Source organism: Pezoporus wallicus, unplaced genomic scaffold, assembly GCF_028554395.1.
Source record: "Pezoporus wallicus isolate ANWC-B61680 ecotype Strahan unplaced genomic scaffold, APGP_CSIRO_Pwel_v1 contig_9238, whole genome shotgun sequence".
Classification (NCBI taxonomy): domain Eukaryota; kingdom Metazoa; phylum Chordata; class Aves; order Psittaciformes; family Psittacidae; genus Pezoporus; species Pezoporus wallicus.
Window position 1 is genome coordinate 475,618 of NW_026636792.1, and position 72,089 is coordinate 547,706.

Below are 72,089 nucleotides of genomic sequence, written 5' to 3' on the forward strand. Positions count from 1 at the left end.
TGACCCATGAGGATGCTACTGCGATTCAATCTCTCTCCCTCCTCCCTCCAGAGCTGCTGTTTTCAGGTCAAAGCTGAGCTTCTGGCTCTGAGTGGTCAGAGCATCTTCGGAGACACTTCCTCCTTGCCCTGTTTTTAGAGGAAGAATAACTTTATTTCTTAGGGTTGTGATGGTTTAATAAGTACTGGAGTTTTTCCTTTTCTTCCCAGAGGATTAGAGTTCACTCAAGCAGTAATCTAGTATCTGATTACAGATGACTCGAAAGTGTGACTCAAAATCTTGTTTGATTGCCAGAGAAATTTGGAGAAGCCCTACCTCGGATGTGTACTCTGTCTTTCTCAATGAAACACTGTGAACAGGAAGGATATTTCTGATTATTAGTGGAAACACCTATAGATGAAACTACCAACTGTCTACACACATGAAATAAATTTGCTAACTATGAAATCACCCGTTTGTTACTGAGCTCAGGGCTGCTGTGAATTCAGAAGGCAAAACACACAGCAAAGCTTGGTTTAGTCCTCAAACTCTCGTTTACATTAAAAATATGCAGATGTGTGCCTATGGGGAAACATCTCCAGAAGCTGGCAGTTTAGGGCAAATCTGCAATGCAATATGTAACTTAGTGAGGCTGTGAGATAACCGGTCATGTATGTTCAGATCTTGCAGCTGTGTGTTCGTGCATCACACACTCCTTTTGCCAGCCATTCTTCCTTACTTTTTAACATGGCTATAAGAAAGGCACATGGAAAAAGTGAAGGGAAAGCCCTGCAGTTTCACCTGTCCCAGCTGCACATGGACAAACAAGCACTTTTGTTTGCCAATACTGCAGAGACATCAAGACTATTGGGTTTATAGACATGTTCATGCACAGGGCAGGTTAAAAAAATACTTTACCTAAATCTTCCCTCAGAGACATACTAATGCAAGTGACTGGAGCGCTCTGCGTATACAGAATTAAGTAGGCTTTGAAAGGGAAAATACCATTTGATGAGCGAGAAATGTACCTGTTATTACAGGTGCTTAATGAACTTTGTAATGGAGGTTTGTATGCACAGTTATTTTTAGAAGCATCAAACTGATGTCACTGTGACCCTGCGTTTACAGGGTTTTATGCCGCTTTTCTAAAGAGCTCACTCATTTCTTCATCTCACCATGGCAAACTATCAGAATCATTTAGAAAACGAGAACAAAGGGTAATTATTCTCTGCTATTGCCAAATCATTCTACACTCTTGCCAAATTGCAGGACTTCTTCTTTGTATTGTTTGAAACAGTATTCAAAACTATTTTTTTAATTTGAGGGGGGGAAACAGGAGAAGAAGGGAAAGGGAACATGATTTTATTTGTCAGAACAACTGACATTATCCCTGTAGTGAAAAGGAACAAAACATTGCTGGACACTGGTTATAAAACCTGTATTTTAGTGCATTAATTTGCAGTCATATAGCTATTGTCAGGCTACAAAAAACTATTGAATAGAATTTGTCTTTTCTTTTCCCCTAAAAAATAACCCCACAGCCAGCTATCCTTCCATAATTTCTAATCACTACATGTAAGTGCTTTGCTAGGAATATGTTATCTCCGTTTGCAGACTGCAAACTTGTATTTCTGATGATAAATCTGAGACATTGGCTTAGTTATGAGCACAACACATGGGTAGCTGGATGATATTTCATGTACCGTTTTATATCTAAATTCAGACAATATGACTGTTATGTTCCTAATACAGCCAAATCTGAAAATGTTTCCCAAATGTTACTATTATACCTGAAATGAAGTTCATGGAGAAAGTAGGGAAACCCTGAAGCTGAAAACAGTCCTCTCATGAGACAAAGAAATATACAGACCTCAAGTTATCTTACGTTTTGTTTATGAAACAAAATCTTAAGGGCATTATAATCTAATGTTTTATAATTAAAAAACTATGTATTTTAAACTTCTGCATTCACTTCTGAATGCAACACACCTTTCTGCCAATAACAGTCAGTCAGAGCAGTGGGTATTCAGAGCTGGAATTACCCAAGATAAGGTGTCCTGTGTGTTACAGCAATCTCTGAGCAGGTACAGCAGTTAATTAGTCCCCCAGTGTGAAGTTTGCAATCAGGTGTTGAAGCAGTTTCAGTTACAGTGTTGTGGTGAATCACTTCCTTCTGATGCTTGTGGTGATCAATCACGTGGGGCCCTCTTCTAGCTTTTCACACTAGCTTTAAGACAAAAGACATTCACAAAGAAAAACAAAATATTATCCATCTGGGCACCCACCATGTATCTTGCATCACTTTGATTATTTTCAAACCACCAGGTTATACAAACGTTTTACTCTTAAATTTACATATTAGTCTGACACAGGCTTTAGAAGGAAATGGTCTAGAAAAGGTGTCAGAGTAAAATACAAAAGAGATATATTTGAAATTCTGTTCATTTTTTTAATTGCTGGCCTTTCTAAGTATTCAATATCTAACCAACGTAACAGGAAAAAATCCTGCTTTTCCAAAGGCAGCTTCTAAACTGCATAGCACATAAAACTGAATACTTTCCTTTTTTCCCCTGAAATAAACTGCGATACAGGCCTGTGCTTGTATGACCATGCAGGTTTCACTACATACACAAAAAGCACATATGAAGAACTTTCACCTGCAGCTATTTTGATAGATTGATTTGGATTCAGGAATGCATCCCTATTTGAGCCCACACTTAAGCATGTGGTTAATAACACGCCAAGGTAATACTTAAAGTTGGTCACGCACTTAAATGTGATCTTGAGGAGCACAGGATTTGAGCACGCGCAAAAGTGATTTCTTGACTTGTGGCCTTTGTCATTGCAACACAAAAATATGCAGAGGGAACGCCAGGCACACACAGCAATTACGACAGCCTAACCTCCTGTCCTCAGTCGTGTTTTAATATATCAAATAATTGTGTGATGATGGAGACCTTCGGCTCTCAGAGGTTTCAGTGGGAATTAAGGATCATTGGAGGTGGCAAAACTAACAGTATTTGCATAAAAATACACATGGGAAAAAAGAGAACATCAAGTGGATAATAATATTCCAGGACTATTTTTAGTGTCTTCTGTATCTTTTTTTGCTGACTGCTATGTTCAGGATGGATTTTGCTTGAGAAGTAAATGAACACGCATTTCCAAAGATGCACTTTCTTTTTCCTTTACCTGATGGTAATAGATTACGGAAAACAATTTTTAAGTTTTCCCCATTGTTTCCTCCATTTCCAGACCTGTACCCTGGGGTCTGGGAAGATTATTAACTGTGGAGATTGCTTGCTTTCCATTGCTACTTATAATTATAAAACGGTTAAATGAATAAAGAATAAGGAACGTGACCTTGTCACCCTAACTCATGAGTGATTGTCAAGTGAGGTATCCCAATAGGTCAAATACTGAAGTCTTCATTCATTTTTTTTCATTTTATCATGAACTAAAAATGGAAATCCTGATCTCCCAGAGACTTCTGCACATTCATACTTTAAAGCATTAGAAAGAAAAGCCTATGCCTTAAATACGTATGTTACAGAAGTAAGACCTAAGGAAATCAGGAGCCAACCCCATTGACTTCAACAGAGGTTTTCCCATGAAGGACTGCAGCATCAGATTCCTGGGTGATACAAAGGGAGGTTTACAGAAAGTGCAGGGGATGGGGGAGCTGTATTTGAGGATATAATTAAAGTTGCAGCAGTAGTTATCAGTGATCACTTCTGATGCAAAAAGCAAACTGTATGCCCAGTAAATCTGAAGGTCTCTGCTCTTTACTCAGTTTAATTTCTAACAATAAAGATCCTTCCTGAAAGCAGGAGGAGGGTAGGCCTGGGGGATGGGTACATTTGCATTTTCGTAAGAGACAGGGGATATCACTCGGGTAGGGAGAGTACAGAATAGTGATTATGTGGAGACACTGGCACTTGAATGTTATTGCCCCTGCTACAGTATTTTGGATAGCTGGATCAATAGAACATTGGCTGTCCTTGCAAAACACAACAGGTCAATAAATAAATTTGTCAGCATTTTTCTAGCTTGCCACGCTGGGAAATAATTTAGGTTACTAAAGAATTGTCACCTTTGATTTATAAAGCTAATTAAATGTAGGTGGTTTGAATTCTCTCAAATCATTTAGCAAGTTAAACATACAGGGGAAGAAAATTCTACAAGTGAACCAGGGAAATGCAACACATCTGAATACTCCTCAGCTCATGGAGACATCTGACCTCCATTACTACAACTGCTTTTAACACAGAGCTTCAGTGCTGCTTACCCTTTGTCTATTGACAAGATACGATATTCAAACTAAATCTGCAATAAAGCAGTTTTAAATTAGTGCCTGAGAATCTATTCCAACTTAAGTCTTGGGGCAACAGATATTTCCCCATGTGTTTTCCTACTTTTGCAGCACGTCTTATTTTTTTATTGCTTTGCATTGTATTGTATTAATAATATTTGAGTTTATTCATTTCAGTCAAGGGTAAAGTCAGTGTACAAATCTTTGTACAAACAAATATTTCAGTTCAAGACACTATCCTTATAGCAGACTTTGGAAATATTACTCACTATTTTGTCCTGTTGTGTTATAAATGAGTGGCTCTGCAAATTTAGGGAGCAGTTTCAGGGATTTCTTTCTTTCTTTAAATCATGGACTTTTCCTAATCACCGTTGGCTTGTGAACAATGAGAGTCCCAGATGAGTCTCTTTGATATTCTGTCTAATTAGGATTCCTTTGTTTCCTTTTTTAGAAGAACTTGGATTAAGGTCGTCTGCATCTGACTGCAGTGGCCCAAACTGTGCTCTCAGTGACACTGTGCAGTCTTTTGCAAGGAAAACAGCCTGGCTGGTACTTCCTGAATATTGTGGGATGAAAGGGGGTTTGGATAGGTTCAGTCCTAAGAAACCTATGCAGTGAATGGGGGGAAATGAATCTGAGTCGTTAATGGAAATTTCCCATATTTCCCCCTGGGATTTCGCATTGGGAATGACATGTATTGTCTCCAAAGCCATGAGCCACAGTTCTCTAATCCACTCAGCCCTTCCTTGGCTATGAAGAGCTAATGTGGGGTTGATACATTTCTGTCTGGGATTTCCTGGACAGAAACTGGTGCAAATGCACTGTGTAATGGCATGTAGAATAAACTCGATATATCCGAGAGGCATCAAACTTAATGCACGTGTGTGAATCAAGCATATATCGCATGCTCAATAAACCCAACATTTCCAAGAGAATCAGTACCAGGTCTACACACCCACTACACACGTCATGGGAATCTGAGATATATGAAAATATACCTGACCTTATTGGACAGAAATTCTAATTGCACTGCCCTTTCAGCCAGAAATCCCAAATAATGGGCAAATCCAGCCCTTGGATTTTTCTTGACTAAAAAATGACAAAAAACAGTTTACTCCTTCTCCTTTGTGACAAAAAAGGACGTGCATGCAAATACCTAAGCACAGAGTAGCCCTAGCTAATCTCACTGTATTGTAGCTTCTCATTCTGTTCCTCCTTTGGCTAATTACTGACAAATCCATGGGTTTGGTTCATTAGAAGATGTCATGTGGCTATTGTATGGTATTCAGTAAAGATGTTAGCCACTTTGTTCAGTGGCTATGTCTCATGCTTGTAGTATCTTGGGGAAAACACTGGGCTTCTACAAGCCTCAGTTTCTCCATCTATAAAATGGGTACAGTGATGCCTTCCACTATGTGTGAAGTACTTGTACCAGTTACGCATCAGCGGTTCTCTTGTTTTTACAGCCATCTACGACTTTTAATTACACTGTGGATCATTTGTGCTACCTTGCAGATTGTGCCTCTGTAAGTCACTCACTCCTACACAATGCATTTTTCAAATGCCCCACAAAACTCACGTTACCTTTGACCTATTCCTGTTTCTAAGATGCAAAACATTAAAGTCAAAGACATTAACATAGTGCACGACCCTCTCTGAGTTAGCTTCAAAAATTTGAGAGAGTTATAGCTAATTCTTCAAAAAGCCTTTTTCCTCCCTTGAAAAATGATCAAGTAGAAACAAAGGCTGCTCAGAGAACAATTTTTTTCTTACTGAGAATAATTTAAATCAATGAAAATATTTCTAAAATTAAGTAGTAGGTGCATACAGTGAGTCTGTTGACTTTATGTAACTGGTTATTAATACATTAAATACAGGGCATGCCGTTACTACAAATCTATTATCATTCACCATGTGGCTTCTTGTTCAAAGCAGTGAATGCAGTTATGAACCTTTACAAAGGATTAGTGACTTTCCTGCCTTAGAAAAGAATTCTTTACCCCTTTATTTTACAAATTGTGATTTTATTTTCAAAGCTGGAACAAAGGAAAGGCTGTACTCTGGCAAGGAGATGCACTGCTTAAAGCTGACAGCTGGAGTACTGTATATAGGATGGCAGTTCTTGATTTGTCAGCATGTTGCTAGGGGTAGGGAAACAGAGTATAGTAAAATGCCTATTGAGATATTCCTGTATCTCATGGTACATATGCACACTCGCTTTTCCCCAGTCTATCTATATTCACTGCAACTTCTAAAATAAAATAAAATATAATCCTCTTGACACATCTTGTGTTTCCTTTCTCCTCCCTGCCTTTGTGCACAGGGCTAAAATGCACCCGAATGGGGGGCAGCGCTGAAAACAAGTCTTCAGGAAAGTCAGAGCAGAGTCCTGGGATGGAGGAAAAGTGCAGCCAGCTCTGCTCCCAGGCAGCATGAGGGGAGAAGGGGCTGGTCAACAAAGCTGATGTGGCCGGGGGCACGGAAAACCATGTGGTCTCACTTCAAAGGCAGTTCTGTATGGGGATCCATAGCAGGATACAGAACTTTAGATCTGTCTGGCATTGGTGTGGGTAGAAAATACAGACAGTATGTATTCACAGTGACTTCTTCTGATTCTCCCTGAGTACAGGTAAAAGGAAATGAAAATTTGCCCAATTAGCTGTTTCCATGTACAATTATCTGTTTTGCATACCTGAATTAAAATAATTACATGCCTAAAGCCGCTTCGTGCACATTTGCAATACTCCATCGAGTTCCTACTTTCTCTTGAAAATCCATCCTTGATGGCAATCTCTAAATCCATGCTGGTCCCTATACACAGCAGAACAGATTATGGAGCTCTTCTTATATTGTATAAAATAAACTCATTCACCATTATCTTTCCACATTAGCTTAAGGTGTTTGTCTAAATCTACACACACAACATGACCAGTTTACACATTTTTCTAAACCTCTGTGTGCTGCATTAAAGGCTTTAATTCCCCACACAGCCTGATAAAGTCACAACGTCTGAAACAAACTGGTCTGTGCTGTTCCTGCAGCAGAAGCAGGAAGTCTGCAGCAGGAAGCATTTTTTCACTCTCATGGTTTACAGTGTCACCAGAAGTCCTTGATAAAGCTATGGTTGCATCTGTTGGGCAAGGATTTTGTCAGAACCAAAAGCTGTTATTAGGAGACCTGGGAGAGAGGTCTGCTTCTCGACAGTATTAATACCTAGTCACTGCAGTATGCCTCAGACAAACATACTTTTTCCTGTAAGTATGCATGTACATGCACTTTCCAACTGTTATATGTACTCTATACTGAATGTCCTGCTTTCTTAATCACAAACACAAACTGTTAATAAAAACATTATAAAACTACAATATCCTGTAACTTTGGAAGAATACTCTCATATTAAGAAAGCCCCATATAAAAATCTTCTCCTATTTAATCTGTGCTGACACCTTTTCAGATGGATAAACTGAAAGGGGTTTACATTTCAAGTCTACGTGTCATTTCATTTCTGGTGGCTTAGTTTTTGCATTTGCTTCCACAGAACAAGTCACCTTCCTCTTTGTCTAATGGCAGTAGTTTAAGCTTAAAATGTCCTCAGCTGCATGTGTTACTGTGAGGCTTCATGGTGTCTTGTTTGAAAGAGGGCTTTTCTAACTGCCAAATAAACTCCAGCTTTGTTAATTTCTTTTTAAAAAGTCCTCTCAAAAACTTCAATATGAAGCAAATTAAGTAATAAGTAATTTCTTGGGGGGGGGGGGGGGGGAAGAAGTCCTACAGGAAATAATGTAACAATGGAAAAATGAAGCAAAATCTGATGATTTACTTTGAATAACATCCTGACACAAACAGAGCACAGGGAAGACATTACCCTTCCCCTTTACAACACTTCTATTGTAGCAAAACATCAATGTCAAATTTTGAATTTCTACGAGTGGAAATCCTGCTTGCTGATGGGCAGACTTCAGGGGGCTGCTGCGCCCGTAGGACAGCCTGCCCATCACCGCAGTCTTAGGCCTCACAGAACAGTAGGTTTTACAATCAAAACTCCTCTTAAGCATGCTTAAATGCTGCAGTGAAGTCACAGCTGCTGGAAATTACTGTAGCTCCATTCAAGGCAATAGTGATATTGATATGCACCAGCTGAAGCCCCCTGCACTGAGCAGACAGAGCCTTGTTGGCACCAGCAGAGCCTCAGCCCGCCCCCCCCATCTAACTGTGCCCGAGCAGGGTATGGAAGCAGGTAGGAAGGCACACTAGGTAAGCAGGAGCATTTCCTTACACACATTATAATGTGACAGGTTTTTCTAACACAGGCTGGCTCTTGAGAGTGGGCTGAGCCAGAGCATTGGCAGCAGCTTGGCAAAACTCCCCTCGCAGGATTGTTTGGGAGGCTTTGGTGCAAGCCATAATTGTGGAAACTGTGCAAAGAGGCTGCGCTTTGGGCTTGGTTTCGAAAGTTACTTGAAAGCTTCTTAGATCTGGGAAGTGTGGTTTTTTTCTTGTTCCCCCTCCCCCTTTCACCCACAGCATAGATGGCAAGTGTTCATCACCTGTTTATCAGAGCACCGACTGCGTCTCAAACAGTTGCAAGGACGTTGTTTCTGCAAGAAGAGAGAAGCAGAGAAATATAAATCAAATAAACATAACAAATGCAAAGGCAGGGATCAGGTTACGAGTCAGTTGTGAAGGGGGGGGGAATCTAACATGTTTTGAAGTAAAACGATATCTTATGGTGTCGGAACAATAATTCTCAAAATGGGGAAGCACGTTTGCTGTGTGTGTAAAGACACGTGAGATAGTTCTCTCTCTGCTCACATCAAGGAATACTTGTTCTCATTAACTGGCATTAGAAACCAGTGAGATCTGGCAACATACCATGCCTTTGTCAACTGTCATGCTAATACCTCGGTTTAAACAATTGCCTGTCCTTTTTTATAACCTTTCAAATGCACATTTTTGTTATGCCAGTTCTATGGCATTCTCAACGGTAAGAAGCCTCAGATTTTTCTTCCTGCATTTCTGATACAAGGCGGAAATGTTGGTGAAGGTATAACAGGAAGAAACAAATAATGATAACAAAGAGCCAAGCTTAGGGAATTCTGTTATCAGATTAGGAAGAAGCAGAAAAAAAAACCAAAACCTTGCAACCCTCCAAGAACCATGTTAGGACTGATCGATATTAGCTTTCTATTTATAGAGCATCTTTCATTCTGAGGCTGTGTGGTGTTTATAAATTAATAAACATGTGTGCAAGAATCCCATCATCCATTATTGATGTACCAGCACTTACAGTTTATGAAAATTATTATTTTTAACACTGTGAAAGTTTTGGAAAGAATCACAAAATGACTTTTTGTATCCCTTTCTCTCTGCTCTATAATTCAGGCAGGAGGAGCATTATAGCTGAGTGTGAGGACATGCTTTTGCAAAAGAATGTCTCAAAAAAACAGCTGAACTCACCACGTTGTTCCCAGGGATTACTCCTGGCAGAATCTGGGGTAATCTTACATAAAAACCTTTACAAAAGTAATACTTCCTTAATTTTGAATTAACATGCAGAGATGTCTTCAGTCTCTCTGATATCTTAAGGCAGGTAATTTTGTTTCCTTGCCCATGGGCCAGTTCTTAGGGATCTGTCTCCGCATCACAACCACAAGCAGCAGTAACTGCCACCATTTAAGGCAGTTTTGGTATTTGAATGCCCCTGGAGTATGCCATGGAAGGTAAAGGAATTAATCTAAAGATGTCGTCTTCTGTCTGGGAACATCTTGTGAAACTCTTAAGAGGCCACTTCCATTATTTTGATGATAAACCCTGTTTTAAATACTACTGGTGTGCCTGAAATTTTGTTTCAATTTGTTTAAGATCAAAACAGAGAGGAGAGAACTTCTTTAATGGAAGGCAAAATGGAAAATGACCCCTAAAAGGAGAAGTGGGGGGAAAGGTGACATTTTAATTACACCTACAACACAGCACAAGAGTCAGAATTTAGATGTGGCTGTAAAACTCTTCCAGACTTGTGAGCTCTGCAAGATCTTGACTTTTTGATGTATATCGGCTTACTTTGTAAGAAGAACTCATTAATGCCATGAGGAAAGTTGTATTAACAAATACACAATTTAAGCATGCCATCATATCAAACCGATATATTTAGGCTTCAATTTTAGAACCAGTTCAGTGTGCAACTACCTCTGTATGTGTGAGTAATCAGCTTGGGGTTGGGCTTTTAATATCAGACTTCTTTTTTTAATTGAAGAATGGTGTCAGGTGCTAATTAGCACAGATGAATATGCTTTTATTTTGCCATATGCAAGCAACGGAAAGAAGTAGTTTATAAACTGAGAGCAAGAAGACTGGAAGCTCAAACTAATCAAGGAAGGGAGAGGATTCAGTCGCTCTAGATCTGACTCTTGATATTTAGAGGAAAGGCTGTGTGATATGGGGAAGGCCAATTTGGAAAGTTACAAAAGTTGAGGGCCTCTGGAGCAGATAACTGACCCATTCTGGGCAGAGGGTATGACTTCATTATCTTCAGTTTGTTTATCTTCTCAAGCAGCCTTTTTTACATCATTTGTATTTCACTGATGTATTTGTCTCTGTTCACTGCACAGCACAAACTCAGGCATGCTTGAAGTTTGTTTCTGTTTTCAGTCCTGAGGAAGGGCTTGAGTCACTGAAAGCTCCTCTCTCTTCCAACTACATCTAACAAAAGACACTGCTTCTCCATACAAATCGTTATTCTCTATCACCTCAGTAGCAACACTGCTGCTGCTATTGCTATTGCGATATACCTTATCAAACAACTAACGTGTGCTTGAATAAGCAACAGTAAGATCACAGAGATCTTTCACCCCATGAGTTACAAGAAAAGCGAACATACACATCATGGTATGCCATCATTTCGAAAAGGATCCATTTGCAGAACAAAGTACAGGAACAAAACTGTAGATTGAGCAAAATGAGCTTCAGGAAAGTGATATATTTTGTTTGACAAACCTACATGCTATTGAACAAGCTTCTGTTCACATGTCTTTTCCTACCCTACATGTAGTCTGCTAAATAAAAAGTAAAGACATGTCATGCTTCAAGTCTGTTCAAGTTCATATGCAGCAAAAACAAAATCAAGGTCAAACAGAAAATCTTTAATGGCTGTACTGTCAACGTGCCTCGCAGGACTTGAAATCTACGAGTTTATACAGACAGGATGTATAAAACAGTGTAAGAAAACCCCTGCAATTTCTTTCTGATTATAAAAATAAACTGTCCTACGTTAAATGTGCTGCTTAGAAAGTAACTAAATCCTCAAATTTTAGCTGAGCATAAAAATACCTACGAATGCATTTTTAAAGAATGCAGCACTTTGGTCTAGAATGCAAGGGGGGGGGGGGGTAGAGAAAAAAAGAGCTGCTGTTGATGAGAGGGAGCCTGGTAACTGAATATGGGTTGAGGAGATAGTTACTAATGCAACAGGCAGGCACATTCTTGTTGCAAGAACCTGATTGCTGGCAGCTTTCTCATCAGCGTCTCATCTGTGTCTTCATTTAGTAAATCTAATCATGTGAGCATGTTAGTCAAATCTGAGACCGTGTCTAACTACCAGAGTGCCTCTGCAGCAGGCGTTTCCTGTAAACACACTACTGCCTGTGCTTCTGCAGAGGCAAAACCAGGAGAATCATCTGACACAACGGGATTTTCTTTTACTTGCTGCTGAAATAATGCTGAAAGAAGTAATTTGTGCAAAGGGGAAATTCAAAAAAACAAGCCACAAAACACTGATAAAGCTTTCTCATAAGAGGCTCTGTTTATTTTCTAGTTTCAGTCTCATCTGAACATTGCACACTTTATGAAGAATTCTGTAAGCAAGGAAGGAAAATGACCCTGATTTAAAACAGAAACTGTTGTGCACTAATGAAGGCTGTAGAATTTTTGTATTACAACTCCTGCCCAAATGCCCCAGGTAATTTTAAAAAGGACTTCTAAAGTTTATTCTCTAACGCTGAGCCATTAGGTTACACTCTGATCGTGGTTTCAAGCTTATCTCTTGAAACGCTAAAACAGTGCATATTGGTTTTATTTATCTATTCATGCCAGCACAGAGAATTTCATGTAATGACTTGACGGCTGGAGCACGGGCTTAAAAAAAAACACAACTGCCACACTTTGTGAGCCCTGTGAGAAGACTTGCCCAAGATCACACAGGAAGTCTGTGGCAGAGCTGGGACTGAGCCCAGATCCCCTAAATCCCATTTGTGCCTTAACCACACGACGGGCCAGATTTAATAGCTGTCTAAATATGAATCTAAAATGAGAGTCCCTGTGCAAAAGAATGAAACTTGGCTGATCTCCTGCTGCCAGGTATAGACTGGGTATTTTGCTACTCAGGTCAGTTTTTTTTGAGACAGACATCCACAGTAAGCCTTGAAAGACTTTAAATTTAGGTAAAGGCTTCCTGTTGCCTGATCAGCTCTGTTTTCAATCTCTCCGACAGTGAGGGTTTTCTCATGTGAGCTATGCAGAAGAGCAGGACTTGAGCCAGTTTGCAAGACTGTTAGTATGGAGTTTTACATAATGTAAATGTACTTACTGTAATTTAAAAGAACTAATAAATTTAAGTACATTAGGAGTTTGGAGACTGAAAGGAAACTTTTCAGCTTTCAGCAATATTATTTTTTCCTGTTGTTATGGAGGAGATTATCACAATTTTGGGCAAGCCGCCTGGTTCCAAAGTCTAGTTTGGGGCTCCGTTTAATATTGCAAGACTGTGTAGTAACATATAGTACAGAACAGTAAACACAGGTCTGTCAGTGCATTTGTTGAAGAAGTTTTTACTTCATACATAATACATTGATTGCTGAAGCTTCTCCAGAAAGGCAGCAAATGTCCTCAACACAAGGCAAAACAGAGGGAGAAGAAAATCTAGATTTGTTTTTACAAGTTGGCCCTTGCCTCGTATCAAACATTTCCAGCACCTTAAGCATAAATCATGGAGGTCACTGTGGCTAATCTGTAAAAATAAATTGGATGTTTTCATTTCAATTATATAATGTGATATTATATGATACACTTTGAGGAAAAAAAGAGAAGTTTTAAGATATTCTGAGCTTCTAATTTTTTCCTGAAACAGTCTTTTTATTTTCTTATGTTTTCCACAGAGGTACCATATCTCAGTGGATAAAAACCATACGGCTTCTGTGTTCTCTGTTAAATCATATTTACAGTCATCCTCGTTCCTGCCTCCAGAGAAACACCCCTTGTGATCAAGAAGGTCAGTGTATTTCACCTGAAAAAGTAAAATCTTTAAAAAGGGGTAAAAAAAGAAAGGGGGAGTAATGGGTTTTGGTATGTCATGAGGGCAAGGAATAGTGCAAAACCTGACACTGCAAAATCTTTCAGAAGACACAAAGTGAAAGCACAAGTTTAATATTTTTCCTTTTGTAAGCACTGAAGCTGTTTGTAGCTCTTCAATATCAGGATTTTCAAATCACTAAAATAAGAAACCAATACCCCCCCCCCCCCCCCCCCATTTTTTTAACAGTCCTGATTGTTAAAAGATTCACATGACGCCTGACGTTGGGTGTAGCAGAACTGGTAACTCCCACACCCATTTCCAGCGAAGTTCTGCTTTGTTCTTCTTGCCATACTGCCAGTTGTAGATAATCGATACTTCAACTTACATAGCAAGTCCCACTGAAGTGTACTGGCCTACTCCTGCGCTTAAACTTGGGAGTGTTTGTGGGATCAGGTTTGGTCACATAGTATAAATTTGTGTGCAGCAAGTTACAAAGAAATGTGAAGCTCTTGCAATGCAGTGGAATATTCTGCATGCATGTATAAACACCTCGCTTGGACACATCATACTGCAAGAAAAAATCGCACTTATAAAAACAACTGAAATTGCTGATTGTGCAAGAAGCCCTACACCAGTTCCCTTCTGTATCAATTTAAACCTCTTGGACCATTTTGGGCAGTGGGAGGATCAAGACTTAATGGCTGAGAACCTGTGAAGAAGCAGAATAAGCAAAACCCTGTGCTCTTGGGTTACACAGAGGTTTTTTAACATTCAGGAAAACATTTTGAGAAAACTTTAAAACAAACCCCACATAATTTTAGTTGCCATTATTTCAGAAATGTCGGCAATTCAGGAAGGATGATTTTTATGTTGAAGCAAATAAGCCACTGGGTGTGACCTAAACCTACTGATGTAAACTAAACTGACTTTAACAGGTCTCTGTGTGTCTTTGGGGAAAGAAACGAGACCACATGGAAGCTCACTTCTTAACCCATTTACTTGCAGAAGGTGCTAACCTCAGAGTCTAGCAGAGATTAAGCATTTTGCTAACAGTATCACAGAGCGCATTTAACTCCTAAAAAGCTCCTCAGTTACAACTGGAACACTCGGGGAAAAAAAAAAAAAAAGTCTTTGTCTGCTGTTTAATTCCACTTTGGCATCCATACCTCGGGAGAAGCAGCAATGCTATGCCAAACGGAACAGCTGAGCGCTTACGACTGTTGAAAGAAATGCAAAATACATGAATCCCTGGCCTTTTGGGCCCTGCCTGCAGCAAACAGCCCGGTGTCCATGTTGCTTCACCTCCCCACGAGGCAGCAGCCCCAATGTGGGGCCCACTTACTGAACTGCAGGCCCTTGGTCTCCTCAGGGCAGGCCAGCATCTCACCCACCAACGACCCACCAAAGGAACCCGATGGACAACACTTAGGACGTGCATCGCTTTTATTTACATTTACAAAGCACAGGGAAGGCCCCTGATGGCCCCTGCCGGGCGTACGCTTATGTCAGGCAATATAAGGCTTTATGTAACGGCCCTCGGCCGCGCTTTGTCATTCAGAGCGATGCCATCGCCGCGTCCCCCAGCATCACAACACACAAAGGCCGGCCGGGCCCCGACCCGCCGCTGTTACGGGGCCGCGCAACCGCCGCCGCTTCTCGAGCTTCCACCTGGCACGGCGGCGGCACAAAGGGCCCAGCCACTCGCGGTGGTGCCATCCCCACCGGCAGGCCCGACCCGGGCCACCACCGGCCGCGGTCCTTCACGCCAGTGCCGGGCCTCGCCGCCCACCCCGCGCATCACAGCCCGCCCGCCCCACCGGGGAGGAGGCGTGGCCTGCGTCAAGCGGGGGGGCGTGCCCTGCGCTGCGGGGCGTGGCCGAGCGGCGGGGCTGCCCCAGCAACAGCTGCCGCGGGAGCGGTTTACAAACAGTGCCCCGAGCGCCAGCGCCGCCGAGTCCGGGCTCCGGCGGCACCGCGGGCGGCCGCCCCCTCTCCCCTCCTCCCTCCGCCCCCACCTCAGGATGCCGGCCGGGGTAGGCGGCCCGGGCACAGGTGAGGGAGGGCTGGGGGTCAACTTCCAGGGGGCTCCGGCCCCTCTGTCCTCCTCCTGCTCCCCCCCCCCCCTCACAGCGGCACCTGAGGGAGGCGCAGCCCCTTCCCCTCGGGGCGGTCTCTGCCGTGAGGACCTGGTTGTGTGACCGAGCGCGGGGGGGTGGGAGGGCAGCTGTCTTCCGGGACATGTTGAGGGGATCTGGGGCATACACTCTCCCTTCCTTGTGAGGAAAAAGGGGGGGTGCTCAACGCCTCAGCCCCCCCCCCCCCCCCCCGAGCAAGCAGGGCCGCCCATCCCCGTGTTGTCCCGGCGCCTGGGAGGCTGGCGAGGCGCACTGACCGCCCCTGGGGAACAGGAGGAAGAGGAAGGGCAGGTGTGTGGGGGGGACGCGGGTCCCTGGGTGGGGGTAGGAAGGGCCGGGGAGGGGGGGCCAGGTGTGCGGCAGCCGGCCCAGCTCGGGCCGCGCCAGCCTCCGTCCCCCCCCCGCGTCCGAGCAGCAGGTAACGAGACCCCCTTCCTGGGCAGTGGGAGGTGGCGGGCGCGGAGGGAGAAACCCTCCCTCCTTCACTCCCAGCCCCAAAGTTCCCGCTGTCCTCGGGATCACGTCCCCTTCCCCGGCTCCCCCCGCACAAGTAGGTGTCTGAAACTTCCCTCCTGTACCTGGGTGTTTGCTTTTCAATACTCCCGGCGTCGAGCCTGGGTTTTGGGGGTGCTTTTCTGCCGGGTGGTGATGGGGTGGTGGGGGTGGAGCGGGAAGAGACTTATTTCTTTGTGAGTCAAAGATGTTCCTGGAAGAAGGATTTGTAGTAAGTGGCTCATGGGGCGGAGGAAGGGGGGCTTGTTAATGAAAAGTTTATTGATCCGTTTTGCCAGTTTTTGTTTCGTTTACCTTTGTCTTCTAAAGACTGAGCCCTTCCTGATAATTTCTTTGGCGTTGTGTTTTTTTTTTTTTTTTAAAGGGGAATAGGAAGTTTAGAAAATAAATAATTAAGTCTCAACTGACTTCTTAAGCAACAAAAGAGGTTGCCAAGCGAGGACAATCAAATTCTAGAATACCTAGAGATTGGATTTCATTCCTGTTCCGTGATACCCACTGGACTTTCTGTTTCGGGGGGGTGGGGTGGGGTGGGTTTTTGTTTGTTTGTTTCCCACACAGAAACCTGCAGCCAAAGTAAGATCTGTGTGTGCTCTAATGAGCCATCCCATAAAATGTGCTGTGTGACTCCCTGTAAGTATCTGAATTGGAGTGTAATAGTTTTGAAGTGGTGGTGAACAAAAATCTTTATGTTGGGTTATTGATCTGCTGATGAAAGGCGTTTGAATTTGAAAAGGGTTTAGTTTAGGGGTTTTGTGTGTTTAAATGTTTTTTTAGGTAACATTTTTTTTTTTCCATTTCTGAAATGACCTTGAGAGCTTTAAAACTACATCAGTTTCTACCAGTGGGTTTGAGGGGGAGGCAGTAGCAGAAGGATCTAGTGAAAATCGAAAATAGAAATGGGAACTGAAGTAGATGCAGTGAAATAATTTCTTATAGAAGTACGTGAAAAGGGAAGTTTTTGTAAGAATGTGTGAAAAAGAAGAGAGGGAAATAACACAGTTTCAGATGCAAGGAGAGAGAAGGAGCATATCATTCTTCACATTTTATTAGGCCCTGAAATGCAGGAGTGATATGATCTGGAAGACACAGAAATAAAACGCCTAACTACAAGTTGAATAGCAGGCATTGACTTGCTGACCAGTGCTTACATGGTTGGTGGGGGCTGTTTTTGCGTCTGCAAAGGTATCGGAGCACAGTGCTATGACAATGGCTTGCAAGCTTTAACGCCATTTTTTATTGCTCTTAGGAGCTCTTATTAACTGTAGGTTTGGGAATACGACTAATACTTTAATTTGTGATGTCCACACTAAGGTTTAAGCGTTTCCTTGGATAATATAAAAGGACAGTTTCAAATAAGTAGGATAAACTGCATTCTTTGGCAGAGGGAGAGGGAAGAGGGAAAGGGTGGAGGAGGTATTTTTTCTTCCCCTTTACTAGTTCTGTAACTGAGTCAATATTTTAAGATCTGTGGCAGGAATGTGGCTTTGTGATCACTAATCTTTCTGTAACATTTTTTTAATAAGCAGTATTGTAATTCTGCACAAAATATTTGGATTTTGTATCTCACAGCTCGTTCTTGAAATCAGCATGAGTTTTGGCTTTAAGTTTTTAGGTTGGTGAATATGAAAAACAAATAACTTTAGAAACATGGCTATTACAGTGATTATTGATTGGCTTGGCCTACAGCCAAGCAACTCTTCTGCGTACACCAGAGTTGCTGATTTAAATTCTACTGCTGCTGTTTTATATGTTAGCCTTTTTTAATCGTTAAACGGTATATGCAGCTATTTAAGAACAGTAGATCAGTTTTTTAGTTAAGGTTTTCAATTATGTCTTCATCGCTTTGGAGTTGGTTGAATGACTTGACATGAGATTAAGCACAACAAAAGAAAAGGCAGGGGAACAACAGCTGCCTTCCAGTACCAGAGCACTAGTATTCTGAGCAGTTAAGCGTTTTACCTTTTAGTATTACGTGGTGTCAGGTTTAAATGTTCATCTTTATGTTCGTCTTTATAAGAACCTTAGACATTCTGATAAAACATCAGACACTCAAATCCTGGATATTCGTGTTTGGGGGTTGTTTGTCTCTTGCATTTTTGAGAAAATTATCTGAAGATCTGATACTGAGGGGTGAATTGATCTCATTAACTTTTAAGACAAAAGTAGCAAACAGTCACCACTAGTTTGTACTTGTTTAGTTACTGTGTGGCAAGAACTTTAAGGTGTGTCCTTAATGGCAACTGACGATTCTTGCTGCGAAGCCTTGTTTATTTTAGGTAGATACTTTATACAGAATTTCCAGTGGGACAAATTAGTACACTGACTGCACTTATTCTTTCTGAAGACTGGCTGTAAGCATAAGAGAATAATTTTGCCATGCTGCAATCAGTATATATTTTAAAATTGAAGCCATTAAGTTTTGCTGTGTATTTTGAGGCTTTTCCTACTTCCTTTGTTTAAACATTCTTAAACAGTGCATATCATATATGAGCTTAAAGCATTCATGTGGCAGTATTGGGGCCAAATTTAAATTTAAAATTAATACCTACGTCCTTGTTGATCAAAATAGAAAAAAAAAACATTTCTTTAAATAAGTGGATGTTTTCTGGTTTTGAATGTGGTAAGAAGGCTATATTTGTATCTTGTAAACAAAGTTTCATATTAAGTCGTCTTTAGAGAATGGCTTCCAGGCTTTGGATTAGAGGAGAGGATTTTTTTAATCTTTTTTCTCTTAATTTTAACTGAATAATTTTTTTGTTTGTTTGTTTTGCTTTGTTTTGGAAGGAGTGGGACAGCAAGATTTAGGGTAAGAGCTAGAAAGAGGAAGATAATAAAATTTAGCACCTTTTATCAGACTGTCTTACACAAAGGTTTTTGGTTTCCCCTTTCATTAGTTCACACTCAAAAAATTCCTTTTTGAGCACTTATTGCTAATCTTCAGTATCTGTCTTTCCCTTACTACAGTATTTTAATGTAGAGCCTTGTTTAATATAATATTTTATATGAACAAAGTTCTAAATTATTACTGTGATCAGGGGGAAATTATTTTAAAAGGGAACTGTAGATTTCACTTAGACTTTCCAAACGCTCATTACAAGAAATTTAGTTACAAAAATCTGAGAGTTTGTAATTAAGAAATTCAGGGGAAATGTTAAGCACATTTTAACTTCCCTTTGTTCTTTGGGACTTTTTGTTGTCCCAACTCTTTCTAACCAGAATCTTGATTTGGAATTCATTGTCCTAGTAAAAGATTCGATGCACTGTATATGTAAATACACTACCTCTTTCCTGTGTTATGAAATGCTGTGACTACCGCTGGCATATGGAAAGAACAGTCCCCCCCCTTCCCTAAGGTGGAATGGGCTAAGCTTTCTTTTCTTTGCAAGAAGCTGAAAGAAGAGTTTGACCTTTGAACTCACCCTCACACTTCCACACTGCTTTCAGGATGATTAAATAACCAAGGATATTTGCCTGTGTCTTACACTTATTTATCTCTCTTCAAATGTTTTAATACTTAACTGTTGAGGTATTGTCTTTAAATATAGCAAGACAGTACATTTCAGTTACAGCAGGGCTGCCATTTGCCAGCTCAGCCCTCTTATTTTTGAGACTCTTGATTTAGAACATCAGCGTTCCAATCAGATACTCTTTCCACATCTCATAACTACATTAATTTCAAACTACTGTTTATTTTTAATGGACTTTGAGTCTCTTCTGATGACTCTTGAACCCCTTTTTTCAAGGTGACTTTAGGAACAAAAAGTTTTTCTTTCTGGTGCATTAATACTGTCAGGGGATTCTGCTGACTACTGTATGCATGCTTTTAGAGAGATGTGACTCATACCACAGGAGATTTGCAACTGAATACAAAAGTAAGGAAAAGGATATGACCAAGCTACGTAAGATTCTCAATGCCCCTTGTATTTTAGGATAAAAAAACCAAATGCACTTTTCCAGCCTAAACTTACCTACGTTTTTGTGCACCTCCAAACAAAAAGCTATTCTCAAAAAGATTTGCTTTTAGAAATCAGCTTACTTCAGTGAAATTCCTAAATAATCTTGTTTTGTTGCTGATAAAAACTATTTTATGCCAATCCTGGGTGTATGTCATTGAGGGGAAAAAAAATTAAAACTTCTACTGTTATAATCATATGACTTTGGTCAGAGCATAGTTTATAGCTTATCATAAATCTAGCTCTTTTGATTCTTCCTCTTTAATTCTTTTGAAGGGGGGCTGTGAGTGAAATGCTATGATAAGAACAGGCTTTCAATTTCAAAGTAAATCAATCTAAATTCTGGGGGCAAAGAGTTACAAATCAGAGATATAGGTGACAGACATATTTCAAAATACAGTCTTTGAGTTCATGGCAGAAGATGGAATTGCTTATCAGACTGCCTCGACAATTTCAAAAGAAAGCACAAGAGGAAATGTGGTTAGAATATGCAGGAAAAACTATGTAGATCAGTGTGACTTAAAGATTTGAGCAGAAACCCATCCAAGTGAATAATTGACTGGATAGTGCTTTTCTATGTGCTAAAGATTTTATGCAACTAAAAGTATCAAAGTCTGAGTTTGTTTATGCGCAATGGGTACACTTGCATTTTTCAGTGTAATAAAGCAAGTGCAGTTTACCTCTGACATAAACTACATGAGGGAAATTAAAGGCCTTTGTATTTTGCTTACACTTTATCATGATAATTGAGAACTGGTTAGGAGAAATCCTTGGGGTTAGGTCAGCCTCTCTTTCTTTTGGTACACAGATAGGAAGAAGCAAATTATACATACTACAAAGACTGCAATGCTTAAATATTAAGGCAAATGGATGTAAAGGTGATCCAGAGAAGCTGCAGTTTCTGTTTATCTTTATTCTTTATTTCTAGCCTTTTTTATTACATTATTAAAGTTTATATATGAAACTGCCTGTTTGATGAAAGATCAGTTTCTTGTGGATGCAAATTGTCCTTTTGAGGGTATTCGGCACTGTGAAGCCTGGTATGTTGGACTACACCATTGCATACATCCCTTCAGTCCACTAGTCTGAGGTAATGTAATGCTAGGCAATTAAAAAAGTTTACTCTCCATCAGTCTACGTGGGTCTCTGGAAGATCTCCCACCTGCATGGAGGAGAGGAGGCAGCTATTTGAAGTGTCTATTTCTAGCACTTTTCTATTTTAGTATCTTCAGATGCTAGTCCAGAGGATGACTTAAATAAGAGTAAATGTCTTACCCCTGGACTGTACTTTTTTCTATCTTTCAAGACTGATTTTTGCAAATACAGGACTGTGGATATGTTTGAAAGTGACAGCTTCAAAGTGGTCTGCTGAGGAGAGAAATGGGAAGTTGCTGCTTTTTCTTCACAGGGGTTTGAGCTGTGTTGGTTGAATGTTAGATTCAGAGTTGAAATCGGGTGAGAGCACTAGGGAAGATTAATGACCCTAACAAAATGAACTCTTTGGAAGCAACTACTTCTCTCAAATTCAGAAGCAGTAAACCAATCTCTTTTCCTGTTATTTAACCTATGCTGCCCAAAGGGATGCAACTTGCCTGTAATTGCTATGGAGGAACTCCTGGATCTTGAGTAATAAGGAATTAAGTCTAATTTGGTAAACTCGGAATTTACCACTTCTTTGTAGTTGTGGCTGCTTGAGAGACCTAACATCCTTCTGTGGAGAAGTAAAAAAAAAAGTCAATTTTCCTTTTAACGTCTCTGAAAATATCATCTTTCAAATGAAATCCAAGGCTAAACATAAGGCAGTCTATGTAAGGTGAGAGACTGACTCAACAGTAAAAATGTATCACTCCACCAAGAGAGTCTTTACCTGCTGTGGGGAGAACAATAAACTGTTTTGTAAGGTAAGGGGTCATTGCCAGTTTAAGTACATGTAACTTCTTGATTAAATGAAGTTGCATCATCTTATAGCAGTGGAGGAATGTGTCCCAGACTTATGTAAAATAGGATCACTCTTGTGTCTTTCAGCCTTTCTACAACAGGTATTGGCCACTTCATGTTGTCTAAAGGACACTTTGGCTTTGTGGTTCCTGAGAAATTCTCTCTTAATCAGATGAAAAAGGGGAAAAAAGTCTGGCTGTTAGGGCAGTCCTTGTGAACTTTAGAAGTCAATACTTTTTTGTGACACTTCCTCCTTTAATGCCAAGAATTAGTCTCTTTTATATTTGCTTTTGCTCAGCGGAGGAAAAACATGTGCAAAATGATGCAAGCTTATATGTTCCCTGCTTTAAAAAGGAATAATTACATCTTTTGATAGAAGAGGCATTCAGTTCACTGAGGAGACACATTCAGCTCATCCATCCTCTGCCAAAACACTGTTAGACATATAGCCTCAAAGAAAAAGGGACTCCACAGGAAAACCTTTTTTAAAGAAAGGATATCCTTTGTTTCTATTAGTATAGATGTCTGAAATGGGGGGAAGGAGTATTCCTAATATTGTTCATTATTAACTACTAGTTATTTTCCACTTGGTGATTAAAATCCTGTTTGCTAGACTTCAGGAGGAAAATTACTTGCATTTATGTCTGCATTATCTGACTACAAAAGAGCTTTGAAGAAAATCTAAAGTGTTTGTGGAGAAATGCCTGGATAAATAGCATTCTGGTTTTCTGCAGTATATGTCTCTGTTTCTTCAGTTCTGTTTTTATGAGTTGTCTTAGTATCGTTACACTGGAAAGCTCTCTAGTGTTGTTAGAAGGGACTGTAACTGAGAAAAACAGTAGCTTCTCTCTTACAGAGTATAAAATGATAAGCCATGAAAACCTCTCTCAAGAGTTTAAGTTTAGGGTAACTTTGAAAACTTCAAGCCTGAAGGATGGAGAATAACAAAGGGACATAAGTTTGCAGATTTAGGGAGTAGAAATTCCAGTTTAGGATCATCTTTTTATGTTCTCTTTTCAACCTGAACATCTTCATTTTGATCTTTCCTGCAACTGAAAGAAACAACTGTCTTCCTCTCCTTCCTCCCCCTAAATCTCCATTTCCTTAAAGAAGTACTCATATTAGTTCTATATCAGACTGAACTGTTAAACTCTTTATTTAAAGGTAGAACACTTGTATAAAAACCGATGTGTGGATGAGAAACAATGTTAGGTGTACTCATGTGCTCCTCTATTAACAAAGAAATATACTGGGAAATTGTGTTAAAATTATCTGCTGTTAAAAGATAGAAGGGAGTAGCTCTTGCCTTCCCTAGAAAGCAATAGAACGCACCGTAATGAAGAGTAAGTTATTAACTCGTGTAGTGTTATGAAGAAAAGCTGACTCTTCTGCTATTCTGCAACATAATGTTTTATTTGTGCTGACTTTTACAGCTTTCCAGTGTTTTAACTTAACTCATAGGCAGATGGATAGCTGTATTCCTTCAGAAATGAGGTTGCAGTCTATGTAGCAAATGGTGTCATCTTCCGTAGCTTTAGGGACTATCCCTCTGTCAAATTGAGGTAGAAAAGACATTTCTGTCTAATAAAGAAAAACACTTGATTGCATGAGGTGTGGGACATGTATGCATTTCTTCTTAAATTGAGAAAGGAAGTTATGTGGTTTTCATAAAACCCCTATAACCTGTGGAGACAAACTTGAAATTCTATGCTGTGGATGTTTGGAAATCTGACTAATGTTTTGGAGTAACTGGCAAATTAGAACCTCACAATAACACTTTGCTTCTCTTTCTGACTAAACATAGGAGTCTACAAAGACCCCCAGCGCACCAGTAGTGCTCATATAGTGGAGCTATTGTCACTGATGGGTTCCACACAACCTAGGGCACTGTAGGTACTCTTTTGAAAGTGTGGAGCTCTTAAGTATTGTTAAAAACTACTTAGGGGTGTGATTTCTGCTTAATATCCTGTGTATGTATCAGGTGTGGTGCAACTGGCTTAACTTCATGCAATGATACATATGTATGAAAAAAAAAAAGCTCTAAATAAACTAAATTCAGCCTTGGCTCAGGCTTTTTTTTTTTTAGGGTTTGAAGTTGTGTTTATTTATGCATACTCTGTCTATGGTCACCATTACACCTAAATATGGGTGTGCCCAGGCAAAATGGATAATATATGGTCGTTTTTATTTGTGATCTCAATGAGGAAAAAGTGACGTTAACTGGTTCACTTTACTTATGTTCATTAGATAGAACTATAGCAACTGTTCTGAAAAAGCAAAACTTTTAGATTGAACTAAGAAAAGATGTTTAAATAATTTGTGGTTTCCAAGAAGCAATCAGTGGTATAAAATCTATCTCATTAGTAATGCCAAAGAGCAGCAACCTGTTCTGAGGTATAAACATACTAACAGAAAAAGAATGTTTCATGTAAAAGTACTCTTAATATCCTGAAAGCTCTTGAAACATGAGGAAAACTGAAAGGTATTTTGTTTTTTTCTAAAGTGGAATTGAGAGTTACATGAAAGTTTCTCAAGTCAAACAGATACAGTAGAAATGAAGATAGTTAATCTGCAGCAGCTGGTGCTCTGGTGGGGTTTGGAGTGTGAGTTTCTTGTTCTTTCCTGGCACTGGATTATGTAGGACTTGGAACCTTGTGGAATCGTAGTAGGATAGTGAAAGAAACTCTGGTCATCTGTTAAACAGCAATAGCTTTGCTACTGGCCTTGAATTTAAGGATCTGTTAACAACTCTCAGGTCTGAGTCCGTATCTCCTAGCATACAGACAAGTAACTGTCATGTACTTGGCTGTAACTCTTCTAGTTTTCTCACTTCTGTTTCTAAGGAAATGTTGCGGCAACTAGGTTAACTTCTGTAATTGTTCCTGCTTGCTATTTACAGTTTAACAATAGTTTTGCTAGCACAGAATTAGCAAGATATAGTTGTATTTCCTGATTACTAGCTCCACAGCTTCTATTCCCAGTGCTTTGCAGTGTTTAAAATGGGAAATTCAGTTGTTAGACTTAGCTATTCTTTGAAAGGTGTCTAGAGTTTTTTATTACGTATTCATGGAAATTTTGAAATGCAGGAAGTAGAAATGCAGTCAAATTACTACTGATAGGTCATTTCCCAAAGAAATCTTTGAGTCTGTAATATGTTGTCTTTGGTTGTGTAATTTAATAAAAAGAAATTAAACTTCTCTACAGGCATTTAATTAAATTTTTCTCAATTTTAATAGTCCATTTACATGCAGCAGCTTTTTGGTGTGGTTCTTAGGTTGTGTGGCAAGTGCAACGAAAACAAGATGTTCTCATCTGTCCAGTTCAATCTTTAGTTGTATGTATTTTGTGTCGTTTATAAATACAGTGCGTATCACTGCAAACCTATTGAAATATTTGACTGAAGGCCTTATAGCCAAATATGACTCAGGTGTGAACTAAAGTTTGATAATGCTTAGGCTCTGGATTGTTGGAAGAATAAAGTACAATAGGTGGCATCCTGCAGTTGAAATGACTTTACCCCACCTGTGGATGGACCACTCCAGTAAGTGTCCAGATATGCTGAGCAGGACAAGGTTCCTCCTGCCCTGCTCATTCACTGCAAGGCAGTTGCAGCAATCAAGGGAACATGTGGGCCCTGGACTCTGGTGTGAGATGCATGTTGACATTTACAGATGAATAGGGGAGTCAGAAGTCAAGATTTCTTGACTCACTTTATTGTGAAGAGGGATAGTAATTCTTTATTTTCAGCCTTGAGTTAATCTGTAGTAAATTTATCACTTTTCAGCTGTTGGAAGGAAGGCTTTCCTGTTTTGTTCTGTTCCTTTACTCAGTATCTCTGATACTGGTGTGTCATGTCTGTTCTTTTGTCTTCTGAGAGTGAAAGACAACAGAAGAAACATGGGGTACTGTATTATTTTTTGTTGAGCTAATACAGACCTTCAGCCGCAAATCGTTACAGTGCTTGTCAAAACTGCAGGTCGTCTACTTTCTGAGGGAAGCAATAGTACAGAATTAAGGCAACACTTGTCAGTTTAGCTGCTGCCTACAGGGTTTTGAATAACAGGAATGTAATTAATCAGCATTTTTGGTCCTCAAATACAAGGCATAATATCTTCACTAGGAAGAAGGGTTTTGTTAATAATGGATAAAATCCTGGAGTAGATATTTGGCTTGTAGTTTCAGCATGTGTTACCTTGAGAGAGTGAGTAAAAAGTAAACAGTGTAAAATTTTACGTATGTAAAAGTATGTATTAGACATATATAAAAGCCATATTTCTAATCAGAGTGAAGTGTGTAACCACCAGATATAAAAACAAGACCAGAGCTTTCTAGCTCACCTTCTTGCTCTAGTAGTGTTATCCTTTCCCTTCTCAGTTTAAATACAATTCTGTCTCTTTGTATCTGTGTCTTTATTCAGAACTGCTGCCTGCCGGACTTTTTTTCAGTCTGTAGGTACTATCTCCTGTATATGATGGTATATCTAAGAACAGTAATTGCCTGAGCTGCAAATAGGCATTTCACAGTCTTAAAACAGGAATATCTTGCTCTGCTTTGCAATGCTGCCTAGAGGATGAGCTGTGGCCAGTTCTTCAGAAGTGTTCAGAACCTCCTATTAAAACCAATGAAAGCTTGAAAAGCATTCAGCAGCTAACGCAGGTTGATGGTGTGTTAAGTGCTTTGAAGAGCCATGGAAAAAGCCTCCAAAGGGCTTGCTCAAACCTATTGATACCCAATGAAATTTGGATCTAAACTCCTGTTAAAATCATCTCATGGGCCATGTGTTAAAGTTCTATGCTCTGTATTTATATGTGCTTTTGTGGGGACAGGTTTAGGTTTTTGGACAGCTGAGATGAGATTGCAACAGATCTCTTCTCAAAGGGCTTACCAGAGAAAACTTTATTGATTCATTGAGGTGGATTTTTTGTAGATCAGTGACCAGACTGGGGCCTTCCCTAGATGTGACCAAGTCTGTCCTTTAAATCCTAATAAGTCTCTTAAGCATGTGGTTTTTACAAACATATCATCCTAGGTTAGACTTGAGTAGAACTGTGTGTGGTGGTCCATGTTACAAGGATGTCTCTTCTACCCTCATCCCAGAATTCCGTGGAGAATAGGGGATTGAGTGTGAATTTCTGCTGTGTGTCATCTGTTTTCTCTTTAAAGTGACTTAGTTCTTGTTGCTTTATTGTGTGTGTGTTGTAATGGGGCAAAGTGGGGAGCGTCATAAGGCATAATCAGCTTTTTCTCTATTTGCAAACACAAGGAAATAATTGATGCCGTATCTCAGCAATTCAGTACGTGGGACTTTAAGCACTGGTGTTTGGCTCTGGCTTCATACCCCAGCAATGCCTCTGGCCTTTTTGTAGGATGATTCTTGTATCTATTACAGCAGAGCACTTACCTGTGGCTCTGAAAGTAAATGCATTAAACTCTCAAGTTTCTTTATTTTTTGTTTTTCTTAATCTTGTCTGGATATTCATTGTAAGTATTCAGGAGTCTTTCAAAGTTGATGTTCATTCCTTGTTTGCAAATAAATTATTTTCAGGCAGATAGTCACTGCATATGCACATAAGCTTTGCTGCAGCATGTTATCCTGTTGTGTAAAAAAATACCTCTTAAAATGACAGTAGAAATAGAACAAAACGGCAAGTTGAAACACGAAGTGAAACATGTTAACCAGCACCCTTTGATATGTTTTTCCTTATGTTTTGCAAAAGGGAAAGCTGTTTGAATACTTCAGCTTCAAAATTTTGTTATAGCTCCTTCACCTGGCTATGGTGGGTGAGTGAAAGCCAGAAAGTCAAAACTGAATAGGGAAGGTAGAAAGGCAAAAGCAAAGGCTGCAGTAGAAGCAATTCAGAAGAGTCGCATCATGGACTGAACCTGCCTATTACAAAAGACTTTGAGTCATTATGCAGAGAGGAAGTGTTAATCATGGCACTGATAGAACTGAAACTGGGGATAAAGGGCGTAGTTGGAAAAGAGACTTTGGCTGCAGAAAGTCCAGGTTCTGTCGGCATCAACCTGTCAGACAGTGGCTTGTTCCCTCTTACCCTCTGTAGACTACACCCCAGGATCCCTCCATTCATGTTGAACTTGGCATGAGTCTTTGGCCCAGGCCTGAAACAACCCGGGTTTAAAAAAAGCTAGAAGCTTCATGGTATTAGATCTGATCATTGTCTGGACCTGGATTAGGGGACTGGATGATGAAGACACTAAGTTCTGGAGATATGGGGGGGGAGGAAGACAAGCATGTGGAAGCAATTTTATGCTATATTGGCATTCTGGGGGGTTGGGTGTTTGTTTAGTTGTGTGGGGTTTTGGATTTTATCCTCTGGTTGGTTTTTTTTTGTGTTTGTTTTTGTTTTTTTTTTTTTAAACACATCTTCACTGGGCTCCAGGGTCATCTTGCATGCATGATGGTGGAAAAGAAGCTGCTAACTTTTGAAATGAAGACTGAAGAGTATTCTCATAGCAAGGCTGTAGTGTAGGGAGTGTTTGAAATGTTGAATCTATGACTCCTAGCAATGTGGTGTTATGTTTCCTTTCCCAGGTGGTTATCTTGCCTGGGCTTGACTGTTCTGTGGTAGGTAAAGGTATCCAATAAAGTTGAAGGCATTGTATCAAAGTTTGGGTCTATAAATGGTTGCCTTTTCACTTCAGCTGAGTAAAGCTCCTGTCCCATGGCTGTTGGACACATTGGTTCTGCTGGCAGGTGGCCTTACAGGCATGTTGTCTGCAAACATGTTTGGGACACTGAACTGTATAAACTTTTCAAGTTCCCATGGCTGATTTCTACTGAACATTTGAAGATTTCATGGCTTAAGACCACCTTTTTCTGTCCAACAAGCACTGCTTGATCAGAAAAGGAGAAAGGTAATCTCAGCTGCGCATCTTACTCGCTACAGTTACTTGTCATGGAAATCTGTAGCCTACACTATTAGAGTTGAGCTGTTACTCTTTCTTTGCCTGAAATGAAGCAAAATGTTTCTATTTTTCTCTAAATAAAGCAAGGCTGAGGTGGAAGTTGAACTGAATTTTAAAACCTGACTTTGCCTGTATTCTTGTCTTCTGCTATAAGAGCTGTAGAGCATATTGTGTTTTCAGGAATATTAAGTAATGAGAATCACTGGCTAGCTGTCTCTTTATGAAATAATTTGTAAAAGTTTGAGTCAGATTTTGAATGCATTCTTTTCATTTGATATCCTTTTATTTGGAAATATGCCTTATCTCAGAATTATTCCTCTTCAGTTTATAATGGTTTTATATTAATTTGGTAGGCTTTTACTTTATCCAAAAATTTGATCAAGAGGAGTCCTGAACTCTATGATGATATAATTTGCTAGCCCAAAGAGGGGTGGCCACCAATTGCTGATTGCAGGCATTACAACTCGTACAGATTTAGATATTTAAGTTGGAGTTGTAATTGATTATATTATAACCCTTTTTAAGCCTGTCTTAAGATTAAACCTTTCCTTTCTAGTGTAGTCAAAAAAGCACGTTGTTGCATGCAGTTTGAAATAAGTGTTTCCTTTTTAAATGTAATAGTTGGCCTCTTGATCTAATTGTACCAGCCCGAAATTGTTACAGATTGTAAATCTGTGGATGATAGTAAAAGCTTTGGTTAGCGGTGTTAGTGAATAGCTCTTAATACAAGTTTGTACTGACATCTACTGTGTATGCGCACTGTGAAATCCAGTTGCAAACTGGTCTTGGGGAGGGCTGGAAGTCTTTTGCTCAAGAGCCTTCAGAGCATGAACAAGTAGTTTTATTGTGCCTCTAAACACCTGTTTCACAGGTTCAAGGAAAGGTTACTTTGGCTTGCTGCATGTAATTGTTTACAGTAGTGTATGAATTGAAATATGATTTCAGCAGCTTTACGTAACTGGATAAGAGTAAGTTTAGAACAGACAGTAGACAAAGTATTGCTTTTTATACTTTGTTTACTATCTTATTAGTAGACAAAGCGATCTTAATACAGAAACCCAGCTACTAGAATACAGGGATGCTCAAAACCATACTATTTCAACTGTAGTAGGTAGAAAAGTGGCCAGAGTGCCTTCTAGCTGCCCCTCACTTACTATTAAAGTATGCCTTCTCTATTCAAAAGCATTGATATTTCCCTAGCAGCAATGTTTTCATTATTTGGGAGACAATTCTTTCTTCTTATTTTTAAAAGTCTGACTATTTTCCTCTTTTCCAGGTGCTGGAGCTCTTTGTGTCACTGAGAGAACCGATGGATACACTTGCTTGAACACAGACAAAAACAAAAAGGAAAATCTTTTTCTTGTGGAAAAAATCTTCCTGGCAGAGGTGTTTTAGCTTAGACTTCTGAGCAGATGTTGGAGAACTTTACAAGTGTCCTTATTGTGATCAGTGAGCATCCCCAAAGAACTGAAACCTTACATTAAAGCACGTAATAGGGAACAGAACATAGGAAACATGCCAACTCAGCCTCTCTTGGCATACATGGATGGACCGGATGGAATAGCGAGTACCGTTGGTGCACAGATGGAGAATAATGATGCCTCAATGACAATAAAAGGAACAAACACAATTTCTTACAAAAGCTTGCAAGAAAAGTTTCTCATGCAAGCTGAGGGATGCATGCCTCTGGACTGCATGTTCTGTGATGAGACTTTTAAACATCCTGAAGAACTTGGTAAGCATGTTTTAACACAGCATAGGCCCACTCTTTGTGAACCAGCTGTTCTGCGTGTTGAAGCAGAGTATCTTAGTCCTTTAGATAAATGTCAAGTAAGAACAAACTTGCCTTTACCAAACAATGAAAAAGACAGTGAAGAATTGAGTTGTAAAGTTTGTGGACAAACATTTCGTGAGGCTTTTGACGTTGAGGCGCACATGAAAAAGCATAAAGATTCTTTCACCTATTGGTGTAATGTATGTGGAAGAAGATTTAAAGAGCCGTGGTTCCTCAAAAATCACATGAGAACGCATACTGGAAAGCCTGGTTCTAGGAACAAGCACCAACAAGGTTCTGAAAGTCCCATAACAATAAATGAGGTGGTGCAGGAGCATGTAACTGAAAACGTAACATCACCTTACAAAATTTGTATGGTTTGTGGTTTCCTATTTCACAATAAAGAGACTCTAATTGAGCACAGTAAAATGCACACCAAAGAATCGGTACCCAGTGGTGAAAGCCCCCAGATGACTGGTGAACCTAATGGAGAAGAAACATCTCGGAAAGAGGAATTTTTTCGATTCTTGAACTTAAGACCAAACTCTGTTCCAGAAAACAAATCGCAAAAGCCTGTGAAATGGATAGCTGAACTAGATCCTTTCACCACATATCAAGCATGGCAGCTGGCTACCAAAGGTAAAATTGCAGTTGGCCGTGGCCAAACTAAAGAATTAGGGCATGAAGTAAGTACAGACAATGACGATTCATCTTCTGATAAGGAAGAACCCGGTGAAATTTGGAATGCAAATAAAGGTAGCCAGACTGAAACTACTGGGAAGTCAAGAGTAAATAAAAACAGCAGTTACACAGGAAATAGTAACTTATCCCAAGTCAAATTGAAACATCCCGGTGGTGAAGTGCCTTCTATGGAGATGGATTCTAAATTGTCTCAGAACAAAGAGAAACCAACACACTGTTCACAGTGTGGTAAAGCCTTCAGAACATACCACCAGCTAGTCCTTCATTCCAGAGTACATAAGAGAGACAGGCGGACTGATGCAGAGACTTCAGCTGTTTCCAGGACATGCTGCGCTGAAATCATTGCAAGTCTGGATGAAAATGGAACAGGAGAACGGGTAGAAGGAGGCTCTGAAGATGGGTCTGAAGATGGGCTTCCAGAAACACTTAATTTAGGTGAGTAGTGTTTTGAGCACATAAGTTTGAAATAGCTGTTACTGTATGGTTTAGCAACTCTTTAGAGCCAAAGAATGCATCTTGCTTTTCTCTGTTGTCTTTCCAAAACTTAACCAGAGATATTCAATGCTATGGTGGGGGAAGGGGAAAGAGTTAAAATGAGGGGAACATAGGTTCTGACACCACCCTTCTGAGACCCTTGAAGTTGTGTTGGGCCTTCTTGCGGCTGTGATTTCGGTTACTGGAATTGAATACAATTGGTCCAGGAAAAGTCACTGTTTAAATAAACGTATCCTCCTCCCCCCATTTACTGGATGTTTTTCAGTGTTGCCTATCCTTTCTTGTCCAGCACATGTTTTTACAAGTAGCATTTCTGAGGAAATCATTGCAGCTTCGCTTTTATTCCATGCATCTTGTAAGAAAGGGCAGAAAATGTCCAATGCTTTATAGCAGCAGTTAAGACCCTGTTAAGTAAAGAATAGTTCCAAACTTTTCCTATCAAACTGTAGGCTCTATGTCTCTTTTGAACAGTATGTAACTTGTCAGAACCAGCAATTTCAAATTAGTTGCATAAGGACATGTATGCAAGCTATTAATATGTGGACATCATATATGTAAGAGAGGCATATATTTAACTCCTCTTCCTTGAAGGATTGCTTAAAGTTCTCTTTAACAAAGTTGATGGGCTCAATCTGTATGTTACCCAGGATAAATTCTGCATCTCACAGTGTCTTAGGAAAACAAGTGATATACTGGATGATTCCTTATTTGAAAAAGATTGTGTGTCTGGGGACAAAAAGGAACAGCAGAAGTCTTCTAGCTAATCTAGGACTTTAGTGTGTGACAAGCTTTGAGTCTGCATTTAAAGAACAGACACTTGCATAATCTCAAGAAAAGACACAACGTACAGAATGTCCTGGCAAACGCAACTGACTTTTCCATTTCTGGTAATGTGCAGCCCTTTATTTTGCCTCCAGTAACAAAGGAATGGAATTATTACCTAATGTTAACTTGCTTGTTTTGTTTCTCAGTGTCTTATCCTAAACTACAACAGCTTTCATTGTGGGAAGCTGAGTCATGCTTATTGAGACATTATGTTTGTTTTAAACAGTTATGGCTTGTCTATAGTTTAGCCATACTTAGCATTTCCAATATAGGAACTTTCCAACACACAGCTTAAAATGGTTCTTAGAAGTTCCTATCTATTATATATCTAACATCTTTTTCAAGCAAAGCATCTCCTTCTTTCTCTTCCCACTGTAGCTTTGATTTAGATATTTTACTGAAGTTGTTTTGATGTTTTTTTTCAATTCAGCCTGCCAGAGAAATCATGTTGATTTGAATGGTGTATTGTGCATAAGCTTTCTCCTGTCTTGTTAGACATTATGCTGTACTTGCCGCCCTCCAGTGGTAACTGCTGCTGCTTACACTTGAGTGGAACCAGTTTTTAATCTGTGAATTTAATCCTTGAATACACATTTCACAGAACTAGCAACTGCTGTCACTTTCCTGCTCCCATGTTTGTCAAAGTTTAAGCATTAATACTTCTAGTGAAAGAATATTGCTCATTAATTCCAAGGCGGTCATTATTACGGGCATACCACTCCATTAGTTAGCACAGAAATAATAGTATTGCTACAATTGATAAGAAACCCCACCTTTCTTTTTGCCTTCCTTCCTCAGAACACCTTCCTGTGTTATGTCATGGTATGTCAAGCACCTTTACAGTCTGAATGATCATGCTCACACTTATCAAGCACTCCCTTTAATAAAAAAACACAGTTTAAGCCCATGCTAATTTCTGCTATGGGCCATTCTCCATCAAGTTCCTGTAGGTCAATAAAAACAAAGGTTTTTGTTTTCTGAGACCTAGCTTTCAGTCTTATTTGTTCTCTTTCACTACATTACAGTCGTTAACCACAGTATTACTTGACACAGATGGAAACCTTTTTAACTCTTTTTGATTGTTAAGTGTGCAGCAATACAGAACACAATACTCATAGACTATAGGAGCTGACAACAATTCATCATTCTGTGTTTTTCCTTAAAAAAAGATAGTTAAGATATTTATAGTTTTAAATGAGACTCCAAATTTGCATTTGCTCTTCATAATATAGCTATATTTTCTTCCAAAGATAAACATGAAGATGTTTTGGAAAGAGCAAAAGTTAAAAACCTTGGAGCCTCCAGAGAATGCAGCTATTGTGGAAAGTATTTTCGCTCAAATTATTACCTCAATATTCATCTCAGAACTCATACAGGTAAATGGGCTTCTCCTTTGTGGGAGGGGAAGGAAGTCTGCTGAACCCAGTTGGATAGAATGTTTGGTTTTGCTGAAGAAAATTACTGAAGAATTACTGATATTAAGAACAAAGTTTAATGCTAGAAAAAAAACCTGACTGAAACTTCTCAGAAGGAATTATTTACATCAGTGTAAATCTTTTCAAATAGGGCTAATTACATTACTGTTAAAATCACAATGTATTTGAAAACATCCATTCTTTCTGCGTTTAGCAGTCTTGCAAAAAGTTTTGGGTTTGTGGTGTGTTTTTGTTAATATAAAAATCCAAACCCAAACCAAACGACCTATTTCCCAAGTACTAAGTTGATCATTTGCCAGTTGCTGCTACCTGGGAAAAAGCTATGTCTATTTTTCAGTTCAACTTCTTGTTTTCCATAGCCAGACAAACTTTCTACTCCTGTTAATATATGTCTCTGTTTCTTTTGAATTGGCTCTATTTATAAATGAACTGTAACATTTGTGCTGTCGAATAGCATACTTGTGGTATGATCAAGGGCTACAAACTGCTGGAGTTGACCCACAGTTATACTTCATGCTTATCTCTGCCAAACATATTGTCAGCTACCATCTCCATACATAGCCAGTGTGTGGAAAATATCTTCGTTGTAGCCAGAAGATGTCACTGTAGTTAGTAAAAGTAGAGAGATGTAGTTCTTTGAACGATTTAGATGAGTTTGGGAGTTAGGAGTATGTGTCAGGGAAAAGAAAATATTTTATTGTATCGCAGGCTACATTGTTCCCATGTCTTTAATTGTATTAAAGACTTCAATCAAATTGTGTCAAATTATTGACTGATAAAACTGTGTTTCAGGTGAAAAACCGTACAAATGTGAATTCTGTGAGTATGCAGCAGCACAGAAAACTTCACTGAGGTATCATTTAGAGAGGCATCACAAGGACAAGCAAGCTGATAGTGCAGCAGATGTGAAAAGTGACAGCAAAGTTTCATTGCAGAGTCAGGAGCTCTTGCTGGCTGCTGTTGGTGCTCAAGAAACCAAAAATTCGAAGAAGCTTTTTGATTGTGCCAAAGATGCTGTGTGCTGCCCAGCTACCAAGCAGCAAAAGGAAGTTCTGTCCCTGAACAATGCAATAGGCAGCACAGTCCTTTTAAAAATGAAAAATAATTCTAGGGAATTGAACAAAGGTTCCGTTTGTAAGAATTCAACTAAAATACACGAGAATGTGTCCACTCCTTACCCAGAAAAACTAAAGGCTGAGAAGGAAACAAAGGAAGCTCAGCCCTGTATTCCTTATAAAAGAGAGAGAAAGGAGTCTGTGGCATCAGAGGGAGATGATGTCCAGTATGTTTGTGCTGTAAAGGGTGGAAAAATTGTGAATGATGTGCGAGAGTGCACTGGAACTTACAAGCACAAACCTGTGGTGGACTCTCAAGAAAAGCCCTTGAACTTGTCTATTGGGACTTCACAAGAATGTTCAGTGGTTTCAACTAAAGACCTGCTAGCACCCAGCACCTGTTCATTTTGTGGTTACAGAACATTTTACCCAGAAGTCCTAATGATGCACAAGAGGCTGATGCACAAATACAATCCTGACACCGTTAACAAAAATGGCTGTAGAAACAAGGCTCTAGCTAAAGCCAGACGCACTGGATGCCCTCCAGCTCTGCTTGGTAAAGATGTGCTTCCTCTGTCTTTTAATACTAATAGAAGTAAGGCTTCCCCATCTACACAGCAAAAACAGTTGCAAACAGGGAAAGCTAAACAATGTCAACCTCCGCAGAACAAAGTCCCTCTCTTTTCCTTGACTGACTCAAGCAGCACAGCCCCAAGTAACCTCAAGTTTCATAAACAGCAAAGTAATATTGGAGCTCAGGCAAATAACTATAGACAACCTCAGCAAGAAATGCACTCCAGTTCCAGTATCTCTCCAGTATCGGACAGAGTAAAAAGATCTGAATCTAAATTCAAAACTCCAAGTGTCCCAGTGTCTCAGTCTGGCCTAATAAGCAGCAGTATGAATGCGGCTCTCGACTCCCACCTAAATGAATCTGCCTGGCCTTGTCATCGAGGAAGAGACTATCTTTGTGGTAAATCTGTGAGCAATGTAAATCTAGACTATGGTGAACCATCTTCTAAACGAATGAAACCTAATCTGTTAGCTGTTGAACATACTGACTCTCCAATGGCTAATTACAGAAGATACGAAATGGGCAGATTTCGTGCTGCAAACAGATATGCAAATCTGCTACCTCAGGAATGTTCTCGCACCAAACCTGCATCCTCTGTTTTGCCAACCAAACAAGGGCTTCTGAATTCAGATGATATTGATCCTCCTAATGTATTGACTGTTCTCAAACCTTATGAGCCATATAGCTCTGGATCACTTTACAGTTCTTGTGGATCTAGCAATGGCCAAGTAACCAGCTCTGCAGTAGAAGGTACTGTATCTCCTTCCTAGTTAAATCATAGAATTGTAGAATGGTTAGGGTTGGAAAGGACCTGAAGATCATCCAGTTCCAACCCCCTGCCATGGGCAGGGACACCTTCCACTTGACCAGGCTGCTCAAGGCTCTGTCCAACCTGGTCTTGCCTCCAACCATTGCAATATCTTAAACTATTACAAAGAAAGGCAAATGAAATATAAATAAGTGCATACCCACCTTAAAACAGAGAAAATAAAACTGTTCTTAGCATTTTACCAAGTCCAGCAAGTGCTTGGGTTTTAAATTTAAAATCCAAGTTCAGCAAACTCCTGGCTTGGGGAATTAGGCATGGTAGGTATGAATTTTAAAGAGGTATTTAAAGTTCCTCAAGTTCCCTCCTCTTCCCCTGCCATGGGTTTCTGATGGCAAACATGTATTGTCTGCTCATCAGAGCACTCCAGACATGCTAGCTTATCCAGGATATGGAATGAGCCTTTCTGTTTAATATACAAGATGTCTTGGACTGTCTGGAATACTAATAAAACCTCTTACTAAAAAAAAAATAAAAGGTTGTCACAGACAATTGTTCCCTTCAGTTGGAGAAAAGGGTGTATTACAAATCATAAAACTGATTTAAATCTTATACCTCTGTTCTTCAATGGGTTTTTATAATGTTTAGGTTTTAGTAGGAACAATACCTTGTTAAATCAAGACAATATATTTCTGCTATTCTAATCATGGTTTATCATTGCATTAAGTTGTAATGCTTTGTGGAAAACTGGGACTAGTGGAGATGAATGTTTTGGGATGTATTTGGAAAACTGGTACTTTCGTGAAATACATGTTTTCTGTGTTCTCAGTCAAAACTTGGCAGGACACCAAGATTCAAAGGTGCTAGGTGATATTTAAGCAGTTGTCTGTAGATGATATTTATGACTTTGAGCTGAGGTCAGTACTGACTTGGCTCTAAATATAGGACTTTCAATTTTGAAATGAAGATCCTGTTATAAAAATGAAGAGTGTTTGTGTCTTAAAGCCTCTGCTAAGTTCTTAAACTCTGAATACTCCCATTCTCTGGAAGCAGTCAGATTATTCTTCTGAAGTAGTCTTGGGTTTATAACAAGCAGGGGTGTGTTACCGTAGGTCAGAGTGAACTGTGAAATCCTAAATCTGCGTTTAGTTATGTGGCAAAAAATGTATTCACTAACTCTGTTCTGGTTTTTGTTTGCTTATTTTAAGGTTGTGGGCTTCATAAATATTCAGGCTTGTTAGTGGGTTGTGGAAGGATGAAGGAAAGTGTTACAGTTCTGTCCCTAGTCTGGGTAGGGAGTGGATAAAGGAAAAGCCAGCATCACAGTTGACTCACTGAAATGGTTATGAAATAGAGTTAATTCTTAGTTTCATAAAGAGTGTTGTGTACCATGAACTGTACCATGAATTGCTATGAGGAATGTAAAATGGGCACTAGGTTATACATGGAATGCGTAGGGACAGGCAGAAGGACAAATGTTGCTGTCTTTTGATTCCTAGTGATCTGAGAGAATGAAATACAGGCTTTTTTTTTCTGAGCACAGAAGTTACTCATGCAGGCGTGGAATTTAGCGTGTTTTGGAAGACTCCTTTATTTACTTTTTTAAATTAATGGTTGATAGCAACTATGAACTTAATCTGTGATCTCAACATCTGAGGGAGGACATGGCTATCCTTATGGACTAAACTATGTTAATTTGTTCTGACTGAGGATTTGTGCCTAATGACATTGATATCTGTTGATTCAGGATTTTGAGGGGATGCTCTTGATGTTACGTAAAACCCTATTAATTTTTATGAAATCAGGAAAGGGGAAGAGTAAAAATTATTGCAGCTTCAACTAGCTAGATGAGTAGTCTGCTCTGAGGACTAGATGGTGGGCAGTCTCTTACTCCTTTCCACCATTATTGTACATTGGAGATAGGGAAGTTCTCTTGTTTTGCCAGTAGTTGTAGTGAGGTTGGCCTGCTGATGTACCAGTTGATGCAGTATTATTTTTAAACAATGACTTCATTGGAATCCACCTTGTTCTTCTTTTGCAAGTTCCACCTGTCTGCCAGAAAAATCTCTGTGGTAGGCTTTTCTTCCTCTTCTTTGATGCAAGCTTGGAGACGCTAGCTTGTAGTCAAGAACTTTCTACTGTTTCTTGTTACTTAAGAGTTCTCAAAACTATGGTTGCAACTAATTTGACAGTATTGTTGTCATGGAAATAAAGATTTCGTTGTTACATGGTGCTGTCTTGGGGCAAGAAAAGCAACTTTTTATGGCTGTTACCTGTAGTGGAAAGAGTTGGGAAACAAGACCTCCTTTATGGGGTTTTCTTAATAACCTCAATAAAAGACATGTGCGATAAAACGTAGGGGATTAAAGCTAATTTCCTAGTTTTCCAACCAGTCTGCCTAGAAGTACCCAGCCTAAGCCTTTGATAGTTGAGAGGGTATAGAGTAGCAGATAGGCAAACTTCTCAGTATGGGAGCTTTAAGGTGGGTGGAGATTGTGAAGATGGAAGCTTCTGAAGATTCTTCCTTTGTTAAAAAGTACAACTGTATGTAAGAGCTGCAAGTCCTCAAAGATGTATTTTGTAAGGTACCAAAGTACTGCAGGTGTAGACCTGAAGCTTTCTGTAGTCTTTTTATTGAACTCTGGTGATATTATAAAACATGATGACAAACCTTTTTAAGGGCCTGTGTGCCTTGTGGCACCATTATTTAGGTCCTATGAGCATGTTGCGTCGCATGTTAAATGCTGGATCAAGTTGTCATGAGAATATGTTCCACTTGGCAAACTTGATTAAAGCATGATGCCATCCGTTACTGCTTGTAAGCTCTGCCATTCTGTGTTGCCCTGAAGAGACAGAAACATTCTGAAACCACTCAGTTTGTGTTATTTTCAAATTAGTTGCCTTTGCAATGGCAACGTGCTATCAAGGATAACCTGTTGGCTGATTGATCTGGCAGAGGCTGCAAATTAAAGACAATTGCTCATGACACACTCCAATGGCTTTGTAGATTCTGTTGAAATATTAATTTAGCTTTGCCATTTTAATTTAATTAAAGCTTGCTAGGTTTTTCAATGCTGCATTTAAAGCTTTCATGGAATATGGATGGCAGTTGTGCTTTTTGTATTCTGTGGGAGTAATGATTCCTGACTTTTTCCCTGAATTTTATGAAGTGTTTTTGACTGCTTGCTTAAGTTAATAAGACTTAGTATGGAACAGGCATTGATTTCACATCTATAAATCTGAATTAATGGTCTCAGATAAACATGAAATTACCTGTATACTAGACTGAAAATTGCTTAACAAAGGTCTTCAAGTAAATGTATATTAACAGTCTTTTAAGTGTCACAGTTGCCATATAATCTATGATGGCAATAATGTAGTATACCTGTTTTTCTCTCAAAATTCAATTTCCAAACAAATACAAAAGCTAGATATGTTGCTGTCATGCTATGTGTGAAAGTACTGCAGCACTTAGAGCAGGCTTTGCTGCAAAAGGTTAATGATGAGTTAAGCAAAGAAATTTCTTGCAAAGAAATGAGCAAAATCTGGAGAGATGGACATCATGTGTCCAGCTTAGAACAAATCTGATGATGAGTACTTGTCATTCTCTCTGTATTTGTGCTGGATACTAAATTTAATCTAATCTTCAGTAGGGCTAGGAATATCTTGTTTTGGGCCCTGCTGATGAAACTACTTGTGTTAGCATCTGTGGTATTGTGGGATTCTGGATGCTGACGTAGCCTTGCTTGCAACTGAATGTCTGACCAATTCAGTTAGCAGGAAATAACTCTTAACTTCTCTACATTAATTTTTGTCAGGAAAGAGATCAGTGTCATACCAACACTTACCTAGCAGTGTGCTACAGAAGCGAAGTTACGAAAGCTTCATTAGTAACACACACTTTCGACCAAGTGACAAGAGGACTTGATCATTTACTTCAAGAAACGGTAAATAAACCTTTTGATCTAATTGTTACTTTAATGTTGTGTCATGTATTTGCAGCATCAAAGGTTGCTGCATAGCATGGTAAGAGGTCATGAAAGTCTGAACCAGAACAGCTGAAAATACAAGCTCCCTCTCTTCCATGAAGTGAGTCAAATACTAGTGTGGTAGTATAGGTTACTTTGAATAGTGGTAATGGCTTGCATAAGAAAAACATAGATGCTGTTCTAAAAGAAATAGAAGGTCTATGAGTAGATAAATATACAAATGAGTTACAATACCAGTGGGAAGTGTTCAATGACATGCTTTCCCTCAAGTCAGTACTTGAGGGTCGAAGAGCCTTGTGTGGAGAAGGAGAGAGGAAGTGAGTGCTGTTATCACAATTCATGAATCCTATGGGAGGTTACGCTGGTTAGTCCTTCCTGAAGGTGTCGGTGTTACTCATTTTACAGCTTCTGAAGATTGTGACCATTGCCTCAAACAGCAACTAATTTTTTTTTTTTAAATGGATTATTTCATAGAGAAGTAGCTGGTAGCTACAGGATGGCTTATCTTTGTGTACTGGAGAGGTTACTCCAAATAGATTTTCCTTTGTTTGACTGAGGGGTGGGTGTAGCTTCTCAGAGAAAACGGTCAAGTGAAAAGTGTTAGTCTGGTATTCTGGATTCCTGTGTTTCATCTCTTCAGTTGTGTAGCTGTATCTCAGACCTCGGTCATCCCATTGTGTTTGCAACATTCTTAAGATGCTAAAGAGATAGATACTCTATAAGACTATAAATAAATATATTTCTGTGCTTTTTCCAAACCCAGAGCTACAGATAATTTCCCTCATTCAAATTTAAGGAGAAATGTCTTGAACGCTATAGTATGTGGACCAGCACACACTATTTTAGGGAAAGATTTGGCATATCTGGGGAGCAGAGCTAGTTGACAGCTTTTAAAATAAATTGGTTTATTTCTCGATATTCTTTTAATCTTCCTTCTTTTGTTATCCCCCTAGTAAGCATATTCTCACCTAGTTCTGCTTCTTTAAACTCAACTTCCTGCCTGTATTTCTATGTGGGACTTAAGTATCTTCAAAAGTAGTCTTGATTGCCAGCTTTTATTTGGCAAATGACCGACCCAGACCATATGTGGCAATACCAATTTGTAAATAACTTATGGAAGGATGTGTAAGAAATTCCCTTTTATTTTTTAAAGATACAAAAAATGTGTTGTACTAATTTATATTTGTACAACACAAAACTGTATTTTTTCTCATTTTTTTTCTTTTTTGTTTTTATTTTCTCCTAGGTCTAAGGATACAAGTGCATGTTCTATGGAGTTATACCTGCAGTTCATCTCTTGAGGAAAAATGAATGGTGAAAGCTACTGAACTAAGCTGTGATTGTACTATATATAGAAACACTACAGTTTTATAATACTGGTTCTGTTAACATTTTGTACCAAATAGCCATAAAAAGTAGTCTAAACAATTGGGTTATGAAGGTGTGTGGAGAATGTTTATCTTGACATTGACTTTTAAGTATTTTTCATTAGAATTAATTGACCAAATATTAGGTAGGAATTATATTTTTACATACTTGAGTGCTGCTGAAGAGTTTCTCTTTGAAAGAATATATAATCCTTGCACCTCAGGTAACTGTAAATACTGAAGTTGAAATCCTATTGGCTTAATGCTTCTTTTTCGTAAGGTTGAAAGTTTCTCATCTTTTTTTTTTCTGTTGAACTATGTTAGTTTTTTAAAACAATTTCCAAATAAACTGTCTGAAACTGTCCAGTTAATAAATGTTGTCAACACCGAAGCAATGGTGCTGCCATTTTGCTTGTATATGTTTGTATATGCTGCCTTGTATATGTTTGGACCATAATGTGCTGGGGAGGGATCTGTTTCTCTGGGGTTGTTTCCAGCATATTTTTAAATGCAAGGGTGAGGCAATACTTGACATTTGGATTTCAGTGTGGTGTTCCTGAAATGTGGTTGGATCCTTCTCTTGGCATTGCTTGCTGTTCTTCAGAGAAGCCTTTTAAACATCTCTACCAACATACAAACTTTTACAGCAGCAAATACCTAGGACTTGCATGAGAAACAATATTAATCTAAATGTTTCAAATGTTTAGTTTTGTACTAAACTCAGTACAGTTACATTTAGAGGAGAAAACTACTTTGCACCTTTGTCCAAACTGTAAAAGTCACAAACAGACTTGCAATATGAATATGGGATCTACAGACTTCAAAAAGGGATATGGCTATGGTATAGCCTGCTTGACTGTGCTTGGAAGCTTCTTGATGTCGAGTTTTAGCATATAATGGGTGTTTAAAATAAGTGAGAAATAACCTGTAAATGGGAGAATATCTCCTTTTATTTTTGTGTGAAGACAACAAGTTTTTTCTAATGCACATGCAGTTTAATTTTTGTAAAGGGAAGATGGCCAGTTACCAGCCAGTAAAGCACAGTTGTTGCATATTTTGACTTGCATTCCCTAGTTGCTTCTCACAAAGCCTGTAAAGACTTAATTCCTTCTGTACCTGACTTTGACTTCCATATATTTTAGTAAAACAACAAAAATGAATAATTTTGCACTGTTCATTTTGCTCTCTTCCCTCACACAGCAAATGTAAGATAGCAAAACCTGGAAACTCTTGTTTTTTCATTATGCAACTTGAGATGTTCCAGTTGTATGTCTTAGTTCCTGTATATGGGACCTATTTTTAATGTCTCTGTAAACTGGCGATGTAATGAAGTGCTGTGTATCAGGAAATTGTACACTATTTACCTTTTTTCCTGTTCATAAGCTGAGCCATATGTACATAATCTAGATTTTTGGTTTCCTAGTTTTGCACTTTTATAGCCTATTTTTTGAAGATGAATCCACTTGGAAAATGGTTAATCTATTTTTTTTGCGTGATCTTTCAATGAGTCTTATAGAATGCATGCTGTAACGATCATGTGTACCTTATGGGGTTCTGTGATTTAAAAGTACGGGGCTGGGTTTTAGAATGTTTCAGCAAACACACCTAAGACTTGTTTGTTTTTAATCTCCCTTCATGCTGGTACAGTTTCCCTCAAGGCTTTTTTTGGGTAGGTATCTTGGGGTTGGAATGAAAAATGGGCATGAAAAGACTTATTTTATGGCAGCTCAGCCCTGTACTTCAGAATACACTTTGCCCGTCAGTATTAACTATTGGGATACTACTGGTTTTGTATGTTTCTTTGGAAATAACAGTGCATATATAGAGGTACAAATTGTTGATTTTTTTTTTTTTTTTCCTTTATGTATTTATTTCATTCCATTTTGTTTTATTTTAATTGTTGAAACCGGAAGTCATCAAGCAGTAGGCACACATTACTCATTTAATTTATGATGTATTTCACTTTAGTTGAGTATATTATTACATGTGGATGTAAATATAGACTTGGTGTTTTGCAAAACTGGTTTGTGTGTCTTGCTTTTAAAGCTTGAAGTGAGTTGCCTGGAATCTCATGTTCACTTGACCTTTTTGTCATACTTGCACTGCTGGGGAGGGGGGAGAAGGAGAGCCTGCCAATAACCAGAACCAAATTCATGCCTAGTTCAGTTTCTTATATGAAAATACTGAGTCACTTCCCAGAAAATCTGTGAGGCTGAAGAGGAAAATTCTTTAACATAATGAAAAAAACTTGTTTCTTTCAGTTGTTTTCCTTCTAGAAAGGAAATTGAGTTATTGTATGCAATTTTTGTGGTCATAAAATAGAGGGGAGCAAGGATTTGTTTTATGGTGAAGCTTCAGAATTTGTATGAGCTTAAACTGTTTGTGAAACCAAATGAGTTCTGAGAAATTTCTAGGTCTGATGTGTTCTTGTTAAACCTCGCCAACAGATCTGACCATATCTCAAAACTAGATTGTGAGTTTGAAAGACAGCTAGAAAATACTTATCAAAGGCAATTAATTCTCCAGAGAAAGGGAGCTCATCAGATGAGAGTCTCAATATACATCAACTGTATTCAGGGTCACTTGTATGAGTGACCACAGCCTTGTTGACATCACAGGTTCAGCTTTTGATTCCTGTGCTTAGCTGGTGCTTGTTGCCATGATAAGGCTGGTAGAAGCAGGTTAGACTAGTTTCTTCAATAAAAGCAGTGCTGTTTGGGGAGGATAAAAGCTTCAAAGTGTGGGAGCTTAATAAAATCATGTGGTGTGTGTGGATCTGTCACTTGCTTTGGAAATGGCTTTGTAAGTCCTCTTTATGGTCAACCACAGCTTTCCTTTGGTGCCTCTTAGGAGTGCCAGGAGTCCTTCTTTATTATGCCTTTAGTAGTTTCAGATCAGCTAGGCTGACTTAAAGGTAATAAATATGTATTCCAGTGACTTTGGGTATTGGATGCCTGCATTGCCATACCAATTTATGAGTTGTGCAAGCTGTTGAATTAAAAGTCATATTAAAGGGAATATCTCGTTAACTGATTGAGAGGGAGTTGTTAGATACAGAACCAGTGCAAGGGTATTCAACTGAAGGTTGAAAAGTCTTTTTGGCTTCAAATGCTTTGCATCTTTGAACAGCGTGGGATTTTTGGAGGTGCTACTGTGTCTGTTTTGTCATGTAATTAGTTTCTCATTTGTGAGCTATGTTAATACTGCTAAAACACTTTTTTTCTGCTATTCTTTTGAGATAAAGGCTATTCCCAGCCAAAGATGGGTTAATGGAAAGGCCACTGGGAGAAGGCCAAAACCAAAGAGATGGAGGCAGTGGGTAAAGCCAGGGTCTTTTTTCACTGTTGGGGTTGGTAAAGATGCTGGAGCTGAGGTGTTGATAAGTCATGCTCTCAACCCCTTGGGCTGCTCTGGTTTCCACCATGAGCATGCCAGTGAAGCCCTGCTTTTGCATGGTAACCTGTGGAGTGCCAGGTTCTGCTTGTTACCCTGCTTGGAGGTATCAGAGGACTTAAAAGTTCTGTCTAGAATGGTGGAAGACACTGTTAAGACCAGCATCAAAACATGTGTTTGAGGGATCTTCCTAGGCTTTTAATGAATTACCAGTGAAGATACATAGACTACTGTATGTCATGAAAACATGAAGAAGCAACACTCTTTTATGAGGAAGAATATTAAATTACAAAGCAGCTTCTTTCCCTTTGTGAAATCAAAATATACGATTGTGTTACTGAGCCGATTTCTCTGTTCATTTGCTCACATTTGAGAAAAGTGCATTTAATTAGGATTAGCAAGTCTCTAAATTGCAGATGGTTCTCAGGGGAAAAAATAATTATGAGTGCATTCATGACATTAAAATCAGTACATTTAATTCAATTTCATCTTAATATTAATTCATAACATCCAAAGTAGTAGCTCCTGCAGAAGATATTCTCATGATTTAGGCTTACTGGTGAAAATGAGATCCAGCATTTCCAAACATGCTACAGCATGATTACCATGTGTAATTATGCAGATTGAGTAGCTACAAGCTAATTACAAGCATGCCCATTTTGACATGTACTGTCATCTGTAACAAGGGTCAGTTTTACGATATACAGTTTGGAATTCGTTATTGGTAGGTGCAGTCTAGTACTGGGTCGCACGTGAAATACTGGGAAGACCAGTAGCTATGGGCGCATCATTCCAGAGGGAGGGCTGCTGGGTTGAGCGTAATGAAGGAAACCTGGATTTTGGTAATACCGCTCCCTCTTTGGAGGTTTTCTCCCGTTGCTGTGGGCTGAGCTGAGGAGGTCACTTCTGCTGTTCTGTGACACTCACAAACACGTCTCTCCCTCTGTAAAGTGAGAAAAGGCTGTTACCAACAGTCTGTGTGGGGAGCACCCCTAAGAGGCAGCATCACCCCATTACTTGCTCTTACAGGCGTGGATGAAAGGGCAGGACTGTGATCAGGAGATGCGGAAAAAGCAATCACAGCATCGGGGTCCTTCCTGCTCATGGGAGTGCAGAGCGTGTTTGGGCATTAGATGGCGGTGTTGGCAAGAGAGAGCCAGGGAGCTGAGGAGCCCTGAGCAGCCAGGCTGGCTGCCTGTCCTGAGGCCGAGGTTGCTTTAGATTCTTAAATTCCTTAGCAGCTGTATAAAAGCAGATAGAAATAACACAAAGGCAGAACTGCCCCGGAACAGACCATACACGCAGAAAGAGGTTGATCGAGTTGAATAATCTGTAGCAGAAATCACAGCACAACTAAAGAGCTTCACTGACAAGTGAGATGAACCGAAGGGAATCTGTAGATACAGAAATGTTATCTCTGGTTTTCTCTTCTCACCCTATCAATATTTACTGAAATGTGTTGCTACAGAGCAGATTTAGTGTGCAGTTTAGCTGCTGGCTACCATTATTTTTGACTGCTCGAGATTTTACAATTAATTAAATGATGCATTTAATAACGTGGTGCACATCACTGTGAGACTCATCTCTCCGTGTGATTCTTAGGTACAAAACTGTTTGCAGATCTGGTCTGATAAATAATTACTGAACGCTTTGGCATTTAAACTCATTTTACACGTCTAAAATATTTTCATTAATCCTCTCTGAAAGTCATGACCCAATTAATGATTTTTGTCTTGGTGAATGATCACTTGCAACGAACCTTTCTGGGATTTCATTCCTCTATCTTCAGTGTGGTTATTGGAACAAGTGCTAAATAGCGAGCCAGAGCCTGTGGTAGCTGTCTGAGCGGAGGAAACAACAGGCTGCTCAGGTTTCTGATCATTCTGGAAAATCAGGGAATAGTTTTCACTTAAAAAATGCCCCCTCTTATCAAATAAAAAAGAAGGTTCCCGCTTTGTCATGAAATATGTTATTGCGGTTTAGGGCACTTCTGAAGTTTTAATATATATATGTATGTGCTCAAAAATCTAATTAAACTTTGCTAAATAAAGCAAATGAAATTTTAATGTCAAAGTTGAGCATAAATAGTTCAGAGGAAAGAGAAGATCAGAACAACTGAGTGAAATTAGAATTAATTTAATTAATGCCAAAGCAGATTTTCACCAAACTTGCACTTCTTTAACTCCTGTGTTCTTCCAGCTCTCTCCCACCACAGCCTCCCAGCAGTCTGCAGCTCTGCAGTCAGCAGGCCAAAACATCTGCTGGTTTCCATCCTTGACCTTATCATTATTGTCCAGATAACACCTTTTCCAGGCTCAACTTTTCGGTAAGCTTCAGTGCAAATAGAACCTTGGCTGAAGGCTCTTCCCAGAGGTAGCATTGGGCACCTGCTCTGTGCATCCACAAAGTCGAATGAAGGTGAGATTTGGTACTTTGTAATTGCTGTTTCTTTTTGATTTACCCTCAGCATTGTGTTAGGGTTTGTATTCCTTGTCTCCCTCCCTCTGCAACTGTTGTGTGAGGTTAAAGGGTAACTGGGCTCAATGTTTCTGTTCACATTGGGTCTTGTAAAAGTCTGTTTTTAGCAGAACCTAAACCTGGGCCTTCGACATTTTGACAGAATCTGTTTTCAGGTTGAAAAATTTCTTTCCCGATAAGAATTTGGGTTGTTTTCCTGTTTGACTCCACAAGCCTGAGCTGATCATCTTTAAAGCATTAGCACAATTGCTTACAGATGGACTTTCTATATAGAAAAAGTGATTTCCCCCTTCTCTAACCTAGCGTTATTGCTGTTTTCCTAAGCTCAGGGGCCTCTCATTTTGTTAATTTAACCTGAGTGTATTCTGGGGTGAGTTTATCCAGAGCTATTGATATTTCATTAGGTAGTTTGGGAAAACAAGCAAATAGAATTCCTAAACGCCTTTGATGCTGCTCAGTTCTTGTCAAGTGCATGGGAACACTTGAATGTCGCAGTGTTTCAAACGGTTTAGATTCAGTTTTGGTTCTGGCTTTCTGTTTTTTTTTACTTGTCAGTGATTTCTGACACTGGAATTACAAAGCCCAGTTTTGGAACACCTTAATCACACCTGAACTGCATCGTGTCACTGACCTGCATGCTCAAAAAGCCAGATTCAGTGAATTTGGTTGTGAATGCTTTAAAAATGAGGATCAGTGATAGTCTACCAGCAAAAAGGGCTTCTTGGTGGACAGTCAGCTCTGGTAACTGAGGAACCATAGCTATACCTGCATCATTCTAAATTAGAGTATTAACATAAAGCTGGCATCCATTTCTAACCATGTAACTTCATATTTAAGGTGTATTTCCTGGGCAATATGTCTTTTATGTAATTTAATGTTGCCTTTGCTGTAGCACCTGAAATGTCCAAGCTCAGCATCACAGCCCTGTTCTGTCTGGTCCCTGTAGGAACAACGCCAGGCCAGTCTCTCCAGTGTTTGTTACAAAGGTGGCGTTCATCACCACAGCTAGACAAAGCCCCTAAATGCATCAGAGCCATTGAAGCACCATTTCACCAGCACAAGTATGTCTTTTCCCTATTAAAAATGTTGTAAATACCTTTCTAGTGACAGTACCATTGCAATAAATACTTTCAGCGTGTGGGCGGGCTTGTTTCCCAAATGCTCTTGTTAGTGTTGAGGTTTATCTTGATTGTCTCTGCAAGAAGCCTCCTCTCCTCTCTCACTAAGGCCCTCCAGATATGTGATACACTTCATATTTCAGGGCCTCAGGTGTATTTTGCAGAACAACCAGGGGCAGCAGCCAAGGTCTTAGCCCAGGTTACTGCTTGGCCTGCAGAAAACTTTGCCCAAGTCCTAAATTTTACAAAGCAGAGTGGTTTGGATGCTGCTCCACAAGACTGCAGAGGGCTGATGTGCTGAGGAACACAAAGGCAGCATCTGAGCTATGTTTCCCTAAAGCACAGCTTGGTTAAGAACACCTTTAAGGCACACTGTTGCTTAAGGTGCTGCAAAGCCCTAGGGTAGAGGGAGCTGTATGCCTACTGTCTTGTGCTTTCTTTACCCTACCACTGTATCCTCTTACTGAATCCCATATGAGCACATCCCTTTTCCTGCTTGCTCGTTTGTGGTGCCAATTGTGCTGCTGATCACCAAAAGCAGGGCATGCGAGCAGACATAGTTTGAGGAGGGGCCTGTTCAGCCCCTGGGTACACGTAGCCTAAGTCTTGCTGTGCATTTGGTGCCGCTGGTAAGGACCAGCTCCATGCAGCCTGAACTTTACTACTCCATTTTTGGACTGTTTTTCTTGTGATATTCATTACTTCTCTGTCCATGAGGTCTGGAGCCCAGTTAAAAATGCTGATTGCTCCAGAGTTGCCTCTGAGCTGGGGCTGAGGAGCCAGTGTGAGCAGGGACCAGATGCTGCAGGTACGCAGGGTCGCCTTGTGTGCCTCCAAACTTTTGTTTTCCCAACCATAAATCTTGTTAACAAAGTGCCCTGTGTGACAGAATCCCCTCGGGGTGCTGTGCCGGCTGTGCTGTGCTCAGCAGCCCTGCCACAGGACACCTCAGGAACATGGGATGAGCCACAGTCATGCCCAGCTGTCAAGCGATGGCCCCATGCAGAGGGGTCCCCAGCCCCAGTTCCACCTCATCCATGGGGGATCAGGGCACTGACAGGGGATGTGTGTGAGGGCAGCCAGTTTGTGTGGCACTTCTCTGCTGTTAAACCTCAGAGCAAAGAGTGGGCCCTTCCCGTTCCGTGGTCTCCAGAAGGCCAGGTAATCCCACAGCCCCAGCCCCTGGCCAAGCCCTCCTCTCCTGCCTCCCATAGACTTGATGTCCCACATGAACTCCTCCGTACCGCAGCCCTGGTGCCCTTCCAGGGCTAATCGATGTCTCCTTAGCACCCAGACCTCACTGTTAGACCAGCCATTTAAATGCAAAGGTAGGCAGAATTAGATTTATTCCTGAATTGTTGAATAATGCAATATCCTCGTTGTACGTAAAGAATCACAAACGGCCCAGCCTGGTTTTCCTATGAAAACATTGAACTTTTATTAAATCAAGACAGTTTTAAGGAACAGCAAAAAAAAAAAAAAAAGCAAGCAAACCCAACTGAACCAGCTTTCAAAGCTGCCCTGTAGCCAAAACATCCATCTGAGAAGCTGAGGGCTTGATTTTGTTTGTTTGTTTGCTCTCCTGTTGGAGTGTCTCACCAATAATTAAGAAAACACAGACAACAGATACGAGTTCAAACCCTTGGAATAAATTAGATCAGTCTCTTCATCCTGCTGAGAGCTGCCTGCAGTTGGCAGTCTCCATCCACATGGGAACGCTGCAGCACAGGCTGGCTGATGCAGGGCTCCAGGACAGGGTGGGCAGGGCTCCTTGAGGACCACAGTCCTGGCCCCGCAGCCCCACGGGATGGCATGAGCCAGGGGTCATGAGCAAGGGCAGCAGGGGAAAACATGCTCCAGTGGCACGGGTGTTGCTGCTTCGGGGTCAGCGCCTTGTGCCTGTCAGGTGAGGCTCCCTTCAGGCCAGGATTTGGCCCTGTACCTATAAAACATGCCTGAACCATTAACTGCTCTTCCCGGGAAAGTGGTAGAGGACCCCATGCTGGAGTTCAGTCAGAAAGGCTAGACAAAGCCCTGGGGAGCGGTCTGTGGGGAGCAAACCTGTATTGGCAGACAGCAAGATAAATTGGATGATCTAATAGTCCTTTTCCATCTCTAAGTTTTATGATTCATTTGTTATTTTAGCCATCTATAGATATTTTTTATTTTACCCTAGAGGGGTTTCTTGAAATGTGTGCAATATATTCCTTTAAAAAAAAAAACAAAATTCACTTAAAAAAGTCAGTGTTGCAGGATCCAAGGCACTGTCTCCTAAGCATATTTGCTAACGAACCACCTGGTGTGTAGAGGTTGAATGGGGGCTCCTAAAGGTCAGCCATGGGGGGGCTGGTGTGGGATGGTCACACCAAGGAGTGTGTGGTGGTAGAAGGGTGCAGAGCCTTGCAATGGTCATGGGCAGCTGAAGAAGGGGTGAGTGATGCCTTGGTGGCTCCTGACCTCCAAGCCAGGCTGGAAGGACCCTGAGAGGGACTTGGGAAAGGCAGGAGGATATCAGAGGAGAAAGTGATGGTGGAGTGAGGGGAGCTCACCCTGCACTTTCCTCCTCTCTGCTCTCCCTACCACAAGTGTGGGGATACCCATCCTCTCCTCCAGTGGCCAGGGACCAGGTGCATAGGATGCTCGGCCCCCGGGACTGCAGCCGCTTCAGCAGCCAGGCTGATGCAAGATGGGCTCTGCTGCTCATCGTGGCGAGGAGGAGCAGTGGCAATTGAACACGGCTACAGGTGAGACTGCGCCCGTCCAACCTTACCGAGCGCAAGCCTGGACTCTCTGCCATGGAAAGCTGCTTCTCTTTGGCAGTCAATAATCCATCAGGGCCGGGGCGGCAGCGGCGTGCGCCGCCGCACTCGGGTGTGTGACACATCACCCCGCTCCCAGGGACGTTACGGGGGACGAGGGAGTGCTTAGGGAAACTAAGTGTTAAACAGAGCCATCTGTCTGAGGTGGAGCACTGGGAGAAGGGTGTTTGGTATCTCAATCATGCCTGGTTTATGGCTAGCGAGCCTTGAATTTGTGTGACAGCAGCCCAATGCCTCGCTGTAGATTACACCATAAATAACACAGGCATGGAGTGGTCAGAGGAGCCAGATGAGGGAAAGGAAAAAGATCCGTAGAAACAAATACAGGGTGCGGAGCTGGATTTTCCTTTTTCCTTAGTTTAAGTGATTATTATTTAAGTGAAAGGAGGCTGCTAGAAATTGTTCCTGAGTTGTACTGAAACAGGCACACTCCTGTGGTTTTTCTATTCCCACAGCCTCTCCAGGTCAGTCTTTTTCTCCCTGCAGAGAAAGGAAAGGGGAAAAAAAAAAAGAAAAAAAAAAAAAGGAAAGAAAGACAGAAAAGAAAAACCCACACAAAAATCAATCCATCAAATGTCATTACAGATTTATTAAGCCTGATGTAGAAAGACTTTTAACAGTAACATCTTCAGAAAGCATAAAAAGAGCACTTCTGTTCAGTCTTGTGCTTTGAAAATCTAAATATATTTTTATCATATAAATAATTCTTTTCATGTTTTAAGTGCATCTGGTTTTTTTTTTCTTTTTTTTTTTTTCCTTTTCAAATTTCCATTTTACAATTGGCCAAAACTGAAGTCTGCATTGACTGAAATGAAGCCATTTGCAAAGCTAATGATGTTGTGAAGCATGTCTATGGTGAACCATATCAGCTAGATTTCAGAAAGGTAGTTCAATGAGTGCAGCATTAAAATGAGGGACAGCCTCCAGCAAAATCATAATTGAACACACCCAAGTCCTTAATGTCTGCAGTTGGGTTTCCTGATGCAAATTACGATAACATTTCAGATGTGAGCAGTCGCTTTCCAATAGCTGCAGTGGAAAAGAGACATTTTATGCCACAAAGGAAAGAATTACCATGTTTAAAAATGTAAATAATATATGTATAGAAACCTTTTTTATGGAAATGAGGCATTCAGGATTATGTGAACAGTTTGGGCTATTTTTTTTCCTTTTAAACACAACAGATAAAGATGTGTGATTTATTATTCAGGGCTTTAATTACAGTTCTAAAACTGCAGTGATTTTATAAAAAAAAAAATATCCCTGGCCATAAAAAGTGATGTTTTCTATGGTTAAGTTGAGGGATTTTTTTGTTGTTGTTGTTTTTACAATATATTTACCATGGTAAAAATACAGAAATAAAAATCACCATGAATAGAATCGTAGATTTCAATGCCGCAAAATCATACACAGAAATACATCTTAAATGCACTGGAATACAGTCGTCTTCCTGTATCAGAAAAGGCCTTAGATAAACAGGTTTGACCTGATTTAAATTTAATGAGATACATAGTCCTGATTGTTAATAATTGGTTTGGGGGAACCCAAAACAATAAAAGCAGTAATCTCCTCTAGTATAAATTATACGAATTTATTTAGCAATCAACCAAAGGGGGGAAAAATGCCATTAACATTATCAATTTGTTTAGTTTAAGTTAGTTATAATAAGCAAATAATTTGAAGCAAAATTGCCAGCCTGCCTTTGAGAAAGCAAGGGAATATCGGGAAGATGCATCTCTGTGCTGATGCTTTGGGGCCACTAGGTGGTAGGGTCCTCCCAGCAGAAAGGGTTCTGCCATTGCAGGGACCATTCGTAATCATCAAACCCAAGTGAAACATGGTTTTGATTAAAACAGCCTGTTGGCTCAATAATCTTAGTAATTTTAAAAACATCCTTAATGTGGAAGAAGAACACTGCAATGTCAGAAATGGCCTTGGGGCCCATTATAAACAGCAACAAAATAAATAAGGAGGAGAAATGAGAGGTCATGAAAACAAAATTAAGCTAATGTTTCAAAGTTTGACAATTATGAATTGTTCCTCCAAGAAGATATTAAAAAAAATAATAATAATTCAGGCACTATTAGATAAAATACAAAGAGAATAATTGTACATGTATGAGTTTTCCCGTGGGACTAGCATGCTTTAAAAGCAAAACTTGACTTAGATTTCCCCTCTTCCCCCCGCCCCCCTTTATAGCCAGCAATTGGGCAGGTCTCATGCAAACACAGACTTGCATTTCAGAGTTCCTCCGAAAACTCATCTCGAATTCCTTTATGAGCCATTAAAAGATGATGACCAAGAAAACAAACAAACAGAAATTACAAGCATATTTTCTATATAAAAAAAAAGAGAGTATTTCCTGTCATGGACCAATTTTTGTAGGAAACCGAAACAAGCAAATATAACAAAATCTGTGTTCAGAACATGGCAATAGAGTTAATATATACAAATATGTACAGTATAAAAATGCATCAAAGGCGCGACTTTTCATCCAAACAAGCTGCAGTACACAATGAAAAGCAGCTTGGCCCCCCCTCCACTCTAAGTATACAGGCAATATATTCTATACAGCATGCACTTGTTACAAAATGAGTGCAGAAGCACTGAAACATTCTACAGATAAAGTCACTGTGAGTCCTCTCGGAAAGGAGTCCCATTCGCGTTGTTCATATAAAAAATGTGTTTAATCTTTCCGGGTTGAGATTTGTAGTATATACATTTATTTTTTTTTTTAAGAGAAATGAGTGTTTGATTCTTTTTTTTTTTAAATTATTATTATTATTTTTTAAACAAAATTCTAGACCTAACACCATGGGTCACAGATGTAACCTGAAGATGCTGCCAATAACAAACTTACTACATACCACAAGCGCTGGGGCAGAGCAAAACCATCAGATTTACTATTATGGCCACTTATGCTTTGTTATTTAGAATGGGGGTGGATCTCTCATGATTGCTGCTGACATATTCAGCATAATAAAAACCAGAACAAATGTACAGAAAAAAAAACCAAACACAAAAGGATTAAGAAGTGGTGCCTGAGCACTAGAGACAAAAGGGCACATTGTACCAGAGACATATGACAGTGAAGTACCCTGAGCCAAATAAGCACTGTTTAGCTTGTCAGCTTTTGCAACCTGTATTGCACATTCCAGCATTTGCTGCATTATAAAGCCAAAATACTGTGCTGTACATCCTGAAGATATCTGCTGCCTCACTTGGTGCCAGCAGTGCCCAGCTGTTACTTCAGCCCCAGCATCATTGCCTGTTCATGAGCAGACACACACCCGCACACTATACCTTATGTGTGCAAAAGCATGTGAGTATGTATAGGAGAAAAGGTCTGTATCTCACTGCAAATCTACCTTGATATATACAGGTATGTATTGTTTTAATGTTACATGAGTAGTTAGTAAGTGCCCATATAAATCTTCCACATTTGAGACAATTGCAAGGATGTTTAAGTACTGTAAATGCATCCCTCACCTGGGCTGATGCCCATGTGGGGATGTGGCTTTCAAGGAAAAGCATTCCTTGCATTTAGTGTAGCTGCATTTTTGCACGATGTTATTTTTGTTTTCTTTTTAAAATATTGATTTTTTTTTCCTGTTATCTCATCTAATGAAAGAATTTGTTGCCTTTACTTAGATAAAAAAATAAAGTAAAAAAGAAAAAGTTTGCTCAGCTAGATGGTATTGGGCTCAAGTGGAGATGTTCGATCTGCCAGGATTAGTATTTAATCTGTTGTCTCAAACAGGGCTTTTTGCAAAGGCCTGAAGACATTTCATGAGCTGAGAGTGATGATGAACTGGAAGTTTATTACTCTGCAGTTAATTCCAGTGGTACAGCTATTTCACTTTTAAAAATGCTCTCGAAGAAAATATTGGACAGACACTTTTGTGCAAGAATCACCAGTGTCACCTTCAGCCTCATCTACTGAAGGATACTGGGATAAAAGTGCTTGCACTGGTATAAAAGTGGTCCAGCAAAGCAAAATAAGCTGTACCAGTATAAAGTGCTTTATAGAGACACAACTGTTTTTACATGAGGACTTTCACCAGCATAGTCACATCAATAACAAAGTTTTGCACTCACTTCCCTGACATAACTATAAAACTTCTGAAGTGCAGCCTGTGCCTTAGATTTAATCTGTGCTGAGCTAGAGACTGGTTGCTGAAGATGTTTTCACAACCATCTATAAACATGGTAGGAATCCCCGGTTAGGAGCATAAGGACAGTGTTTGGAGTCACGTAGGCAGAGGGTAAATATACTGAATTCAAAGGAGTAGCTCTGGATTTACACTGGAATAAATGCATTCAGAATCTGGCTTCTGTGTTTTAGATATTGGTATAAAGCTGAAGGCTGAAATGAAGTTGGAGGGAGGCGGCTGCAGGGAGGATTAGGAACATGCTGGCACAACACGGCACAGTGCGTGTGGGATGCACACCCAGGTTTTATGCTTGGCGCATGTTCACTTGCAAAGGTATGTTGGCTTTTTATTATCACCATAAACCCATTGTTTTTATTTTGTATTCTTTCACTTCAGCAGGCAATTGGGGAATAAAATCCTTAATTTCTATGTGCTTGTATGAAGTCAACCACTGCAGGGAATAATTAAGAAGAAAAAAGAAAATCCAGGAAGCATTTCTACACAATGGCTCATCAGGGCCATCAACAGAGAGACTTATCTTGACTCCAGGTGCTGAAAAATTAGGGCCTCAGCTTGATGAAATGTGAATTGAAATATAGCTTCAGATGCATGTCATTTATTCTACAGGTACAACTTTCAAATGTTCTATTCACTGTGGTCTAATGTCACATATCAAAAGGCTCAGTCTACACCTCTCAATGTCCAGCTCCAACTCTTCACCACCATTACTGAAAAGTTTTTAGTTTTAGTGAAATTCAGCAACCTCTTATTGGTCATTCCCAACTGAGAACAGAGGTTTGGCAAAAAGGAAAGTTGCAACCTGTGGGATCACTTGTGAGGGAGAGCAGGAAAATCAGGCCAGCAAAACCACACTGTCACTGACCCCATTGTGGCTTTGAAACTGAACAAAAAGCTGGTCTGAGGCCTCTTGGATGGCCAATAGCCAGGAATGACAACTATGTAGCTCCTAAACACACTTCCTGGGAGCAAAAGTAATATGTTAGGCTGTACTGTGAGAAGATGGGCACGTATCAGTAATGCTTTTCAAAATATATAGAGGTGGTTATATTAGGGCTCTTGCTTGGGGACAGATGGCCTCTAAAGCCTGCTGTAATTGCAACATATTGATCTGGAATCTGTGATCAATACTGTCTTTATAGAGAGAATTTTAAATATAAATTGCATCGTATATCTGTTTGTGAAGGCAAAAGCCCTGTGTGACGAGATCCAACTCCACTTAGCCACGGCGCTTTCTCCAGCCTGAGAGCTATGATGGCAGCAGGGAGGGGACAGTGGCCTCAGCCCAGCCTGGCCTCCGACACTGAACAGAGTCGTTTTTTTCTTGGGAATAAATCTCTGCCAAAATGAGGTTGCCATCTTCCATCCCCTTGTGTTTTCTTAGCAGGTTTGGTTGCAAGACAATATTCACAGCAAGACCAAAGCAACTGGTTGACCTGAGCAGCTGTGCTTGAACCAGAGCAGCACCTTCATGGCAGGACTGGGACATTGGGAATTAGCAGAGGGCAATTCTACAGAAAGGAAATGGTCCCCTTGGGTAGCTCTCACACAGAAACTGCCCTGCACAAAACCTGTTCCTTTCGTACTTTCCTGCTAACCAAGGGCAGCTCACTTTCCTTGCAAAGCCATGGAGAACATTCCTTTCTACTTTAGGAACTGAACTGTGGGTATTAATTAGGCAATAAATCTGGCTTTTTATCAGGACACAATTAGGGAAAGAAAAAAAGACCAAAAATTGAAGGAAACAGTCCTTGCCATCTGAATGTGTTAGGGCTGACTCAATAGCCTGTAAAACTGGCTTGGAAGGCTTCAACCCCTATCATGTTAATACATAATTATTGATTTTTAAAATGACTCCTTCCATCCTCCATGATCGCTGAAAAAGCTAGGGAGGTCAGTCGTGTAAATACTTTCACAAGTAGGCAATAAAGCCCATGACAAGTTGCATTGACAAGTAATCACTGGACAGGTTTGTTAGTAGATTCTCAGAGAGCTTTTTTAAACCAACAATTATTACTGTACTAATGACAGCCAATTTTAAAGGTAAGTGTCCTTCTCCCTCTCAGCTTAAATAATAAGATCCTGGAAAAAACACCTGAGTGTGATTCACTGAAATTCTTATGTATTAGGCTCCAAAGAGATGCTAATTACATCTCTCTCTTTTAAAACAGAGCATGTTTGTTAAGGTGATATGGTTTAGTTTGACATGGATGGTGGTGGGAAGGAAACTATGGTTCCTGAATAAATCTCTCAAAGCAGTGCATAAGGATAACACTTCTTACTGCTTTATTGCAGTGCAAGAGCATAAAGAGCTTGGATATGTGGTGTATCAATATGCCACTTGTTAATAAGCAAGGATTTGAATCATAAATATTTGGCTGTTTGATCACCAGGCTTTTAATTAATGTTTTTGATGATCTCCAATAAGAATAAAAGTCAGAAAGATAGATATTGAGTAGATATGACAGAGAAAAGATGCAATGATTTTCTGTGTTACCTGATTTATATGACAGATAAACTATCACCTCATCCAGTTTCATGCAGGGAGAGAGGAGAGACATACTTTTTTTATATCATATTGTAAAAAAAAAAAGTCACTTAATTCAAATATGTACCTAAAATGTTCCCAGAAGACAGCGATGCAGGCAAAATAATCAAGGTTTAGCACTGTGTAATAAAGGTTTGTGGCCAGATTTTAAATGAAGTAGCTATTTCCACACTTGCCTGTGTTGGAGTGAAGCTTCCTGAGCAGAACATGCCTCTGGGACAGCTGAACCTCCCTTGGGTGCACCAGTCCTCAGCTGCGGAGTCCCAGGTGCCAGCACAGTTGGGGATGTGTGATGGTGGGACCATGTTTCCTATCACCACCTCACTGCTCACTGGGTTTGGGGCACCAGGAAAGCCTCTTTTCTGCCAAAATTGAGCAGTTGGTGCCCCAAAGAGCCCCATTCTTGGATGCTGTGGGCCACCCTTTTGTGGGAAGTGTCCTCCTCACTCCCAGCAGCAGCCGATGTTGGCACCCGTGTGGCTCGGACGTAGCAAAGCATACTGCACAGAGGGTTTCTACCAAAGCAGATGGCCCCGCACAGGGTGCAGGATCAGGGTCATCTGAAGTCAGTGGGAACGTCACCCATTGGATGCCACGATAAGCCAAATATTTTTTCCTAGAGCATCCAAAAAAGAGTGGGGCTGGAGATAGATACACACATGATTTATCCCAGGAGGCATTTTACCGTGGTGCTTGCTGCCTTTGGGTCTGGGGCACAGGACCCACCTTGTGCAACTTCACTTAATAACTCTGAACTGGGCTGTGCAATTTAACAGCTTCTGAGGAGCTCAGTGCTAATGCATTGATTTTGCTTTAATAGAATTTTGTTGTCAATGGCTGGTGCTCAGCACGGCACAGGCTTCAATCTTAACCCATCTGAAGGCTCTGCTCATTTCCAGTTGAGCTCCATTCATTTCCAGTTGAATAGGTTAAGCAAAGACAGACCTCACTGTTCTCAATTCACTTTATGATCCTCCCATCATAAAAAATAATATCAGCACCTTGCTTTTCATGTCAGAACTACATTTGAGCTGCTATTCCCTATGCCCATGAGTAAATCCCATAAAAGCCGCCCCGTTGTACTGTCGCTATTTTTCCTTGTGGATGATTGATTGATGGATGAGTGCTGACACTTCAATGAAGCTATTTCGACTGCCATCTCAATCCGATGATGTGAGGGGTATATTTTCTGTCCATGCCTCATTACTTCAGAATGACATTCCTGGAACTTCATTTACTTTTTCCCTCCTTCCCTCAAGCGCCATATTTTTTCCCATCTAGGTTATGCATGCCATAAAAAAAGCAATTTGCTATTATATGTGGCATAAGGGCAACACTTTCCCTAGGAGGTAAATAAGAAGGGCCTTTTTTTTCTCCTCCATGTTGAGTTTAGGGATCATGTCAAAATTTCCCAAACAATGCCAAAACAGGTCCTTCTGCACAAGCCACAGGGAATGCAATAAACATGTTTAGTCTGATTTCGTGAATGCTGCACTGCAATTATATCCTTCAACATCTAAACAAAAACAAGAGTAAAAGACACCCCAAAGCTCTCTCTTATTTGAGAATGATCCTCTTCTCAACTTGTGCCTAGCATACTTTGAATATTTCATTTGCAATGGAGTAGTGATTTGCAACCTGATGCAGACTTATTTTTCCTTTGAGGATAAGGGAAGTTCATCACTGGACACAGAGATGGGTTTGTCTACTGGAGGTTGCTTTCGCTGCAAGGAAATGCTCAGCGAGAGCAAAAAGGGCTGTGCCTGATTTTCCAAGCAGTGCACTAGGTAACATGAGACTCGTGACATTAGCATATCCTGGAAGATTTTGTGAGTTGACTCGGGACCCGATTTTAATCTGTGTAATACAGTATTCCCGTTAATAATAATGTATAATTAAGACATCCGTTAAAAATCCATAACGTTAATTTAATGGAGAAAATCTAATACAGTTCTATTGGAATTTTTACGTTAAATTAACTTTAACGGGCTTTTAATGGATGTCTTAATTAGATCTCATTATTAACGGGAATATTCCACAAATTAAAACAGGGACCTCAAAGTTTTAATGAAAAAAGTTACAAGCACAAATTTGAAATTGCCATCTTAGTAGCCCCCTTCTCCCCAGGTCTCGGTTGACTTGAAGTCAGCTGTGCTTCTCAGCCCATCTGTGCCAGGTCGGCCGGAGAGCATGAAGACCAGATTCTGATCTCATTTTCTGGTGGCATAAATCCAATGCAACTCCACCGACTCTAACAGAGAACTTCAGATTTACACCCACCTAACTGAGAAAGGAATTCTACTTTTGTTCTTTTATATCTATATATAGATATTTATATAGTGATATTTATATATAGATATACCTATATTTATATAATGTTCAATAATCTAATAATAGTACTTTTGTTTTAAAAATCACTCCATTGCATATGTCTCATCGTAAACCATAATGGAGACTTAAATATATATATATCTGAGGAATAAAACAAACTGAAAATAATCCATTTCAAACAAATCTTTGGCAGCAACATGGTTAAGCATAACTATTTGAACAACTTGCACAGAAGATTAACATTGTTCAGAGGTTTTTTGGCTCAGAATCTGTTTTAACTTAATAATTCTTGTACTTACTGTGATGTATTGATCCCTAGTGCAATGACTGGATTGGGCAACCCAGGTGCAACAGTAATAGCTGCACAGAATAGAAACATTTCCTTTAGACAAACTATCCCAAAGGGGTTATAAATAGGAAATGGACATTACCATGAAAAGTAAAGCTTCCAGTGTGACTGCATCTTGTGTAGCACACTTGGACATTAAACTATGAAGAATTTTTTTTTCCTGTCAAGTGTTACAAATTGACAAAATAAGTACATCAATGTTCTCAGTCATTATCTTACTTCAGTGGCACTTTGTTTTAGTGACAGCAAAAAGGGACAGTGGAGACCAGACAGCCCCAGTGCAGTTTATCAATGAAAATCTAATATCGTCCATAAGCAGGGGAGTGGAAATCAATACTTCATTACCAAATTGTTAGTGAGGATGAAGAAGAATAGCTGGAGTTTTTTTGGCAGTCTTCGTGGGCCAGGTTGCTGGGAGTTCAATGTCAGGATTGGAGTGCCGTGCAGGGTGCGGGAAGCCTGGGCTGGAGAGCTGGAACTAAGGCATTCGTCCTGCAAGCAGAATATTAATAACTGTTATTATAATAACTATTGTTACCAAGTTTCCAATCACTATTCCAGATTTTATTGAATGCCTACTTTTATCAATAGAAAATTCTGGAAATGAGACAACTTTGCTTTACTTTGTCCATCTATAGGCTCAAAAAAAGCAAGGACACAGGAGTGAGAATAAAACCCCCAGATCCTCAGGTCTGTAACTGTGTGGGGATTAGTAGGTAAACTCCAACTGATGCTGTGGCTCTGCCTGGACCACTGAGTATGTTCCTCTGTATCTCTGCTTTTCCCCCATGTCACTTAAACCTGGACACTATAATGAGCTTCTTTCTGCTACCAGCCAAGATATACTCTAAAATCCTCATGGTGAGTTCAACATCTTGGTACCCACGTTGTGTTTAATTACCCAACTATCGCTGTGTTATTTCTGGTTGTTGTGGCACCTCTCCAGCTTTAATGCTAAGAGCCTCCGTTCTTCCAACGGACCTGTTCCATTCTGCAGCTACTAAAAGTGCTAAGTGACTCGAGTTGTGAAGTTGCTTCTACATAGAGACAGAAGGTGCTTGTTTTATTTAATTTCAAGATGTGGGTTTAAAAGTTCAGCCCAAAGTAGAGTTCTTTTTTGCTTATAACCTGGGAGAAAGATACTGTGAGAAGCAGTAGAAAAAACAACTGGAAAAATAGGGTGAGAAATGAGGCAGGCAATAAGTACAGTGAAAGTCAATCTGCAGAGAGCACAGAGAAAAAAAGACCAGCAGTAGGCAAAGAGAAATATGTTACTGAAAAATATATTATCTGTTCAAGGCCATGGACATTTCAGCAAACACAACTCAAATCCTGCGGTGTGTTCCCTGTGTTCTGGCTAAATCAACTGGAAATTCAGTAGTAGCTTTAAATAAAGTAAAATAAACTCAGCTTTCAAAAGAATTCCATATGAAAACAAAAAAGCCCATTGACTTCATGTTATTTAGCTCATAATTTGGTTTGTTTTACAATATCTTCACCTTTTCAGTTTTCACAGTGATGCCGAGTGTTGCGTTGGCAACCCAAACCTGCTATGGAGAAATTGCTGGAAGGGAAGAAGAGGTTTTGGCAGCTGAATGTGGAGACTTTTGGCAACTGAGGATGCCTGGAAGCCAGTCTGAAATTGTGGTGAATACCTTAGGTCCACTTAAAAGATACTAAAAGCAATCCATGTTGACACTTTAAAATGTTGTCTTTAGGTTTCAGAGGTAAGGCTCCAGAGCAATTCACACTTTGCAAAGCTACTATTTTTCACTGCAAAGGGACAAAGCTGTGTCAGTTTACACCTTGTTTGAATTTTAAAGAAATCCAGAAGCCTTACTATTGCAATGCCTAGAGCTAAAATATGGTAATGCCATGAGCTGGCTCTGCTTCTGGCCAAGCTCTCAGCTGCAGAATCACCTTCTGCAAATGGTCCAAGTGCAGACTGCAGAGGTGGTACAGGCACTGGAATTTACCTTTCTGAGTAGATTTTTGCAGCCTTCACCAGGATGAAAGCTACCTGTGGCATGCCATGTTAGTCCTGCCTTGGAGCATACCAAGCTCTGTAGGGGCTCTGACATGCAGAGCATCTGCCTAACTCATGGATGCGGGACACTATGGGCTGGTCCAGCATAAGCCAACAAGGACAGTGGTGAAACGGCTGAATGCAAGAGCGACAACTCCTGATTAATTCAATTCTGCCTCCAGAATGCCATTAGGACGATTAAGCAGCATGTAGTATTATTGAAAGTGCTAAATCTGGGAAGTAGACTTGGTTTGAAGCAAAATAACTGCAGAGTACTGGTTCCCTGCCAGTGGGAAATATTTATCAAGGGCTTGGACTGGAAAACTGAGAAGCCAAACTCCTGCCTCCTTTTCTTTTTAATTCATTGCAACGATGGCCCTTAGGCTTTTGTATTAGACCAGCTGTAAAATCAGGTTAGTAATACTCCCGGTCTCTCCCCCATCACAAGGGTAGCATGTACAGAGCAACATTAAGGACACTGTTAAACCTTGGTAGAGCTAACAGAGGCACATCGGACAGGGTGTAGGTCTACAACAAACACTTCTGGCAACAAACCCACTCCAGTCCTTGCTCCTTTCTATGATTTCCACCCTATGGTATGACACAATCCCCAGCAGGAGGGCCCAGTGCAGGGCTGGGGCTGCACAGCCAGCGGGGAAGGCTGGAAACCTCTTCAACTGGCCGTGCTGCTGGAAGAAAGGTTAAGATGGAACGAGGCACCCAGGAGCTGAAGGGGAGCCTCTGTACTGCTCTGTGTGTGCAGGCAGGTATGGTTCAGCACTGCTATAAAAGCCATTTGTGACAACTGTACAAACTTTTGGGGCTAAGCGTCCATACACTTGACTAATGGTACTATCCGTGCATGATTAAAATCAATTGGGACTTGGTATTGATTTCAATGGGATAAGTACTTCACCCTGAGGTCTTTTGGCCAGCTGAAGTCTCCATCCTTGGGTTATTTTCCCCTTGCATTGATATCACTGCAGGCTGGGACAGGACTTTGGGAAATTAATTAGTGTGAGCTCTGATCAATAAGGGTCATAGTTTATGTATTTCATTATCAAGTTGCTAAGAGATTCAGGGAGTATGTGGAGAGCTTGTCACCCAGTCTAGGGCATAGCAGCTTGGACATTTAAACAGCACTTGATGGGCAAACTTTGCTGCTTCCTGGGCTGTTGTTGAAATGTAGTTCAACCTGCACCATAAAGAAAACCCTCTCACTTAAATTATGTTATGAAAATGTGGTTGAGGGTGTTCATTATGCTGATGTCTTGTACAGCATATGTGAAATATCAGTTGCAGATCCTGAAGCTTTGCTTTTATTTAACATTAATTATCAAGCCATCAGCAGATGTGAAAAGTTGTATCTATTTTAATGCAGATGTGTCAGGACTCAGGATTCCTTCTACCAATCACTCTCCCGTTCCTTGCCCGTGGCACAGCTTCCCTCTCCTCATTCAGATCTTGCTGTACAAACACAGCTGTGAAACTTCTGAAATAGGAGCTCTCAAACATGTCTGCGATCAGAGACAACTGTCAACTGCATGTTAACAGCTAATCGCCATGTGTCCGGCCTCCGCGGGCTGGCACCAGCACTGCTCAGCTGTGCTGCTTCGTCCCCACATGGCTCCTGGCTCGTGAGAGCTGTGGTGAGCTCACTCACACGTGCACACACGTGCCAAACCCCGTGCTTTCGTTCTCTCCCTCTAGCCTCCTTTGCCCCTTTCTCTCCATGGCCAAAAGCCACACTAACCAAATGACATGGGCTGTCTGCTCATGGGGTGGTTTTCAAGCCCTTCACTTGGGGATTGCTGTCACTGTTTGGTTTTTGGGTTCAGCAGGAGCACACCAACCACTTGAGTGGCACAGTCCAAGGTGTGGTGGTACTCTAGAGCCAGGCAGACGACAGCAGGTTTATGTGTTTATGTTCTTTTTTACATTCCCCGATCCTTGCTAATATAATTTTATCATCTTCTATTAGAGTAATGGGATAATAAAAGTGACAGTATGTACCTGTGATCCACCCACCACAGGCCATGGGAGTCTATGGATCAAAATCTTTTCATGCTGCTGCTGTACCTATAGTAATATGTTATAGGGCTCTTAAAAGGCCAAAAAGAAAGACACAGACAGTCCCTTTGTGGTTACCAAACATGTTATCTCTAGATGTCATTTTTGACCTACTTTTGCTAGATTTTTACAGCAGCAGAAAATCTGTTCCTGAAAGAATCATGCTTACGTGCATAATACCTAGATAGGGAGAAAAAGCAAATCTGGATATATTTTATTTCATTTAGGACTCCTCTCACCATGAATTACAATATTACAGACTCTAAATGCCTTCTTGTTACCCATAATTATAACTAAAATTATATCAATCTAAACAGTAACTACTCAAATGATTCATCCTGATTGTAAGGAGCATGCTCTCTTAAGTTATGCCTGCCCATCCATTTTAAAGCCTTGTGGCAGTAATAGCTTTACAGAAGGTCATTTAACAGCACATTAAATAAATAAACAGAACATATTTGTTTCAGAAATCACACTCTACCATGGTGGGAAACATTTTGGGAGAGGTAAGAATAACCCTTGTGAAAACTAATACTTTCAGCTCTTGGTTCTTGCTGAGGGTGCCACCCAGATGCATGCAGAGGCTCCATGCCATACCAGCAGGAAATGGTCCCTAATGTTCTTTATAATGAAGGGTGTTGTGCCAAGAAGCTGCACTGTCTACAGCAGAGAAGTCACAGGTAGCTGCTGCCCAACAGAGAACAGGGGGAGAGGAGGACACACCAGCACAACTCACCATGGCAGGTCCCTCTTGTGTCCCTCCAGAAGGTACCAGGCTTTGTGGATCCAGCCTGAGCCACCAGACATGTGGAGAGGCAAGTGTGGAAAAAAGTCTGCCTTATTGTAAGACATACGTGACCTAAGCTTATGAGAATGTGGGACAAGATAATGGAAAAGAAATGTGGGCTTTAACTCAGATGTTCCTGGGGTGTGTCCTCTTAAATACAAAGCTCTCTGGCTGCAGTAACACCCAGGTGGAGGAGTTCAGAGACATCACTGCCTGGGATGATGGAAACTACATTTAATAAAAACTTGAAGCTATTAAGTTGCATTTATCTCAGAAAACCCTTTGTTGAAGATACTTTGTTAAGAGTCTGAGGCCAAGGACAGATAAAAGACCCTGGGATTTCAGCAGCAAGAGCATCAGAACACGTATCTGTAGCTGGTGCAAAACACCTTCTCTGTAGGAGGTCAATGGAGTTATGCTGATTAACCTCAGCTGGTCTGGCTCAACAGCTTTGTGATATAAAAGAAAAACCTGCTTGAAAAGTGCCAAAATAACCCCAAAACTTTCTTTTTTTTTTTTTTTTTTTTGAGTTTCTTGTTTCCTGAAACTTCTAATATCTGTGTATATAGTTTTGTATGACAGATTTTATTAGCTGTGACCCTGGTTGAGCAAAGCTGTTCAGCATATGCCTATTCGTATTGTGCACAGTGCAGTGAACACAGCGATCCATCTCTGCCAGGAACTGTGGACTAATGGTACCAAACACCATGGCTGGACTGCTCAGATACAGCAACACTGACATTTTAGGGGCAGGCATGTATAACCAGTCAGGCCACCTGAGACCTAAGAGAGATGCAAAAATACTATAGCTTGTGTACAAATATATTTTTATATATATATTATTTGGGCAGCCCAGTTAGACCTACTGAATATGTACATCAGTGTCCAGCTCACTAGGGTTACTAGACATCCCTGAACAAATATAGTTAGATCCTCCAAATCCACCTGAACAGCATGGCTTGCAAAAATGCTGACATGTTAGCCTAAGCAGCTCCCCAGAGAGCAGGCACTTTCTTCTGTGAATGACTAGAAAAGGATCTAGCAGTATCTTAAAAGCAAGAATGATGAGGTGCATCCCCAAGAGACAGAGGTGAATGAAAGACATTCACCTTAATAATAATAATGATGGTACCTTAAGGGGGCCTGTAAGAAGTCTGGATAGGGACTTTTTACAAGGGCATGTAGTGATAGCACAAGGGGAATGGCTTTAACCTGCCAGAGGGGAGGCCAAGATCAGCTCTTAGGCAGAAGTTCTTCCCTGTGAGGGTGCTGAGGCGCTGGCACAGGGTGCCCAGAGAAGCTGTGGCTGCCCCATCCCTGGCAGTGTTCAAGGCCAGGTTGGACACAGGGGCTTGGAGCAGGCTGCTCTAGTGGAAGGTGTCCCTGCCCGTAGCAGGGGTTGGAACTGGATGAGCTTTAAGGTCCATTCCAACCCAAACTACTCTGACTCCCTGAAAGATGCAGCAAGGGTGGACATGAGCACTGCTGGCTGAAGCTGCCCCAATCCTCTCCAGCGCCCACCATACGGTGCTGTAGGTCAGGGAGCTATTTAAGTTGAGAAAAATCAGCAAGAATAATCTTTTCCTTCCTGATAGTTTGGGCAATCTAGATCTTTGCACAGATGCAGGCAGCTAAGGAAGGGATGCCAGGTATAGGGATGGCACAGGAGGGACAACTGGCATTGCTGACAGTAGCAATGCATGCTCCACCCATCATCTTTTCCTTCAGAGGTAGCGGGAGAGGAAGGGAAGATAGCGAGCTGTGTGTTAAAACCTGGCTCCCGCCCCCAGAGATCTGGTGTGCATGGCTCTAGGCAAATCATTTCACTTCCCCACATGCCTCAGACATTTTGCTGATAGATGGAGTCAGACAAAATTTGGGGGCTGCAGCTCCCCGTGTCTTCAGAGAGACACAATGAAAACCTAGGCTGTGGAGAGAGTGGGATTCCTGCCACTTGTGCTGAGAAAGGCCAGGATTTCAGCTTGGGCCTCAGGGTGCCATAGGATGCACATGTGACAAAGAGCACACAACACCTAACGGGCACGAAGTATCCTGACACCTAACTGGTCCCTCTTAATTGCTTCTGCACATAGACAGAGTCCAATACAGGAGTATCTGGAAGGCTCACAGGCTTGTATTTAGAAAAAAAAATATATAGAGAACACTGAATGTTTGGTTTTTGCTATAAATAAAGTATAATCACCAAATCACAATATATTTGAGAGCACATGTGATTGACAGCCTATTCTTGGAGGGAAAAAAAAAAAAGAAGTGCATTTTTTGGCAAAGTTTGCTCAAGATTAAATTGTTCATTGTACAGGGCACCATCTGCCCTTGGAGAGAGATTTAGTTGATGGCAGCTGCAACCAAAGTGTGGAAGATATAGCTGAATTTCTGGTTTCTTTTCAACTAGCAACTGTCATTACAGGTCACATGCAAACTGTGTCATTTTCTGTGACAAGCAGGTTCTGTAGATTTGGGTGCTCACTACATTTTAAAATGCCACCTGTATAGATCCCGCAAGAGAAACAGCTTTTGTAACACACCTTGGGAAAAGGGAATTTAGAGCAGATTAAGACAAAGCAATTACGGTGCAATCATCTTGAACACACCGGTGGTGGGTTCAGGTTCCAGGTTTACATGGATGGAGGTCAGGGTGTACAGGCAGGTCACTCACAACTAGATTTCCTCAATTAATTTAGGTGCTTAAAAAGGGCAAATTGTCATCTGCAGGTGTTTACTCGACTGCTGTGTAATTCCTCAGTTGCCTCCTTGTTTTCCTGTGCTGTAATTCCTGGTTACACTAAACCCCACATTTTTTAAAACCTGAAGAGAATTTCTCAGTCATCAAACAGAGGCTTTTGTGGGTGAGTTTTCCCCCAACCCCACCTATGAGCTATGACATTAGAATGTTTAGAGTCACCATGAGACAATAAAGGCTGCTCAAGAGAACGGAGATGCTGATCCTACCTCTGCATTCAGAGCTGCTTTGCTATTATACAAAACTCATCTCTGGCTAAAGCCAGCACCTCCAGGAAGGAATTTGTACTTCCTCCCTCTCTCCTGGGCACTGAAACTCTTCTGCTAGAGAATTATATTCCCTTTCTTTGCTGAACAAAATGGGAGGGGAGAACTTAGGAGCACACCGGTAGATTTTATTAGGACTAGGAAACAAAGCAAAACAAAAAAGCAAACCCAAAGCTCTTTCCTTTCATCCCTGCCTTGCTATGAAAATGCCTTCATATTTCCAGGCTTGCTGACAATATTTCAGGAGGGTACATCACACACCGTCTCCTCTGGAACAGCAGACATTGTCAGTGCTGGGAGACAACTACTCTCCGGATTGTACTTCACAAGGATTCTGTATAAAGCATTTCTATAGAAAAAAAGGTTTCTGAAATTCGTGAGTCTCAGCCTTACAGACAAGGATGAGCTCTGCTTAATTTTCTTCTGATGATTTCCACATCTCCTACAAGAAAAACAACAGCTACTATTGCCTTAAGACAGATGAACGAGTTGTAACACGCCTAGATGCAAGATATGTTTCCTTTCACATGAAAGAATTTGCAGGCCATAAATTTGTTCTTAAGGTTATTCTGTGCAGTTTGAGCTTTAGGTCTATCACATTTTGTTGAGGTAGAATGGGATCATATTTTGAAACAGGATCTGCCACTACTGGTGAATTTTTGACAAATCTGGGGTTATTAAATCTATGGTTTTGGACAAGTTTGGTTTGGGATTTTTTTAATGGTAGAGGCTTGGCCTTTCCAGAAAAATATCGTTCATGGTTTTAGGTGTCAGCACATCTTCCTGATTGCTCTGTGATGTGCCCAGACCAAGCCAGACCTCCTAGGAAGGCTCATGCTTCCATGCTTCTTCCTGCTGCAGAACAGAACCACATTCAACCCTTGCCTTTCCTTAGGCAGATGCACCTATTTCCATCCATGATTTGACCGAGCCTGAGAGCTTTGAGGATTAGGACCTTTAAAGAGAGAGACAGAAAAATGCTTAAAATCTAAGACTGTGCCTGTTTGGGTTAGTTTTGTAGGAAAGGAGGACTGCTTGTGTCAATCAGTCTGCAATATGCTGGTTTGCTTCTGTCTTTGTGAGGGAGAACTTAAAACACAAATCCCCACCTTAAAAACCAAAGCAGTGCACTCAGTGTGAGTTACAAGTAAATCACCTACTCTGTGGTGCCAGAACTGCACATGCTCTTCTGCTGCTGATTTATCTACAAAATATATCACATGCCAGTTACTTGAATTAGGATCATGGGGAGAAGGGAATCATTAGAGAGTAGAAGAAACTCTAATGCATAAAAAAAAACTTATCCGTTTGTCTCCTCCGCAATGCCTGTTTTATTTCCTCCTCATGTGCTGACAGTACTGATGAGGCAACGGATGCTGTAATCCTAAGCAATGGCTTTTGGGGGTGGCATCATTGTGGTTGCAAATGTTTGATACAGCAATAGCTCTGAATTTCCAGGCAGGGCCTTTTTCCCAGTCATTGCAATGTGTTTAGCTGTGCTGGTAGGTGATCAGCACAGCCTGGATCAGGCATTTCTCTCCTGGTGCTGTTTCCTTTGCTATCAGAGTGCCCTGAGAAGCCAGGTAAATTAGACTTGGAGAAAGGGACACTGCATCTTTGAGTAATGAGGCTGGGAAACAGGGAACACATTTTCCACTAGCTCATGTCTCACTGTATGGCATTCTGATTTCATGACACTTCATAATAAATCATTGCTTATCACTCACATGGGAACATAACATGGTTCAAGTTAAGATTCGTTAGTGATTGTAAAGAAGAAACATGAATTGCTCTATATCAGGGCTTTCTGATCATCTTTCTGTCCACTGCAGGCATTTTTTTCATCGTAACATTTACAGTAACAGTTGTTTAAAGCATAAATAAAAAGGAAATGAAAGAGCAGAAAATATGAATAATGAAAATAAATTTATTTGTCTTATTTATGTGTTTATGTAAACATTTGGCAATTGCTTTGCACAGCAGCTTGTATTCAGTGTCACAGACTGCTGCACCAACATAAGCTTCTAAAGCTGGGATTTTAAATATATATGTATGTGCATATATAAAAAAAGACCTAAATGCCAATACATTCATTTCCTGGAGGAGAAGGTTCTAGCAAGCATATTTAGAGACAATTTGCTTTAGCACGTCTACCACAGGGAGAAGAATCTGGTCCTGTCCTGCAGTGCTGTCCCAACAGACCAGTAGCACAGCGGGAATGGAAACCTGGTGGCATCAGCCTGGAGATGAGGGAGAGGCTGATGGAGTGAACCTGGGCTGTCAGCCTCTTATCTGTGTCCAGAGGTCCCTCAAATGCCATAGGAAACAGGGCTGCATGTTCAGTATGAGGGATACCCAAGAAATGGGACATCCTTGCTACAACCATTGTACCTGCAATGAGCTCCGGATGGCAACACGTGAGCTGGAATAGGACGGGCGTTGTGGGTGCATTTGGCTGCAATTCAGTTTGCTCTGACCTTCAAGAGGTGGATTGTTTTTTTTGTGTGCTGCAGTTGACAACTTTTCCAACAGCAGTTTAGGGAGAGGGGTGAAAGGCTTATGGGTTTACAGTACTGCTTTAGGGGGTCCGTAAGTTTATTACAAAAAGATCTACAAACTGAAAAACTGGGAACTTGCTAAAATAAAGAACTGTAAGAAATATGCAGAAATTTTTCACCAAAAAGAAAAATCTATTCCCTTGTGCTACCAATAGTTTTACTATAATTTGCTTCCTTTACCTTTTTGGTCTGACTGTGGGAAGTACCTGAAAGTTTGGGATAACCTGAGAGAAATCAGATAAGGTAACTATTTGCTTCCACTATGGCTTTGATTATTCCCCCTTCAGTAATTTACTATTTACTACATTAATCAACTATATAATATGTCATCTCTACTGCTCCCTGGCTAAGCCATTTCCAAACCTACAAGCAGCTTTCAAGATA

The 72,089-nt window shown here is 40.4% G+C and overlaps 2 protein-coding genes across 4 annotated transcripts in view; one reads left to right on the forward strand and one right to left on the reverse strand.

Moving 5' to 3' along the window:
• Positions 1 to 15,468: 15,468 nt before the first annotated feature.
• ZNF217 (zinc finger protein 217) lies at positions 15,469 to 44,049 on the forward strand. Of its 2 annotated transcripts, none has more exons than XM_057401686.1 (6): positions 15,469 to 15,629; positions 30,323 to 31,957; positions 34,093 to 34,218; positions 35,071 to 36,657; positions 40,492 to 40,620; positions 41,909 to 44,049. In XM_057401686.1, the coding sequence occupies exons 2-5, from the start codon at positions 30,562 to 30,564 to the stop codon at positions 40,599 to 40,601; spliced, it is 3,219 nt and encodes a 1,072-aa protein (XP_057257669.1). In that variant the 5' UTR covers positions 15,469 to 15,629; positions 30,323 to 30,561; the 3' UTR covers positions 40,602 to 40,620; positions 41,909 to 44,049. The 2 variants fall into 2 exon arrangements, with proteins under 2 accessions (XP_057257669.1, XP_057257671.1); XM_057401688.1 differs by lacking the exon at positions 15,469 to 15,629 and adding an exon at positions 15,853 to 16,003.
• Positions 44,050 to 59,507: 15,458 nt separating this feature from the next.
• TSHZ2 (teashirt zinc finger homeobox 2) overlaps positions 59,508 to 72,089 on the reverse strand; it is a 221,659-nt gene continuing 209,077 nt past the window's right edge. For both annotated transcript variants that reach the window (XM_057401690.1, XM_057401689.1), the window contains exon 3: positions 59,508 to 61,729. In XM_057401690.1, coding sequence (XP_057257673.1) covers positions 61,728 to 61,729 — 2 coding nt within the window. In that variant the 3' untranslated portion in view covers positions 59,508 to 61,727. The remainder of the gene's footprint in view (positions 61,730 to 72,089) is intronic.

Coding starts and splice junctions, on each gene's coding strand:
- ZNF217 (XM_057401686.1), top strand. CDS start 30,562: ATGCCAACTCAGCCTCTCTTGGCATACATGGATGGACCGGATGGAATA. Junction 34,219..35,070: donor TCATCTCAGAACTCATACAG/GTAAATGGGCTT, acceptor ACTGTGTTTCAG/GTGAAAAACCGTACAAATGT. Junction 36,658..40,491: donor AACCAGCTCTGCAGTAGAAG/GTACTGTATCTC, acceptor AATTTTTGTCAG/GAAAGAGATCAGTGTCATAC.